The sequence below is a fragment of the Artibeus jamaicensis genome, unplaced genomic scaffold, assembly GCF_021234435.1.
Source record: "Artibeus jamaicensis isolate MK-2021 breed Jamaican fruit bat unplaced genomic scaffold, CSHL_Jam_final scaffold_916, whole genome shotgun sequence".
NCBI classification, from domain to species: Eukaryota; Metazoa; Chordata; class Mammalia; order Chiroptera; family Phyllostomidae; genus Artibeus; species Artibeus jamaicensis.
In genome coordinates this window covers 35,671,096-35,721,601 of record NW_026522059.1, presented here as the reverse complement: position 1 = coordinate 35,721,601, position 50,506 = coordinate 35,671,096, and the positions used below count along the sequence as shown (strand labels likewise).

Here is a 50,506-nt window from a genome sequence, read left to right as displayed (position 1 = left end):
TGATTGTCATTTTTTAATAGTTTTTTTTTTATTGCGTTACTATTTATCTCACACCATCTTCCACCTCCACCCACCCACTCCGATCCCCACTGTCCCTTTCTTGAAAGCCACAGGCACCATCAAGATAAAGGGATAACGGGAAAAGGAGGGGAAGGGTTGCCAAGAAACATGTATAAAGGACTCATGGACAAAGCCAAAGGGGGGTAGGATTGAGGGTGGGAGGTGGGGGGCAAATAGAGACAACTGTACTTGAACAATGATTAAAAAATAATAAAAAAGATGACATGAACATACAACTAGAACCTAGCTACACAAGGGTACCATGACTTCTGTGTTAGCATCTGCCTTACAAATTAACTTGAGTATTAACATATATTTTAAACATTCCTGGGGACTTGTTCCTATTCTTGGTAGGCTTGAACTAGTTTTTCTTTTTTTAAGAACAACTCATATTTTGTGTCACCTACCCAACCCCATTATCCACCAGGCCTCCTACTGAAGATGACCAGATCAGTTTGGGTTTACTTGCTTCATAATTATTATTAACAACACTTAGTAATTTAGAGAGTTGATGATTAAAAAAAAAAAAAGGCCTGTGGCCCTGCCTTGAAATGTGTAGCTCGGTGGGTTGAGTGCTGGCCTGCCATCCAAAAGGTCCCTGGTTCCATTCCCCGTCTTGGCACATGCCTGGGTTAAGACCAGGTCTCCAGCGGAGGGCATGCCAGAGGCAACTGGTCAATGTACTGGGACATCAAGGTTTTCTTCCATTCTCCCTCCCTTCCCCTCTCTCTAACAGTAAATAAATAAAATCTTAAAAAAAAAAAAAAAGGCTTGTGCATTAGACACACCCTCCTCCATCTTTCTGCTCAAGCCATTTGTATTCTTTCTCCTGATGAATTGTACCTCCATTTACCCACTTCCCAAATCTAGAAATCAAAGTCATCCTGGACTGATCCCTTTCAGCATCTTTCCACATCCAAATTTTTATGAAACCCAGGCAATTGTTCCCACTACTCTGTCCCCCACCCCACCCCACCCCCTGCCCGGTCCCAATACCACAAGAGGGGCTTACCTATTGCTTACAATATTACAACTCTAGTGAATCACTCAGTGGAGTAAGAATGTGGGTTTTTGAATCAGAATTCTGCCACCTACTACCTGTATGATTGTGGGCAAGTTACTTAAACTCTATGAAACTCTATGTCCTCATTCATTTATGTATTATTTATTTTAAAATATTGGGTATCTATGCACTGGGGATACAGAACTGAAAGAGAAATACAAATTAACCTATTCTTATGGGCTGTCATTCTAGAGGTGAGGAGAGAGAAACTTTAAACAAATTTACAAAGTAAACCATTAAACTGAGATGAGGGTCCCAGAGGAAAATAAAGCAAGGGAAATAGGGACAGTATTTGGAAGTTGCATTTGCCTAAAGACTTGAAGGAAATAATATCATCTATAAAAATGTCATTGTAGTACCTACTTTAAAAATTAAGTAAGACAATTCAAGGAAACTGCTGAGTAGAGTGTTAGGGCTCTGTGAATATTAGCTATTATTGTTTTCTTCTTTTCTGGTCAAATGATTACTAATTTCACTCACCTCCAAATTGCCTTCCATTTTTTTACATCAGAATGATGCTTCTGATGGGCTCAAAACTTTTTGGTGATTTCCCTGTTTCTTCAAGAAAAGCTAGTATGACTAGCTCAAACCCTGCCCAGATAAGCTCCAATCTCCTAGTCTCCTAGTACCAGCATTACGAACTTCACACACTGCACACCCTATAGCATGCTCTCTTCCTAGGCTTTGTGTTGCCTGCTGCTTCTATCTGGAATGTTTTCTCCTCTTCTCCCAGGGCACTCCTGCTGTTCCTTTAAGTCTCATTCATTTATGACCTCTTTGAAACCTTCGCTGACTACTATGACTGTGTCTTATGATTCAATTGTATGTTTTAACAGGTTTATTAATATATAACTTAATCACATTGTTCACCTATTTCAGTTGTATAATTTGATGGTTTTTAATATATTACAAAATTCTGCAGCCATCACCATAATCTAACTTGAGAACATTTTTATTATCCCCAAAAGAAGGACTTAGTCTTTGTTCTTGAAACTTATATGCTTGGAATGGAAGACAGACAGTAAGCAAGTAATTACCAATGTGATGGGTGTTTTCAAGACTTGCTTGGTAGAGGGTGCAATGGGAGTGTTCTAGGTCACTTGGAAGTTAATTCTCCAATTAAAGTTGAGTTTTTAATCTGAAATGGATTCTTTCATACCTTAAAATTTAATTATTTTTTACTTTTTTTTGTGAGAAAATACCCCCACTGGTCTTTCAGTCACATGCACCTACCATACTCTGGTGAGCCTAGGACCTGGATGACCATTTGTATTTGGCAAGACAGAGAATATGGACTTCCGCCAAGATGGAGGCATAGGTGGAGACACCGTGCTTCCTCACACAACCAAGTTTAGAGACAACTAAATAATAGCAACAGAAAACACAGCCAGAACACAGAAAATTGAACTTTTCGAAAGTCTGGTAACAACAAATTCTTCAGCCTGACCGGTAAGAGGGGTGAAACCAGCAGCTGGCGGAGCGGGGTTGCACAGAAAAACTCGGTCAGACGGACTCAGGCGCGCAGAATCCAGGCGCAGGGTTGGACCTGGTGGGCAACTTAGCAAGCAATCGCAGGGAAACAGCGAGGGAGCAGGGCTGTGGGTTGACTGTGGTCGCGCATTCGTGTGTGGATGGACAAGAGAGGGAGTGGGCGATTGGACAAGAGCCAGTAGCCCCAGCGGCAAGCGGAAGGTGCCGAAGGTGCCGCCATTTCCCTGCTCTGACCCCGCCTCCACATACAGCGTCATAACCCAGCGACCTAAGTGGCCCTGCCCCTGTGAACAACCTAAGGCTCTGCTCTTCACCCAGCTTTGAGAAACAGCAGAGGGGGCTGCCATTTCCCCGCTCTGACTCCACCTCCACACGCAGCATCACAACCCAGTGACCTGGGAGTCCAAGACTCGGCTCCTCATACTTAACGGGTGCAAACAGACCAAAAATGGCTCAAGAATATCTCAAAGCCCCAGAGCCTATAAATCTAAGTGATGAAAAAATAGCAAAACTCTCAGATGCACAGTTTAAAACACTGGTGATCAGGATCCTCACAGAACTGGTTGATTATAGCCACAAATTAGACAAACATATGAAGGCGAAACTAATTGAAATGAATGGAATTGCACAGGAAACCAATAGCGATGAAAAGGAAACTGGGACTCAAATCAATGGAGTGGACCAGAAGAAAGCAAATAATGGCCAAACAGAAAAGAGTGAAGAAGCAAGAATTCAAAAAAGTGAGGAGAGGCTTAGGAACCTCCAGGACATCTTTAAATGCCCCAACATCTGAATTACAGGGGTACCAGAAGGGGGAAAGGAACAGCCACCAGTGGAAAACTTATTTGAACAAATAATAAAGGAGAATTTCCCCAATCTGGCAAAGGAAATAGACTTCCAGGAAATCCAGGAAGCTCAGAGAGTCCCAAAGAACTTGGACCCAAGAAGAAACACACCAAGGCACAGCATCATTACATTAGCCAAGATTAAAATGAAGGAGAGAATCTTAGAAGCAGCAAGAGATAAGGGGACAGTCACCTACAAAGGAGTCCCCATCAGACTGTCAGCGGATTTCTCAAAAGAGACCTTACAGGCAAGAAGGGGCTGGAAAGAGGTATTCCAAGTCATGAAATCCAAAGACCTACAACCAAGATTGCTCTATCCAGCAAAACTTTCATTTAGAATGGAAGGACAGATAAAGTGCTTCTCAGATAAGATCAAATTCAAGGAGTTCATCCTCACCAAGCCCTTATTATATGAAATGTTAAAGGGACTTATCTAAGAAAAAGAAGTAAAAAAAACCATGAACAGTGAAAGGACAACAAACTCACAGTTATTAACAACCACACCTAAAACAAAAGCAAACTAAAAGGACAGCTAGATCAGGAGTGGAAACATAGAAATGAAGATCTCAAGGAGGGTCAGCAACAGGGGAGTGGGAGGAGGAGAAGGGGGGAGAAGATACAGAAAATAAATAGCATAGACAGTATATAGAAAATAGATGGGGGGGCAAGAATAGTATGGGAAATATAGAATCTAAAGAACTTGAGACACATGGTCATAAACTAAAGGGGGGTAATGGTGGGGAGGGGGGGTAGGGTGGAAGGGAATGAAGGGGGGTAATAGAACAACTGTAACAGCATAATCAATAAAAAAATAAATTAAAAAAAAAGAGGATATGTGGTTGTATAACTGGGCTTTGCAGGAAACAAATAGCAAGACAGACTTAGAATGGTAAGAGGTTTATTGGCAATAACGTGTGAATTATGGAGGGGAAAGGAGTCCATAGGGAAAGCCTCCAGACTACAGTGCAGGTCTGACACCTGTGAAAAGAAGGAAGGAGGACTGGGCAGGAAGACCCTCAGGCTGAGGTGCAGTCTGAGAAAGTTCTGGGCAGCCCAGTGGAGAGCTCCAGCACACTAGGCAGGAAAGGTGGGTCCTTGTACTAGTAATGTGCTCAGTCAGGAACTACACACTTGCCATCTTCCAGAGAAGGCCGCAGCTTGTCAGGAGGCCCTGTACCCACAGCTCTCACTTGGGCTTTGGTAACCACTGCTTACTCTTGCCCCTTGATGCATGCCATTGTTAATAGTCTCAAGTACTGCACTATCTCTTGTGGTTTGCTTATATCCTGCCCATACCTTTGAAGAGTCCTTTTATGGAAATTTCCCCAAATTATCCAATTTGAATGTATCACTTGCTCCTGCTAGAACCCTGACTTATTACTAAGGTCATTAGTGACCTTGAAGAGTTTTTTCTTTGGAATGGTAGAAATCAATGGTTGATTGGAGTGGGTTCAAGAAAGAGAGGTGGTAAGATGGAAGCTTGAGTATAAGCAACTCATACAGGGTTATTTTCCTATAAGATGAGGCAGAGAGATAGGCAAGTAGCTGGAGAGGGGTCTAGGGAAAGTCTTTGTCTTTTTGGATACAATTTATTATGACATGTTTGCATGCAGAGGGAATGAGCCATTAGAGAGAGCAATTTCTTCTCCAGGATATACTTGCAGAAGCCAAGTCCTTAGGTAGTAAAGATGGCATCTAGTGCACAGTGGAGCAACCATGGTAACATGGTAACAACTTATTACTAGTAGGTGAGACTGGCAGAAGATGCTCAGAGGTGGATCTGGCAGTTGAAGGAGAGCTGGCTGGTAATGGTTATGAATATCTGGGACCCACCCAGGCCAGTCTTGTGTTCTGCTAGGGGTAGGACCATGAGCTGACCTGAGTTAATGATTCTGCGATAGAAGAAAGATCAGTTTCAGAAAGTGGTGAATGCAAAATGAAGAAATGGAAACAGGAAGTGTAAATGCTTTCAGGGAGCTCTGAAGGGGAGGAGAGAGCAGGTTATGTCAAGAGGAATAAGAGATTAAGGTAGGCTTTATGTTTGCTGTTGAATGATCTGACAATTGAGTGTGTTTAGATAGGAGGGAAGTGAGGGAAAAGTTGGAGACACTGGGAGATGGGGAGGGGTGGGGAAAGTGATGGACTCTGAGGTTTGGGATCCCCTAGAACATAGGCAGGGGATTAGCTTTAATAGAAGGGGACACCTCTTTTCACACTGGAAGGAAGGAGGGAAGAAAAAGAATGATTAGGGACAAGGCAATTGAGAAACTGAGAGTGGAGATTTTTCTACACAGCGATGAGATCAGGAAGGACCCTGAGCTGGATTCTTGCTTGAGTGAGTGAGGGGGAGTGACAACAGTGAGGGTGGAGGGAAAGATGCCATGGGAACAGAGGTTTCCATGGTGGCATGACACTGTAATGGTTTGCAGTGGAAGGACACCATCGGCCCCATGCAAGTGGGCTGAGGGGAGTCAGAGGTTTGAGGGGAGGCTAGGATATAGGTAGAGCAAATAGTCATGGAAGTGTTTGGTGGAGGATGTAGGGTGGTTTATTTACAAAGGAATTGATTATATGAGTTATAACTCTCCTAGATGCAAGTGACTAAAAATTAACAGATTCGGAAGAAAAGCTCCAGGGACTGGGCGCACTGTGGACCACAGGAACTAGAACCAGGCACTTGACCTCATCAGGACTCAATTTTTTTCTTCCCTGCTTTTACTTTTATTAACATTTACTTGATGCTGAATTTACTCCCAGGCCATAAGTTTCTGTTTCTTCTGAGGTATCTTTTTCTTCTGGTTTAGGAAGAATCTGGTCTTTTCCAGTAGGACTATCTCTCTCATTGTGGCAGGGAGAGCTTGAGTGTGGGTTAATCCGCCCTTGAGCTCTGCAGATTCTACACCCAGCTTTGCTCGCCTGTGCTCAATGACCAGAGAACTCACACCTAAACTCTTAAGCTCACCTTTACTCTGAATTTTTAAGCACATGCAGCAAACATTCAGCACTCTTTTCGGGTCACTGACTCTGTGTCCAGCCCTGCTGTTTGGCCAGGGAATATCTACCAATTCCATAATTGTAATGACAGAATGGCATACACTGTGCCTTCTATAAAGTGACATCCTTCAGATATTTGGTGGCTTCAAATACTTGATGGTCTGGGCAGTTTCATGAGTGTTCCTAATGTGAACACAAAGATTAAAAACCTTTTGACTGGCATGTCTGTGGGGGTTTTCTGGGTCAAGTGAACAGTGAATCATTTTCAGAAGTCATCTCAGGCCACTTATAGGAAGAGGAGGACTCTATTTCTTCATCTCTTTCTCTTTTTTTCCTTCCTTGTTTCAGTTTGGCTTCATTTTTCCATATTGTAAATGAAACTTAATTACATAGCAGAGAATATGGTCACTTTAAGTCCTATCAGAACAATCACAAGGAAAGACTTAGACCAGGCTGGCTTGGTCGCTTGATCATTTCTGAGTCAACTTTTGTGACCCACCTTAGTCACATGCTTTTCCTTATGGATAGGGTGGGGCTATTACTAGAAGGTGTGGAGGAAGGGATGTTGGGCAAATAAAAACATGAACCGAGTAGTGGAAAGGTTCTGGTGGAAGAGGAATAGAAAGAGCTGGTTGAGAGGGGACTTCCACCAAGATGGAGGTGTAGGTGAAAACACTGTACCTTCTTGCACAACCAAGTTTAAAAACAACAAAGTTTTAGCAACAAAAATGCAGCCAAACCACAGAAAATTAAACTATACGGAAGTCTGACAACAGCGAACAACTCAGCCAAACTGGTAAGAGGGGCAGAGCCAGTAACAGAGGCGGGTCGGGCAGGAAAGATCCCCCGGACCGACCCGGGTGTGCAACCCAGGTGCACAGGCAGCTGTGGGTGGATCCTAGGTGTGGAGTACCGGGCAGACCCACTGAGGGCGCAAGGCGGAGGACTCACTGAGGGCTGACCAGGGTCACACATTCTCGCGCAGATAAACTGGAGAAGGAGCAAGCAGTGAGATAAACCACACAGGCCCCAGTGGCAGGAAGCAGCAGAGGGGACCGCTATTATCCCTCTCTGACTCCACCCCCACATACAGTGTCACAACCCAGTGACCTGGGTGGCCCCGCCCTGGTGAACACCTAGGGCTCCACTCCTCAAATGTAATGGGCCCAAACAGAGCAAAAAATTATGGCTCAAGAAGAACTCAAAGCCCCAGACAGAGCCAATAATTCTAAGCGACCAAGAAACAGCTAAACTCTCAGATGCACAATTCAAAACACTGGTGATCAGGATGCTCACAGAACTGGTTGATTTTAGTCACAAATTAGAGGAACATATGAAGGCTAAACTAATTGAAATGAAGAGAAATGCACAGGAAACCAAGAGTAATGGAAAGGAAACTGGGACTCAAATCAAGGGAGTAGACCAGAAGGAAGAAAAAAATGACCAAACAGAAAAGGATGAAGAAACAAGAATTCAAAAAAATGAGGAGAGGCTTAGGAACCTTCAGGACATCTTTAAACATTCCAACATCCGAATTATAGGAATATCAGAAGGGGAAGAGGAACAGCCACAAGTGGAACACTTATTTGAACAAATAATAAAGGAGAATTTCCCCAATCTGGCAAAGGAAACAGACTTTCAGGAAATCCAGGAAGCTCAGAGAGTCCCAAAGAACTTGGACCCAAGAAGAAACACACCAAGGCACATCATAATTACATTAGCCAAGATTAAAATGAAGGAGAGAATCCTGGAAGCAGCAAGAGATAAGGGGACAGTCACCTTTAAATGAGTTCCCATAAGACTGTCAGTGGATTTCTCAAAAGAGACCTTACAGGCAAGAAGGGGCTGGAAAGAGGTATTCCAAGTCATGAAATCCAAAGACCTCCATCCAAGATTGCTCTATCCAGCAAAGCTTTCATTTAGAATGGAAGGGCAGATACAGTGCTTCTCAGTTAAGATCAAATTCAAGGAGTTCATCCTCATCAAGCCCTTATTATATGAAATGTTAAAGGGACTTACCTAAGAAAAAGAAGATAAAAAAGATGAACAGTGAAAGGACAGCAAACTCACAGTTATTAAGAACCACACCTAAATCAAAAGCAAACTAAGAGGACAGCTAGATCAGGAGTGGAACCATAGAAATGAAGATCACATGGAGGGTTAGCAACAGGGGAGTGGGAGAAGGAGAAGGGTGGAGAAGGTACATAAAATAAGTAGCATAGATGGTAGGTAGAAAATAGATAGGGGGGAGGGTAAGAATAGTAGGGGAAATATAGAATCTGAAGAACTTGAGACACATGGTCATAAACTAAAGGGGGGGAATGGTGGGGGAAGGAGTGTGCAGGGTGGAGGGGAATGAAGGGGGAAATAGAACAACTGTAATGGCATAATCAATAAAATATAAAAAATATATATAAAAAGAAAGAGCTGGTTGAATCAGGGCAAAAAAATCAATAGTAGTATGAACACGAATGAGAATAACTGATGGGTGGAGTGACTTGTATCTGAGGCAATGGTCAAGGACTGTGATGTATGGTAGGGTGAATATCTGAAATAATCTCAACATACACAGATGGGGGGGTCTTAGTTTGAATCTGTTGTGTTTTCAAGAGGGTCCTAAAATGGTGATTGGTCAGCGGTTCCTGGGGTTGCTGGCACATGCCAGAGAGAGCAGCATATTTGTGGATATTTCAAAAGGCAGCTGGGGACTTACATCTGCCAGGAAGGCCACCCAGCACATCACTTTCACCTGAAGGAAATGAGTCATTTTCTCTTTGCATCTTCTGTGAAAAATGCTTTCGTAAACTGCTTCTATGTTTAGAAGGTCTTATGCCTTAGGGAATTTGTGACTGGTTGAACTGAGCTGATTATCTCGTAGCCATCAGAAAAATGGTATATGACTCAGTGCCTAGGAGAACCAAGATGTTGAGGTGGTGGCCAGGGAGCTTTGGAGCTGTTTTCTTGATTGTATCAGCCCAAGACAAAGCATACAGCACAAATGCAAACAAGTGAAATGTAGACAATTCTTTGCAGTCCTCTGAACACTGTTGATACATATTATTAATTTTACCCTTGTAATAAAATGAGGATAAAACATAATGTTATCCTTATTTCAAGTAAGGAAACAGAGTCTCTCTAAAATAACTTGTTTAGGAATTTACAACAATTACATTTTAACTCCCAAGGTGAAGTATGTGAATTTTATCTTATATACTTATGGTAAGATTTTACTAAAGAATAAATATCTTATTTTGTGGAGTTTAATGGTGTAAGTCAAAGTGAAATAGTCCCAGGGAAATATGTAAATATACTCTGTTAACGACAATGAGAAAATAATAGCAACTAGTATTAAACTGGTACCAGAAATCATACTAGACACCCTGAATATTTAATATTCACTATGTTACTGGTCAGGGACCTGGCCCTGAGTGGGTCTGCCCAGGGCCAGCTGGTAGTGTGTAGGTTCTTGACTTTGCATAGGAGAGATTTCACAAGGAGTCCAGGTGACTGTGAGGATACATTTATTAAAGCTGGGGACAGTGAAACAAGAAAGGGCTTAGCATAGAAGGAGCAAACAGGAGAGCCTGGGTTGGGCTGCCTGAGCTCACTGGGAAGTCAGAGAGGAGGGAGCCTTGGGGACAGGTTCAGGGATTAGCCTGTGTGTTGTGACAGGTCAGGCCTAACAAGTTCATTGGATTTGGGAAGACGAAAGTATACTCATGGAGCCGTGGGGATGCCTGACATGCCTTTACTCAAGGCTGGGGGATCCATGCATGCTGCAAACTGTGTGTCCCTTGTGTCCCCATGTGTCTCTGCATGTCACACTTCAAGTTACCTGGCCCCTTTCTCTCAGAGGGAAATCCCTAACCCTTTAATATACTAAATACAGAGTTACAGAGTTGGCAAGGAGCCAACAGATTATACAATAGAGCTTCATTCTACCCATGCGAGCCTACTTGAGGCTATGGGAACCATTTACTGGATCCAATTGCAAGGCTACAAGAACATTACTTATCAGACCCATTCTCAAGGTTACGGGAAACTGCTTTCCTTAGTTGCCCAGGCATCTGGTTGAGGAAGCCAGACTGCCTCTGTTTACCCAAGCCTGGGACAAGTAGCCAGCTGCCCATCGCCTTACAGTCTGGGAGACTGGTGCCCATGAGGAAAGAAGTGGGGCAGAGTGGGGGACGGTGGTGAAAAAGGGTATGACTCAGGCTGCTTCCCAGAGGGGGAGCTAGGGTTCTTTGTGCGGAGGCTTTTATCTCTCTCTTGCAGTGAGAATCTTAGGCAAGATCTCAGAGGAGGGTTCAGTAGAACATTCATCGGTTCTCTAGGTTTACCCTTTCAGGGTCATGGTCTCCACTGATTGGTTAGCAGCAGAGCAGAGGGTCTTTAGTAATTGTAGGAGATCCTGGCATCGCCCACCTGGTTTGGCTGCTTCTCTAGGCCTGCAGCTGAAACATAACGGAGGCCTAGATGTATGTTATCTCCTAGATGTGGTTTCCAGGGAGAAAAGGCTAGGAGAAGGGTTACCCTTAGGGTTGGTTCCTTATTTTCTCAGTTTTGCCCCCTGCCAGGCACTCAGGGGGCCTTCTGCCCTGGTGACCATCCACACATGGCTATAAATTGCTCAGCCATTGTATTCAGCTGTCTGCTTCAGTTTCCCTGTTCCACTTGCTAAGGAATTTTCCTTGCTTACTATCCTATCTCAATAACAACTAATTGAATTATTGTCATTTCTTTTCTACAGATGAATACTATTACTAAACTGTTACCACCACCACCATGATGGATTGAAACAGGAATAGGCCATGTGCAAGAAAATCAATTATTAGTTTAATTTGGGAAATGAAGACTAGGCCAGGGAACAAGAAAGGGATAAATCCTTGAAACTAAGACAAATGATAGCCTTTTTCCCTGTGAAGCAAGCCACTCACACTTCCTTGGCAATTTATCACTCCTTTGGAGCACCAGCATTTTATTGGTCTTCAGATTGAATCTGCATCCTCAAACTATAGCACAAATATTGCTGTGCTAAGTGGAGTAAGGTTTAGAGAAATAGGAGTGACCAAGGGCTAATACAGCTTGGGATATGGAGAATGGTGATGCTGTTCATCCAAATGGTGAGATTGCAAGGGTGGTAACTAGGAATATAAAATGGTGAAATACGCAGAAAAGCTTGTTTTTAGATATGATGACTTTCTTCACACTGATGTCTGGACTTTGGGAGATAGCCAATTGAAAAGTTCCTGCAGAGTGCAAAAGATATAGGCCTGGGTTGTGGTGAATGAGTCAAGCTCAAGCACATATCTGGAAATTATTCAGCATGGTGGTAATGGTTAACACCACTAACATGGATTAGATCTCTGAGGTGGCACATAAGAAGAACGTATTCAGTATTTGGGGTGCCCATAGTGAAAGGACTAAAGGGGTACCAAAAGCTTAAATATGTACATGGTGTTTATTATCTACTTCACATCACATGGGTATGTGCTGATGTAGTAAATAAGGTTTGGGAGAGGCACATCTCTCATGATACTGTGAACACCCAATCATCATGTATACGAACTGCAAAAAAAAAAAAATCAGTGTGTATATGCCATTTAATAGCAATGATTTTCAGAGTTCTTTTCAAACAGTAATTTCTCATGAAGCCTCCATAAAATCAGAATGATGAAACTTTCAGGTTCACAATATTCTTTTACTCTGTAATACTAATAACTGATTTATTTTAGGCTTAAATGCTATTGCAAGAAATATGATAGTCCAAAGGATAGTACTTTTGTTCTTTTGATTTAATTTTTATTGTATTTTCCCCATTACCATTTACTCCACTTATACCCATGTCCATGAGTCCTTTTCAAAGGAAGTATTACTGTAAGTTATTTCCGCTAAAGTTGAAATTCATTAAAGACATACTAAATGAGACAAGTAATACAATGGAGGAAAGAAAAGGAGAATAATTATATCAAATAACCGAATTCCAAGAAAAGATGTTTTAAGACTAGCTTCCAGGATGCCAAAGCAAAAAGTGAACATGGTGATTAACTAGATATTGTCCCCACGTAGGGCTTTTGAAACACGATTAATTATCACTCTCACAGGGACCCTCCCTAACCTGGAGATTCTGATGAATGGGCCTTGCTTGGGGTCTGGGAAGCTGTGTATGTTTTAAAAGTTCCCCAGATGATTCTGAGAATTAGTCAAATTTGACAAGCACTAGTCCAACAGAGGAAACATACCAGTTTATAGGACCAAAAAAAAAAGTATTTTTCTAGGTCTGAAATCTGAGATTTTGTTCCATGGACACTGGAGAACACTGAATAATAAAACACAACTGTTCTCAGTAGCATTCAAGAAACCCAGAGATTTTATATGTGTGTATCTCACGCTGACCTTTGATACAATAAAAACTAACAACACAATGCTAAATTATAATTGATGTGGGAAAGGAACCAATGGAAAAATTACATTCCTTAGTCCTCTTCAGAAATTTGGATTCAGTAAATCTGGGTAGGTACCAGAAATTTGCGTTTGTAATAAGCACTCCAGTTGAGAATGATAAAAGTGGTCCAAGACCACATTTTTGCTCTGAAGGAGTGAATGGTTAACAATATTTCTTAAAGTTTCAGGTTTAGATATAAAATCTTGAGATGTGTCATTTGTGATATGCATTTTTTAATTTTTTTAAAAATTAAAGCATGGGACTGAAACAGGATTAATCTAGTTCCACGAGTAGGCTGGGAACAATTCTGTGGTATAAAACCAGAGAGCTCCTTCTAGTTAAAAACTTTCTTCAGCTCTTGGGAAAATATCAACAGTGTAGGTTGCATTTATATGCCGAGAGAATACTCTCACCTTAAAAGTAAGAAATTGATACTCAGTGGATGAAAATCTTACAGAATAATGGTAAAAAAACATGGGACGACTAATTAACTGTCAGTCTTTCAGTAGAGATGCTTTTTACTCATAACACATTAAGTATCGAATATACTACAGTATTAATATAATCATGCACAAAATAGGGTCATCTACTTGAACCCTGAATTGCTGCAACCTAACTTATATTGGAAACCTCTGATTTATAGCAACATGTTTTTTTTTTTTAGATTGGTCTTCAATTTAAGTATATCAAGAAAAAATTTCTTTTCTTCAGAGGTGTATTCTTCAGTTCTTTGTGGTCATTAACCACCCTAAAGTTCTTAAAAACCTCAGTAGAAATAAGTGAGGGGATCTGTCATGCATGTTAGCTTTCCTGCAGAATTTGTAGTGCGTAACTTGACCAACCAGAGAGAAAAAGTGGTGTTGGCCGAGCACTCTGAAAGAAGCTGAGTCCTCTCTCTGCTCTTTACACTGGTTAGTTACTGAATCCTAAATTCAGTTTAGGTCTCAACAAGAGAGATAACCTCTGATAGATCTTTAATAACCTACCATATTGTGCCTAAAAAACCAAGTTGGGATCTACTATAGAGCTACTTGCTGGATGCAGGACACTTGGGTTTAGTTCTCTTTAGATGGTTTTCCCACTACAGTGAAACTTTAAGTCTCCAGTTCACCTAATTCTCCAGGCCCTTCGGTCTAGATAATAGGTCAGAATATTTATGCTCAGGGAACATTTTATGCTTGAAAATTGTAACCGCCGAGGAATATAAACTTAAAGATTCTTATCCTTAAGCCTAAGAGAACATTAAATAAACTGTACCTCTCGTTCCCAGTTCTTGATAATTTTTCAGGAGAAAATTGTAGTACAAAAGTGCTTGCTCCATTGGACTAAGGAGTTGAAACATACTCAGTGTGTAACACCAGTATTTTTTGCATTCTTTGTTTTTAAGTATGTTTTATTGATTATGCTATGACATTTGTCCCAAGTTTTCCCCCTTTGCCCTACTGCACCTGGTACCCCCATTCTCTCCAGCAATCTCCTCCCTGAGTTCATGTCCGTGGGTCATACATACAAGTTCTTTGGCTACTCCATTTCCTGTACTGTTCTTTTTTTTTTTAAAATTATTATTATTTTTTTTAGAGAGAGGGGGAAGGAAGGAGAAAGAGGAAGAGAAACATGATGTGTGAGAGAAACAGTGATAGGCTGTTTCTCTCCCACCTGCAACTGAGGACCTGGCTGGCAACCCAGGAATGTGCCCAGAGTACGAATTGAACTGGTAACCTTCCAGTGCACAGGCTGGTGCTCTGAGCCTGTCCACTGAGCCACACCAGCCAGGGCTCCTATACTGTTCTTAACATTGCCCTGTCTATTTTGCACCTACCAATTTGTACTTCTTAATCTCTGCACCTTTCCCCCAGCCTCCTCTTTCCCCCTCCCAGGTGATAACCCTCCAAATGATCTCCATATCTATGACTGTTTCTGTTCTGCTTGCTTAGTTTGTTTTTTAGGTGTAGTTGTTGATAGTTGTGAATTTGTTGCCATTTTAGTGTTCATAGTTTTGATCTTTTTTCTTATACAGTTCCCTTTAACATTTCATATAATAATGGCTTAGTAACGATGGACTCCTTCAGTTTTAGCTTGTCTGGAAAGCACTTTATCAGCCCTTCCATTCTAAATGACAGCTTTGCTGGATATAATAATCTAGATTGTAGGTCCTTGCTTTTCATCACTTTGAATATTTGTTAGTCCATTCTTGCCTGCAAAGTTTCTTTTGAGAAATCCACTGACAGTCTTATGGGAACTCTTTTGTAGGTGACTGTATGCTTTTCTCTTACTGCTTGTAAAATTCTCTCTTTATCTTTAACCTTTGGCATTTTAATTATGATGTGTCTTGGTGTGGTCCTCTTTGGGTCCAACTTGTTTAGGACTCTCTGTGCTTCCTGGACTTGTATTGTCTATTTCCTTTGTCAAATTAGGGAAGTTTTCTTTCATTATTTTTTCAAGTTTTAAAATTTCTTGTTCTTCTTCTTCCTCTTCTGGCACCTCTATGATTTGGACGATGTTTAAAGTAGTCCCAGAGGCTCCTAAGCCTCTCCTCATTTTTTGAACTCTTTTTCTTCCTGCTGTTCTGATTGAATGCTTTTTCCTTCCTTGTGTTCAAAATCATTGATTTGAGTCTTAGCTTAATCCACTCCATTATTGGTTCCTGTAGATTTTTCTTTGACTTAATGAAAACCTCCATTTCTGCCTTTTATGCTGTTGTAGTATCCAATGGTTTCTTTGATCATCCTGATAACCAGTGTTTTGAACTCTGCATCTGATAGCTTGCGTATCTGCATTTCATTTGGTTCTTTTCCTGGAGTTTTGTTCTGTTCTTTCATTTGGGCCATATTTCTGTCTCCTCAATTTGGCAGCCTCCCTGTGTTTGTTTCTGTGTACTAGGTAGCTGCTTTGATTAGGCAGTTGCATGGCCTATTATAGAAAAGGCACCTGTACATTGTATTGGGCTGGACCTTAGGTAATCACCCAGGTGAGGCAATCCCTTTCACCCTTTGTGGCTCTGTGTGGGGAGGGCTCAGAGAGGGGACAATGCCACTGCCTGGCTTCTGGAGACTGCCCGGGGGGCCGCTGTCTCCCAGCACTCACACTGCACTTTCTCCTCTTCTCCCTGTATGCCACTTACGCCCTTCCAGCTGTGGCTTTGGTGCTAAATCCCAGGGGTGGTGGGTATGCGTGAGTCCTAGGGCCATTGAGGGCCCTTTACAGAGTCTTTTGAGAATTGTGCAGTTTCTTCCACCACCTCAACCCCCACTGGTTTTTACAGCAAGAAGTTATGGGAACTTATCTTCTTGGTGCTGGAACCCTGGGCTGGGTTGTCTGTTCTGGAGCTGGGATTGCTCATTCCTGGGGTATCCCTCCCAATTTTTATCCACCACTTGTGAATGTGGGGTCACTCATTCCAGCACCTCTCCACGTCTCTGCCCCTCCTACACATCTGGATGAATGTGGCTTTTTAAAATCCTTGGTCATTGGACTTCCATACAGCTCAATTTTCTAATGGTTCTGGGTAATATTTGTTTTGTAGTCTAGGTGTAGTTTTTGCTGTCGTTGTGTATGCAGGTGAAGTATTTACCTATGCCTCTATCTTGACTGGAAGTCTTCATAATATCAGTATTTTTGACATTAAAATGTTTCATTTATATCAAACTAATAAAGCATACCTAATTTAAAAAATTAACTACTACCAACAGGAAAAAACATTTCACCTTTGTCTCTCTTTTTAAGATATATTTTTTCCTGGGATTAACTACTAAGATGCTTATACTTTTATTCATTGGTCAAGTTTAGACTTTATTGACTTTGCCTATCATAGGTGATGATTTAGCATTCTCAACCCCCCACCTCCTTTCTTGTTATAGCACAAATTGTACTCAGTGTTGACATTATTGCCAATGTAAAAATGCAGAGAGAGATGGCAGTTAATAATTATTTCCTTCATTGAAGAAATTTGTTTTTTGAATTAATAACTGCCTCATTTTTTTATTAGAATAATTTTCTATTCACTGATAGTTGTTTCAGTTGCTCAGCTGGAGCAGTTTTTTGGACCACCATCAGTGCTTCTGCAGCTTTTTGTTTCACTTCTTCCAGGTTGGCAGTTTCCCTTTAAGGACTTTTTCATTGGGGAAACAAACAAAAAAAGTCGCTTGGGGCAAGATCAGGTGAATAGGGAGGGTAGAGGATGGGAGTCATTTATTGTCAAAAACTGCTAAACACTCAGCATGGGTGTCAGCAGCTATGCTCATAAACTACCCATCATGAAATGGGCAAACGCTTTGAAAGTCCTCCAAAAAAAGCCACCGAAGCCCAGTGCATCCTCTCGCAATGATGCCAGCTGGTACACTGATACAGATGGGTTCCTAGAACACTCACCTACTTGGGGAAGTCTGTGCTACAAGGACCCTCCCCTCTAGAAGATAATATCATTTTTGGGGGTCCCCTCTCATATTTTATATACATTGGAAAGAAAGCAAATTAGTATTAGTATTAAAAATTAGTATTAGTTGAGAATCTTCCTGTGATATTCTGCTGCATCTGAGAACAGATCTCACCCACTCTGACCACAGGGATAGGCATAAGACCAAAAGCTGGGCCAAATATAGTACCTCAGGTTTTCTTGACCATGGGGACTGACCTAAGGAATGCAAACAAGTTAATACAAATCACTGAGTCCTTCCCCCAGATTTTCTAAACTGAAGCTGGAAGACCCAGCTTTCCCTGCTGGTTATAGACTGGGTAGGATATGTGCCCAGAGCTGCCCATAGCCATGTCCCCTGCTGTGAGAAGAAGCCATGGTGTTTGGGAGTCTCCACTTCAAAACACTGAGTTGAGAGTTCTGGGGTTGTATTGATGGAAACTCAAATCCCTGTTTCTGTTCAAGCCTGGCTCTACCTTCATCCTTCTCAGATTGGGTGCAACCAACATTCCCTTTAGCTTAAGCTAGTTAAAACTAAGCTTCTGTCACCTGCAACAAAATATATCCTATTATTTAGCTCCAGCTCCATATATCTAAGTGCCTAGTAGGTATCTCCCTTTGGATGTTCCTTGGTACTCCAGATTCCTATCTATATATAGTACAATGTTTCTTTCCCCTTTTCCTAACTCTACTCACTCCATTTCCTGTATTCTCTCATCCTGGTGACAAGGTCAACATCTACTCAACTGTGTAAGCCAGAAACATTGTTCTGCTAGACTTCTCCCTTTCTACCTCATTCCCACCTCTCAAGATCTTGTCAGTTTCTAAGTGCTATTTTTTTCCTAAAATATTTCTCTTATATGCTACCCCATCTTCTACCTTTGAGATCCTCCTTTGCTTTTTCTCTTTTCCTTCCCTCACTGCACTGAAAAGGCAAATGTCAAACTGCTTATCCTGCCCACTGCTTCTGAATGGGGAATCCTCCTGATAGTTTCCTGTGACACTTCTGGTCCCAAGTGATTAATTACACCAACCAGGTCCTCTCCAATGAGGACATTAGAATCTAAGACACATAGAAGACTACTAAGTTGTTGCAAAACAGAAGCTGAAGATATATACAGAGAAGGCAGAGATGATGCCACGAATATAGAAACTGTTGAGTATATAGTAATTCGGCCAGCAGAAGCTTATGAGTAACTCAAACTTACTGGGTATACTGAATGGAGGACAAAGTAATGGCTATAGTGATAGAAACAAAAATAAGAAGAATCCATGGACATGGATGACGGTTTGGTGATTTCGGGGGTCAGGGGCATAAGGGGACTAAATGGTAATGGAAAAATGAAATAATAAAAAAATAGAAGTAAAAAGAGGAATACAATCACCATGATGGTTGGGGACAAACTCTTGCCGTTGAGGCAGCAACAAAATGATTCCTAAATTATGTGTGTACTCCAGCCTGTGTGAAGCACGGGTGGGTGTCAGCATATTGGTTCCTGTGAGATTTCTGTGTTCCCATGAGCTTCTTCTCTAGGACCTCAACCCACAGGCACTATATAGGTTAGCCATATTGCTTCTTAACCACGTGATGCTCTGCCATGGCTTTGTTTATGTGCATATACTGTTCCAACTGGAACAATTCTTCTCATCTCCCAAACATCCCTAACTTCTTCACCTGGCTACCACTTACTCATCTTTTAAGACTGAGTTCAGGCTTCTCTAAGCGGCTTTCTACAACCCGACCAAGTTAGATACTCTTCCTTTACTCCAAACAAATTTAGTGGCACTGCATATTGGATATGCATCTCCAAAACTAGAATATGAACTTCTTTTGAGAGCAGAGATGCTGTTTTGTTCCCCTGTGTATCTCCAGCACCTGACCCCGCACCCAGCACAAAGTGGATAACTTAACGAATACCATTGTTTTCGTTAAGCTCAGTTGCCTAGACACCTTCAATTATCAATGTTTGGTAGCTTTCTATTATTACTTCTCTTCCAATATGAAAGAAGAGACATAGAAAATGCCCTGACTTATAATACTCTAATTCAAAAAAATCTGGTATATAATTCATATATATGCTGATGACTATTTTTATACTAAAACCTAAACTTGGAAAGTAAGTTGTTTGTACCACAGATGACAGAAATAATTATTATATAAAGACTTTAACTGGGAGTATAATATTTTGTAATTATCAAAAGTTGATGTGCATGAATCATTTGTAGAATACCACTGTAAGAAAATAAAGAGCTACAGAACTAATACATAATCATGTTATAATTAATACAAACCCAAAAACAAAGCCATTATCTGTAGATACAGAATAGGGTTGCAGAAAAGAAGGATAACGTAGAAATCTGTGCTGTTACTGAAGCAGCCAGAGAAAACAGTATTTTGGCCACTGGTAATAGAGAGCCAATCTCAAAGAATAATATCCAGTTTAAATTATGTAAATTTTATTATTTTTAAACTAATCATTTTACTTAATTGACTGGAGGTGGATAAATGGATGGATTCTGAATTTTTGGTAAAATGTTGTAAGAGCTAGGTTAGATAAAATATTCTACATTATAGATGTAAAATGTAAATTACATATTTGAGAAAAAAGATGGCATTATTTTAAAGTATATCAAGGGTTATTTTCAATGTTATATACTTATATTCTCTGTAAGTAATAGGTAAGAGAACATACTATTCTCTAATAACAAAGCAAAACCAAACAACAAAACTTCCATTAATCTGAAACTAAAGATGAGCTCTCCATTTCTTCTCAGGATCTGTGTTGCTAACTGTGGAAAGAAAATTAAGAGCCAAAATTTAACAGTGGATAAGCAAATTCACTGGATTTTTATCTTCTGGCTAGAAAAAGCATTTATTGCTAAAATAGTTTTGTTGCTCAATATAAAGCTAGAATTGTGTTTGTAATTTTAAAAACATTGCTGAAGCTTCTACAATCAAGCCTTGAACCGTTGGTTTTAAGGATTAAGCTTCCATAAAGATTCTTAATTTGACAAATTAACCTAACACTAGTAAACAATTGTAGAATTACTGCTTTAATAATTTTGAGTTTACTATATGTAGTGTTGCTAAAACCTTTAGCTGTTTCCAAATCTTCTGCATTTAAAATTCCTTGTGGTCTTGCGGTCTGGGAGAAGAGAAGCTATTTTCCACTACATGCCTTGGACTGCCATTCTGGTGGGTAAGGATGGGAACCACTAAGCAAGATTCCAGTTCCTGTGGGAGTGTTTGGTTCCCACGTGTGGTCCATTGGCCTCTCACTACTGACCCTTCCTAGTGCCATCTCTCCAGTGATAATCAACGAAAGACTCTGATGGGTGTTATTTTTCCTAAAGAAAACTAGTGCATATGTTAAAAAAAATAAATGCTGGCAATAAAAGAATTAAAATTTGTAAGTATACTTACATATCATTCCTTCTTTTTCTAATTTTTTCAAATGACACAAGAGGTTACGTTCAGCCATTTTATATAAAGACTCAGGAATATTCTAAAAAAAGAAAGTAAAAGAAGGTATTTCTTTTTTTTAGAAAAAAGGACAGAGTTAATCCTTTGAAACTTTAAAAAAGTGCTACAAAGACAATGATTTTAACTTAAATTCATTTTTATATAGTAATAGCCAAAACAATTTCAGCTTGTGTATGTTTTGATTTAGGCACTATGCTCTTATTTATTTTCCTATGGATAAAATACAGGGTAAGCCCTGTAAAGACAGTAACGGTATGTTTTGTTGACTACTGAACATCCAGTACTTAGCATAATGCCACACAGTAGGAACTCAATATTTTATGAATGGATAAATAAATATATGTAAAAATTATTCTAGATAGCTTTATGATGCTACAGACATTGGCCCTATGGTTTATTTATTAGGCTACATGATAATAACTTTTCACATTTTTCTTGGATATTCTACCTCTTTTATCATTTAGTTTTCACCCTGGATACTCTTCCTTGGAGTTCTCTTAAACACTGACGTTTACAATGTGTTGTGTCACTGACTCTTTTCTCTTTTTACTCAACCAGCTTGCCACAGCAATATCATGCACTAACGATTCCCAAATATGAATCTCTGACCCTAAACTCGCCCTTAAGCTCCAGTACCGTATACTGTCTCCACCACTGTGGTATTCTAGATTGCATTACTTGATCCCTTGCCTAAGATCTTTGAGCGATGGGTCATTCCCAGGTTATTGGCTAACGCTCAAATTTGTTAGCTTGGCAATCAAGGCTTCCCTTGACCTGATCGTGCCTGCCTATCCTGGTTCATTTCCTGTACTTGGAATAGATTAAAAAAAAAACAATGTACCAATGAACAGTCTATAGTGATTCCAGTATTATGAGGAAATGAACTCTCTCACAAAATTTACTTTACCCTTTTGCTAATGGAACTTTTATCTTTTAATCATCTTAACCCTTCATCTACCCCTCCCTTTTTAAAAAAATCATCTTTCCCTTTTAAGACAGAACATACTGAGTATGATCTGACTGTCTTTTGATACTTGGACCTATAGGATACTAAGGTCCCTTACTAATTGTAATTGGCCCCAGTTACCTTTTCAAGCTCTTTAGTTACACTTTCACGTTTCTTCTGGCTGTAGAGGTTGTGGTAGTGGGAGTTTTTAAACCTATTTAATCTAATGCCAAAGCCTACATTCTTAACCTCTAAGCTATATACTACCTATACAGCAGTTATCCAGTAAACATTCACTGAAAAACTGAATTATACTAATTGACCGCTATATAATAGGGCTGTCATATAATGATGTGCTTAGAGGCTGCTGAGGTGAGGGGTTCTCCCTATACACTAAATTTCTCTACTCATGTTCTTTTCCATGTTTTTTTCTCCATTAGTTAGGCATTGCTACTATTCCTCACTGCTATTATCCACGTATCTAGCAGATTGATTCTTCTTGCTTGCCACAGGCTAGGACACCAGACAGTCAAGATAGCTTGAATAATACGTGAGTTATTACAAATCTTGATCACCATGTAGTTGGGAACAGTCTCTCCTACAGAATGAAGTATATGGTTTCATGATGGCTCAGAATGGTTATTTTTGTTTTCTAGGCCAGATATTGTTTAACTTCTGTGTTCTAGAAAGTTGAGGTTGCTGGTTTCAAATCTATACAAGTGACATTATTTATAAAATTAATAGTTTTCTGGGAGATGGTAAGTTTATTGTATCTATAGCTTAGTAAACAGATTATTCTAATAAAACTGTGCCTATGTACAAATAAGCTAAACAAAAATTACCTTGTACATAATTTTTATAAGCTCCATTACTGTAAATGATTTTTCAAAATTATCACGTAATACTGTAAGAATTTGCTTTTCTCGAATATTTCTGTGAGAAATGTATTCTTGAATTTTAGCTTCAGCATCATGGATTACTGGGCCATGTCCTGAATTAGAACAATTATAAAAATTATTTCAACCAGAGAAAAATATTAAGTATAATTGAAGTTAATTCACTCTAAAAACAATCCATATGATATATTGAAACAGAATACTAAATACATAACAAATAAGAATAATTTGGGAAACTATACAGATATGACACAAAACATTAGACAATTATATCAAAATCTATACAAAATATTATTATGTACATTAAAAAGTATAAAATAAAAATATAGCAATAACAGCAGGAATCAGAACAGTAATGATAGGTAATAGTTACAGAGCACTTATTATTTGCCAGGCACTGCTCCAAATGCTATACATTATCTTTGTAAGAATCCCAAGAGGTTGGCACTACTATTACCCCTTTTTAACAGCAGAAACTGAGGAGTAAGGAGGGTAAATGACCTGCCCACAGTATCATAGCTCAAGAGTGAAGCTGGGATTCTGACTCAGGAGCTTTTTACGACTCTAGGCTCTTACCACTGTACTACACTTACTTACAAATGATTGAAAAGGGGAATGTAAAAGTAACTTCATGTAAGTGATCAAGACCTATTAAAAATTCACAGGAACCACAACAGAACTTAAAAAATGTTATGTAGAGAGCTGCAACTCAGAAATGTTGACAATCCAGATAAAGTTATATTGAAATTTACATCTCTTTAACATAGTGCAAATTAATATTACACAAATTTTCCAGAGGCATGTTTAAAATAGTTGAGGACCAAGTATCCAGAAGCACGCTAAGCTATTATCATGTAACAAGCGTGGGCTTTGGTTAGAGTACTGACCATCATTTCCTAACTGTGTGGTCATGACAGTGTCTTGAGCTGTTTCTGCTGCTGTGCAATGAGGATCTACTCCCTACTTCATTGGCTTTTTGTGAGGACACAGCTAGCTAGCTGTAAAGGTCCCTGCAGGTGCCTGATGAGTAGCAGGCTTTAATATATGGTAGCTATGGATACAGAATATAATTTACATAGAAGCTCCTGCTGTGCTAATAAGCTAGTTCATGGAATTCACTAAAGCTAACACTCTAGCTTGAAAGCTAAGACCCTTTAGTAGGCAGCCTCTCATTAGCTTTGCTTGAATGCGAGTGCACCAAACATTTATTTTCTTTGCTTTAAAAAGAGCTGTCAGTTTCCATTCCTTTTATGTCACAATATTAATCCAAATGCCTAGGGTATGTTTCCTACCCCCCACAGAAGTAGAACTCATGAAAGAAAATAAGGGTATTAAAGATACTGTATTTATGGATCTTTCCATAACTGTTTGGTTAGGAACGAGTTAGAAGGACTTCAAAAATTAGTAACCTAGTCTCTTTTCCCTTCTGGGCCCTATTGTTGTGTCCAGTATGTTTCTTAGCTTTCAGGATGGTGGGGCGATTCTTATTGCAGAGCAGCACAGTGATAGCTGAGATACTAACAACAGGTTTCTTTTTCTAGAGAATCAAAATAAATACAGGATTTTACAGTTCATATGGAAGCTACTGATATCTCAATATTGTGAGTTAAAACAACTAAAGCTCAGAAGTCTAAACCAATGTTACCCTTGGTTACATGGCTAGTGTATGGTTCGCAACAGAAACCAAGTTAACAAGACTGAAAACTGCTTATGGAATGAAAAAATTTTGTTTCAATGTAAGTTATTTCACTTGTTCTTTAATAGTCCTATTAATAGCTGTTTAGATGTTGAAAAAGAATCCTTTTATGAATATATGACATTAAATATTAATAATGTAACTGCTGGCCTTTTAAAAAATTGCATGGCTAGACAGGATTTAGGGGTGTAATTTAAAGAAGTAGTTTACATGTTTCTCTTTAAGGCCAAAAACACACAACACGCGCACATACAAACCAAATGAACCTTCCTCATTTGATAGAAATGGTTTATCAGATTTAAAATAGTACTCACCTGGATATATAATATCAGCTTTGATTGTCAATAACTTTTTTAGAGAGTTCATATAATCAGAGAGGTCTTCAAATATAACTGTTCCTTGCCCTAGGATACAATCTCCAGAAAAGAGAGCATTTTCTTCCTCTAAAAGCAGAGCCATATGATCATCAGAGTGGCCAGGTGTGTATATAACTCTGGGCAAAAGAAGAAGTAAAAACAATTAAGAACTTTTAAGCTTAGGAGAAATCTTGAAAAGCAGATTATTCCCCATCCTTACCCTCTGGACAAGACACAAATAAATAATGTCACTGAGTTAAAAAGCTCCTTTTCCTCTTGTCCACTGAAAATTACCACCAGAAATTTCTCTCCTTTAACAAAATCAAATTTTTCATTCTTTAGTGCAAATTTAACACAATTCTCATTTTTCTTATTTTATAAGTAGTAAATCATGATTACAACAAATCTGGAAAACAGGAAAGTACTTAAGGTAGATACAAATCACCAATCTTTCCACTACTTAGAAATAGTGCTTTTATTTTTTAGGAACACACATTTTTTTCAATTTTCTTTGCACATTAGGAAGTACTTTTGATAATATGCTTTATGGCAAAACTATATGAAAAAAGCACTTTTATATTTTTCTGGTGAGGAAGCTGAAAGGTGTAACTCATATAAAGAGGAATCTGACATTTTGTAGCAAAAGAGCACCCTTTGACCATCAATCCCACTGCTAGAAATTTAGTCCCAAATATACCTTCACATATACAAAAATGCATATAAGTTATTGAATACATTATTTGCAATAACAAAACATTAGCAGCACCCCAATGCTAACTCATTGGGTACTCTGGGTAAATGATGGTATATCCACCCAGGGCAACACTATACAACCACCAAAAAATATGAGAAAGATCTCTATGAATTGATATATAGAGTAATTTGTAGGATATACTGTCAAGTGGTAAAAAACAAAACAACAGAGAGTATACCTAGTGTGCTCTTCCATATATAAAAGATGGGAAAAGTAAAACATACATGTATTTTCTTATTTTTGCAAAAAAAAAAAAGAAAAAAAGAAAGTCAGGAAGGATAAATGAAAAACTAATAAATACAGTTGTCTATATGGGATAGGCAAGTGCGGTGTAGGGTACAGAAGTACAAGTAAGACTTCTCTCGTTAGAACTTTTTTAGCAGTTTTGACTTTTAAGCTATGCAAATATTTTATATATTCTAAACATAAAATTAGATAGAAATAAAAAAACCCTTAACATTGAATACAGAAAGAAGTAAATCTTACCATATACTAGATAGATAAAATAACCACAGTAAAAAAATAAATTAAAATGTTTTAAATATAATACTAAGACTGTACATTCTTAATAGAATATATCTTAAGATCAAAAGAATTGCAAAGATAACTTGAACTTTACTTAATAGGTTTCATGTTGACAGTGTTATGAGTGTGTTTCCGAAACTATTTTGTGTTTACTGTAGGCTAGTTTGAACAAATAAATTGATGTGAAGAACCAAGTTTTTCATTGTGGGATAAGGAAAAAATACATATATAGAATCAGGGATTTAAATATTGGGTTGTTTCTTATTTGAACTGAAGAATCATGAAATCACGTTTTCTTCTAGCTCTGTCTATAAAAAGCCCCAGAAGTGATGATACTCCAGTAGTAGTGAACACACCTCACACTCAGTTCTTTGTTTCTGATACCATTTCCCACTCAAAGAAATCCAGGTTTCTTACAGATGTGCTGGGGGGCTGGGGCGTAAATCGTGGTACTGAGACATCCTGTGTTAGACAGCAAGAAGGTGCTGATAGATTAGGGGGAGTATGTCAAAAGGACAAAGAAGTACTGAATAAAATAATGTAAGTCTATAGTAATTCTCAAAAAAGAGGAAGGGGGGGAATCTCTTCTTTAAGAAGAATGTAAAGAACATAAAGAAGAATGAAAGTAAAGAAAAAAAAGAAAGAAAGTAGAAGAAATAGAATAATAAAAGTCACAATTATGCCATCTTCAAGATATCAATTGATTAAGGCAAGTGTCATTCACAGATGCTAAAATCATCGGATGAGATTGTCGGGAAGTGGGACAGTCACAGAAATAAGCAGAAGTTATTTAAGGTGAGTTTAACTTACAGGACCATATTACTAATGAGCAACAATGAACCTCTGTTAAAAGGGCATATAAATGTCAGCAACGAAAGGCTCAGTATTTTCACTGGATAACTCTATCAAACATTTAAGTCAGATAATTGTACTACTACTTAATCTATCCCAGAGCATAAAAAAAAGAGAACTTACAAACCCCAAATCTCCCTACACGAAAAGGTTGCACAAAAAGAAGACTACTGCCTGACCCCACTAACATTGTTATGAAAATCCTAACTAAAATATTACTAAATAGCATCCAAAAGCATATTTAAAAAAATGATATCATGACCAAATAAAGTTTATTCAAAAAATGCCAGGGTGTTTCAATATCAAGAGACCCCTGCAAATCACAATAAAACTATGGAGAAAATGAGTGAGATCATCTCTTAGATACTGCAAAGACATTTGACAAAAATGCATTTCAGTATTTAAGAAAACTGAAATGACTGTAACTTAGAAGAATTTCTCATTTGCTGAAAATTCAAATACTCAATGCTAAATACTCAAACTGTAAAGCCTTTTTAAAGACTCTACTAAAAATGTAAGAGATATAAGTTTTAAGAGTAATGGGAGCAATTATTTTTGAGGCATTCAGAACTGACTGTAGGAACTATTGTACTTTTATGGTTTCTAAGTATATGCTTTACATATTGCAAATGATTACTATATTTAGTAATGGTGAGATATTACAGGGATGTTAGAAACTCTCTTTTGTCTGACTAAACCTGCTGCAACCAGTTAATGAAAGTATTCCATGTTATGTGAAAATAATTTCAGGAAGTGTATTTCCAGCAGCTACAAAAATATGTGGTGTGGGTGTCTGTCTTATCTTATGAACAGTCACACATAGAATGTGTTTACAAATGGAACCTCAATCTTTTTTTTTAATCTGCAAAATCTTATTTGGATAACCATTCTTTCAGTCTGCAAACTGTCTTGTCCATCAACGTGCTCGCAATGCCCCCTTAATTATTCCCCTCCCACTCCCTATGCCAGAATCAGTAATGGTTTTCCTTGCTATTTTCTAACCTAGGCCGAAAGCAGTAAGATTTCTTAAATTAGGGGATCAGAATTTCAATCTTCCAGTCACCTGGGTGGCTAACGCTTTAATTTGCTTACAAACTGTGTTCTCAGTCACTTCACATTGGAGGTGGGAGGAGAAAAGGAAATGACGTGCTGATGTCATCTTTCCAAGGAAGTGACTGAGAACACAGTTTGTAAGCAAATTAAAGCGTTAGCCACCCAGGTGAGCTGCAGCCTCCCATTCACCAGGTGAAGCATTTATTTAGTTCTGCCACTTCTGTGAACAGTGGACTTTGTAAGAACGGCTCTCTTAGAAGTTTAGAACAGTCGACAAAAGCTGTCAGATTAACTTTGAGAAATTAAATTTAGTTCACTAGAAAATTCCTGAGGGTTACAACCAGATCCTTACTGAAAAACCTTGCTGGCTTTCTGTTTTTTACTAATGGGTTCTTGTATTTTTTTCTTTTCAAAATTGGCAAGTAGACAAGATCAACTGGACATCAAGTATTTGGGTCTTCAGTAAATTTTGCTTAACAACAAGTCTTCTTGTTAATATTTAAAACAAATTCATTTTACTGATGATAATGGAAGCTAGAAACCGCATCAACAGTAAATGTTTTATTCAGATTGTAGCATAGTTACATCTGGAGGAAAGATTATTTATTAAGTCACTTTTAAAACGTGTCGTCTTTTTTAGATTCTTTGTTAGTTTCTCTCTCAAATCTTAAAATAGATTCCCATACTTCATAAGAATGCAGTAAAACAAAAAATGAAATGGAGTTCATATAATCCTGAGATCCTTGGCATCAATTCACTACATGAAACAAGATAGGATTCAACTGAGGGAGTGGGATGGTGACAGGAAGCAAGTGTGTGGGTGGCTCTGGGGCACTGATATTTCTAGATCTGCAGGCTGCTCATCTGGTTTGTTTAGTTCATAACAATTCACCTCCTCTCAACCTGGTAACACTTCTCTGTTTATATACTTTAAAAGCTTAATGTGTTCTGTTCATGGCAGATGGGTGGTTAACTTCTAAGGGTTGAATAGCCTTAATCTGCACATTAGGTCTAGACCTAATATCCATGCTTCTGTGATAACTGATAAACCAGTACTGTGGTTCCCAAGTCTCTGAGAAAGAAGACTTCATTAACTCCCTCCTGCCTCCACCTCTTTCTGTAACTTGGCCTAGGGCTGGTGTGTGATGGGGAACATCCAGTATTGCCAAGAATACTTTTCCAAGAAGTGATAACATAATGTTTGATTTTCTGTGGTATCATTAGCAAATTATACAAGATGCTATCGTATTTTGAACAAAAGCACTTAAAAATTAGTTGGTTTATGAATTAAATTTTAGAATCACTGGCATAATGGAAAAAAGAGGATGCTGTTTGAAAAGGGAGCATGGATACCCACTGCTTCACTTCCTCTCTCATTCACCTGTTAATCTACTTGCCTCTTTGTAGACATTTATTGCATGTATGATAAATATTCACTTCTATGGGACAGGGACTGAGGATATGAAGATGAATCCTGCATCTGCCTGTGTCGGAGAATGGCTAGCTTATCAAACCTATTTCCTATTTCCTGGGCAAGAAGTTAAACTGTATTTCCCAGCCTCCCTACACTCAGGAGGGCACATGACTGAGCTGACAGCCGATGCAACACCAGGCCTGGTCCATGAAAACCGCCATGTGAGATCCGTTCCATGCTCTTTCTCCACCCAGCTGGATTGATTGTGGTGAGCACGGCCCCTTGAAATCGACTGAGGACAGTGGAATCCATAAGGGTCCTGAAACATTACTTGCAGGAGGGCCACTCACTAACCAGGAACCTTTTTCGGACTTCATGTGCATGAGAAGTAAAGTTACTTCATATTTGAGCTGTTAGACATTTCTGGGGTGGTTTGCTATAGCCCTGACATTATCTAATGTTATAAGCCTAGGGAACTGATTATCTTTTAAGGAGTTACCTACTTACACACCCAAAAAATTATAATTTATTAAGTGCTATAATGAAATAATGAAATTAATAGTTGGAGAAAGCAGCAGTTGATGTGCCCAGAAAAGGTTCTTGAAGTAACGTGTGAACTGAGGTTTGAAGAATAAATGGGTAATAATGTATGGGGGGGGGCAAGTAAGGGGGAAGGGGTGAGGCCTAGTAAAGGGGAGGGTATGAGCAAAGGCATGAACAGACAGAATGTGCTCAGGAGAATTTGGATAGGCTAATTGTGTTTGTGAGGGGAGTGGTAGCAGCTAAGACCAGAAAAGTGGTTTGAGGCCAAGCTGTGGTAAGGAGAATGATCATTATCTTGTTGTACTAAATTATTCAAGGTTTCAAGTGACAGAGCATACAAAAGATAGACTGGAGAGGGGAGAGCCTGGAGATGGGAATAGTACCAGGATGTAGTGGTAGTGGACATAAAGAAAAAGGGACAGCAGTGACAAGTATCTCTGTGGTAAAGAGAGCCTCATTGGATGTGGTAGGCAGAGGGAGGGAAAGTGATAAAGGTGAGGAGTTGTCAGTTTCCATCTTAGAATAAAAAAAAAATCTTGAGAACTGACGGAAGGAGGGGTTCTGAAATCAGAAAGCAAGACAAATCATGGGGGGGGGCGAAGAGGAGAATCACAGTTAGTTCAGTTTTTAAATTACTGAGTTAGACACCTTTTTGAATCCCTAAATAGGTCATGGGGGATGATGAGTCTGGACTAAAATATATTTACTTCAGGCATAGGTCATCTCTTGCAATTGAGAACATGAGAAAGCCCTACATTTCCTAGCAGGAAAAGCTGATCTATTTTTTAATTTTTATTTATTTATTTTTAGAGAGGGAGAGGGAGGGAGACGTCAATGTGTGGTTGTCTCTTGCACATGCCCCCCGGGGACTGGCCCACAACACAGGCATGTGCCCTAGACCTGGAACTGAACTGGCCATTCTTTGGTTCACAGGCCGGTACTCAAGCCCACTGAGCCATACCAGCTAGGGCACTACTCTATTTTTTAACTTAAATTTTATTCATTAAATAATGGCAATCATATAATTTAAACAAATAATTTAAAAAAGTTAGATACAAGGAGAACTTTCTTTCCCCTATTTCTCAAGCAACCCATTTTCTTTTCCCAGAGTAACCAATGTTATCAGATTTCTTATATCCTTCTTCCTGAGACAGTCTACATTTATACAAGCAAATATGCAGAAATCTTCCCTTTCCTCCCTTTTATAACATATACAGCCTCCTCCCACTCTCTGCAGCCTTCCCCAGCCGCAGGTCATTTACGTACCTTAGAGTGGCACCCTCAGTCTTAACCACATCTCCATCTTTTAGATAAATGTACTGTTGCTCTCCATCTCCTATAATTTCTTCTCTCTGAGGATTCCGTGGGAGTTTTTTAACGCAATATGTGGTATCTAGTGACAAAACGTAAAATATTTACGTTACACTTTACATGTTAGTTCGGCCTTATTAAAAATATTTTATTTATTTATCTTTAGAGGGGAAGGGAAGGAGAGAGGGAGAGATATATCAATGTATGGTTGCCTCTCATGCATCTCCTGCTAGGAACTGGCCTACAACTCAGGCATGTGCCCTGACTGGGAATGGAACCATGATCCTTTGGTTTGCAAACCTGTGCTCGATCCCCTGAGCTACACCAACCTTTTAAGCCTTTTAAGAGACCAATTTTCACAGAACACTTGTGAGTAGCTGCAAGAAATACTAACATTAAGAGACAACAAAAAATGGGGTGAATAATAGCAGCACATGTCTGGGATGGTAACTATTTCTTCTATCTCAACAAAAAAGCTTTTTACTCTCTCATGCCCTTCTAAGTTTACATGAAATGCTGTGTTTTTCTAGTCATTCCTATTTTATACAACCATTTGAAAGTTCTTCATCATCTCAGCTAGCTTTGATATCAAGGTGGGTGTTAAAGAGGGAGTAATACAGGACGTGGGAACTTCTCTCTGTCTAGGTGCTTAATAGAAATCATGACATCATGGTAGTAGTTAATAGGAAGTGGATGATAATATAAAGCTCTTTCTGGGTATGCTGAAAGGGAGTCCCAAACCCAGGGCTCAGATATTAAAACATTATAATAAATTTAACTCACACTACCTGTCATCAACACAAAGAAAATCAATTAATCAACCAATCAATAGTTGATTGCTAATTATTTAACCAGTATAGTGAACACAAGCGCCATGACATCAAAGTGCTTGAAATTGTCATAGTTGGGCAAGTAAAGATTACAAACAGAACACAATTGAAGATCTACACTCAGTATCATTTAATGAATACAGAATGGACAATTAAGCTAACAAAAGCAAAATAAGTTTAGGGAAAGGAGAAACAATTAGGAAATGAATCATAAACACAATTTAAGGTGCGCTCAGATCCTTGTTGTAGCTTAAATTCTATGTGGGTGCTGGGCATGGAAGGGAGTCACTGCGGAGGGGCACAAAGGGACTTCTTTTTGGGTAAGCGTTCTTTATCTCGATTGGATTGGTCATATAGGTGTTTATAAACTGCACACCTAAAATGGGTACATTTTATGTATGTAAATTCAAGCTCAATAAAGTTGACTTATGAAGGAGAAAAAGCAGTCCATGAACATTTTCAGTTTCCAAATTGACCCTCATGCTAAAAGAGTTGACCAAAGCTAATTAAGGACATTTAGCATAGTTTTCTTTTTTTACATAAAAATATTTTTCTTCATTTATTTTTAGAGAGAGAGGAAGAGATGATGAAAGAGAGGGAGAGAAAAATGTCAACATGTGGTTCACTTTCATGTGCCCCCTACTGGGACCTGGCCTGCAACCCAGGCATGGGCCCCAAGTGGGAACTGAACCAGTGACCCTTTGGTTCAAGGCTGGTACTCAATCCACTGAGCCACACCAGCCTGTGAACCAGGCTGAACTAACATGTAAAGTGTGCCTTGTGCCTTTAAAAAACTGTGCCATGTGCCTTGGCACAGTTTTTTTATTCACAAAATTTAATGGGTAGATAGACAAGAAAAAGGCGAGGAAAAGTCAAAGTGGGAGAGAATTATTTCTTATGGCATATAGTCCCTCTTGGATCGGAAGAAAGGGGTTAATGGGGTAAGAAAGTTAGGTTGGACAGCTTTTTATAATAAGCAGCCTGGTGATACTATTGTAGTTAAGAATACCTTTTGGTTCCAATTGTAGTCTCAAGGCCTAAAAAGAAGATACTTAAAAATATTAGTTGTGCATAAATATTCTTGACTTCCTTGTCCTTCACATGCCTTGAACATGTCCAGCACACTCCCATTCTCGTACCTGCTCCTGCAACGCCCTTTGCCTGGTGTACCTTCCTTTGACACCTATATAGCTTACTCCCTCTCCACCCTAGGTATGATGGCTACAGCTCTCTTTCACTTTATTCTCTCTTCTCTTTTTCTTCACTTAGCTTTTTCTTCATAGCACCTATCCCCATCTAACTTATTATATTTACCATTTACCTTCCCTACTAGAATGAAAGCCCTATGAGAGCACAGTCTTTGTTTTATTTGCCGTTACTTCCCTTGTACCAAGATCAGTGCTTGGATATAGCAGCAACTTGAATATTTGTTAAAGGAATGAACGAATGAATGAATGTGTGAGGGTGGGATGAAGGAGTAGGGAGAGATGGTAAAGCACTAGTACTCAACAGGTTTCAGGAACAGAGGGTTATCTACACAATGATCTTTCACCAGTATTTAGTATATCAGAGTAACTGCCTTAAAGCTAAGGAAGACCCGAGATAATGTTTAGAATGTGGACAGTAACAGCAACTGCCTCTAGTACCCATGTAAAGTGTATAGCACAGTATCTGGCACACATGCTCAACAGTGGTTAGTTATCATGAAATCTGAAGTAGTAACTATCACACAGACTAAGTTAAAACTGACCTTCATCACTGGGCAGAGGGGAAAAATAAGAGGGAGAAGAAATAGAAAATAGGACTTTTACATTTTTTCCTTTGTTAAAAATGGGCAGAGTTTTAACAAAGTTAAAATAAGTAACTTTGTTACTTATAAGTTTTTTTCTTATATTAATTTCTAAAAGTAGCATTTAAATATGAGGTATACAGCCCTGGCTGGCGTGGTTCAGTGGGTTGGGCATTGTCCTGCAAACCAAAAGGTCACCAGTTTGATTCCTGGTCAGAGCGTACACCTGGGTTTTGGGCTAGGTCTCGGATTGGGGGGCGTACGAGAGGCAACTGAGATCGATGTTTCTCTCCCTCTCTCTCCTTCCCTTCCTCTCTCTCTAAAATTAAATAAATAAAATCTTTAAAAAAAGATATTTAGTAAATGGTTTACTAGCTTGTAACAAACAAATTATTCTCAAAACACAGTTTCCCTCAATGAGCTTAATGAATGTATTCTGTTTACCATTCTTAATGTTTTTACAAATATCTGTTATCCCTCCAGTATGATCAGGATGCCAATGAGTCACTATGATTTCCTGGATTGCTGTGTTAAATTCGTTCAGAGCCTGCTTTAAACAGGTGATATATTCTGGAATAGCTGGTTCTCCAGTGTCAATGAGGATTCTCCTGAAAGTTAAAGGGAATATAATCACACAATTGGTGTAGTTAATATCAGCATATTTCTCACACAGATAATTTATATTTAAGAAACCGCATAAATTGCTTTGCTTTTAAAACCAGATGTTACTTCAGCTTAACTACAGTCATCACTCTTTAAGAAAGTTCTTATAGCTAAAAGTAAGTCTGAATAAGGAACAATAGCCATAATATTGCACACTTACCTAGCACTTAAAATAAATATGGCACTGTTGCATAACCTCACTTTAAAATTGTAGTCCTCATAACAACTATTTTTTAAAGTAGGTATTTCATCATTATACATGTATGTAGAAATCAAGAAAATTGCCCAAGGTTACTCTGCAAATAAACGGTAGAACCAGTATTCAAACCTAGGTATTCTGGTGTCAAAACATGTGCTTTTATACATTCTGCCTTTAAGTTCTTTTATAATATCCTCAAATGTCTCAGAGACATGACGGAATCTGATTCAATGGAAGTCCTAAAGATACCTATTCTTCTGCACTGCATACAAAACTTATCCCTGAAGCTTTACATTAGCTCTCTTACACATGAAAATGAAGGCAGCTGAAAGCATGGAAGAAATGTCAAAGCTAATTTATTTCTATACTTAAGTAACACTGTTAGTTATTATTTTTCCACTTATGGTTCTGAACCTCCATATACTTTTCTATGAAGTTTTCCTGAACTAAAGACATAAGGGTGTCCTGGCTGGGTGGTTCAGTTGATTGGAGTGCTGTCTCTTACATCAGAAAGGTTGCAGGTTGAATTCCTGGTCAGGGCACATACTAGGTGGTGGGTTCAGTCCCCAGATGGGGGGCATACAGGAGGCAACTCACTGACGTTTCTCTTTTACATTGATGTTCTCTCTGTCTCAACTCAATAAACATACATCCTTGGGTGAGGGTTAAAAGAAAAGAAATAAGGGTGACATTTCCTCCTCAAGAGCCAATCGATAAACTTCTTAATTCATGTTGTTCCACAATAACACTCCCCTAATTTAGGCTGCAGGAGAGAAGATTAGTGTTGAGGAAAAGACTGAGTCATTTACTCACTTATTAATCCATCAATAACTCTTCTGAATTGTCTACCATGTGCCACAGTTTTCTTGTAAGACAAAAACCTTATTTACATTCAGGTGGAGGGTGGGAAGGGGGAACTGTGAAAATAAATAGTAACAGTAACAGTAAAGATTAACAGAAAGCATTCTGCAGAACATTAAAATGGGAATAAAGGACAGGAAGGGACTAGATGGCTATTTTATATTGGACAGTTCATTTCCCGGACCCCGTTCCCTGAGACCTGATGACAAACGGCCCTCTGACGGGGGAGGAGGCCAGCAGCTTTACAACCCACTGGCTTCCATCTACATTATTAGTTCCGCAGAGCAGTCGCTCTACCTGACAAGTACAGTGTTGTAACTGTCCATTCTAGAGACGGGGAAGTGAGGGTTACACTGGCCCAAGGGTGCATTATGAGATCCTGTTGGCAGTGGAAAAGTAAGGAAGAGATGACTTATTTAATTACTTATTTATTTTTAATAGCAAGTCTTTTAAAAAAAGATTTTATTAGGGAGAGGAGAAGGGAGGAAGAAAGAGATGGAGAGAGACATTAATGTGTGGTTGCCTCTCACACACCTCCTACCGAAGACCTGGCTTGCAACCCAGGCATCTGCCCTGACTGGGGCTTGAACTGGCGACCCTCTGGTTGGCAGGTCTGTGCTCAATCCACTAAGCCACACCAGCTGGGGCAGGAAGAAATGATTTAAAGAACATTTATGAAGTAAGTACATACCTATCAATAATTACTTTAAAAGTAAATATTCCAATCAAAAGACATAGGGTGGCTAAATGGATAAAAATATCAAGACACATCTATACATTGCCTATAAGAGGCTCAGTTTAGATCTGAAGATGCACACAGACTGAAAGTTAGGAATTTAATCCATGCAAATGGAAATAAAAAGAATGCTGGGGTAATAACAACTCTGATGTTAGACAAAACACTTTAAAACTAAGACTGAAAGAAGAGACAGAGAAAGGCCTTACATAATGATAAAGGGATCAAGCCAAGGAGAGGATCTAACATGTGTGAATACCTATGTAACCAACAGAGAAGCAACTAAATACATAAAGTAAACATTAACAGACATAATTCTGACTGGTGTGGCTCAGTTGGTTGGGTGTTGTTTTACAAAGTGAAAGGTCGTGGGTTCGATCCCCAGTCAGGGCGCATGGCTGGGTTGCAGGTTCTGTCCCCGGTACGGGCCCTTGTGAGAGGCAACCAATTGATGTTTATCTTTCACACTGATGTTTCTCTCCCTCTCTTTCTCCCTCCCTTTCCCCTCTCTCTAAAATAAAATAAAAAGTTAAAATTCTGCTGCTTAGAAAAAATATTTCATTTTTTAGAAATGAAATATTCATTTGAATAAAATAAAATGTCACATTATACCAGTTAGAATTAATAGACAATGTTCCATCCAAAACAACAGAATATACATTCTTTTCAAGTGCACATGAGACATTCTCCAGGATAGATTACATGTTAGGTCATAAAGAAAGTCTAAACAAATTTAAGACTGAAATTATATCAAGCATCTGTTGTGACCAAAACAGTATAAAACTAGAAATCAATTATAAGAAGAAAAACTGAAAAAAGACAAACACTTGGAGGCTAAACAATGTGCAACTAAAAAGCCAATGTGTCAAAGAAGAAATCAAATAAAAAATAAAAAATACATTGACACACATACAAATGGAAACATAATGTACCAAAATATGCGGGATGCAGCAAAAGAAATTCGAAAAAGGCAGTTTGCAGTGATATGGGCCTACCCCAAGAAACAAGAAAAATGCTACACAAACAACTTTACTTTGAAAGGAACTAGAAAAAGAACAAATCCCAAAGTAAGTAAAAAGGAGAAAGTTATAAAGGTCAGAGTAGAAATAAATGAAATAGAGACGAAAATAAAATAATAAAAATGATCAAGGAAACTAAGAATAGGTTCTTTGGAAAGACAGACAAAATTAATAAACCTTTAGCCAGACTCACTAAGAAAAATAGGGGGACCAGATGGATAAAATCAGAAATGAAAAAGAAGTAAAAACAGACATCCCAGCAACACACAGAATCACAGAGATTACTATGAACATTATACAGCAACAAACTCAACAACCTAGAAGAGATCAACAAATTTCTAGAAACAAAAAATGTTCTAAGACTGACTCGGGAAGATATAGAAAATCTCAACAGACCAGCAATTAGTAATGAAATTGAGTCCATAATCTAAAAACTCCCAACAAGCTGAAGTCCAGGACTACAAGGTTTTACCGATGAATTCTGCCAAACATTTAAAGAATAGTTGATATCTATTCTTCTTACACTATTCCAAAAAATGAAGGGGAAGGAATACTTCTAAAGGCATTCTAAGAGGCCAGCATACCCTCATACCCAAACTAGAAAAAGACACTATAAAAAAAGATAATTATCGGCCAATATCCCTGATGAACTTAGATGCAAAAATCCTCACCAATATATTAGCAAATCAAATTCTACAATACATTAAAAGGATCATACACCATGGTCAAGAGGGATTTATTCCAGGGAGGCAAGGATGGTTCAACATCCACAAATAACCATTATGATACACATTCACAGAATGAAGGATAAAAAAATCATATGATCATCACAACGGATGCAGAAATGGCACTTGATAAAATTCAACATCCATTTATGATAAAAACTCTCAATGAACTGGGTATAAAGGAAATATACCTCACCATAATATGAGTCATATATGACAAATCCATATAACTCAATGATGAAAAACTCAAGGCTTTTCCTCTAAGATTAGGAACAATGCGAGCATGCCCACTCTCACCTTGTTCTTCAACATAGTTTTGGAAGTACAAGACACTGCAATCAGACAAAAAAAGAAATAAAAGGTATCCAAATGGGAAAGGAAGAAGTAAAACAGTCCCTATTTGCTGATGACATGATACTATTTATAGAAAACCCTAAAGACTCCATCAAAAAACCATTAGAACTAACAAAGTCATTAAGTTGCAGGACACAAAATTATTACACAGGAATCTGTTGTATTCCTATACAATAACCACGAACTATCAGAAAGAGAAATTAAGTTCTGGCTAAGATGGAGGTGTAGGTACACATGCTTCACCTTCTTGCACAACCATGAGAAGGATCACAACTAACTTCAAAACAGAAAACAACCAGAACTGCCAAAAAATTAAATTGTGTGGAAGTCTGACAACTAAGGAGGTAAAGAAGAAACATTCATCCAGTTGGGCAGGAGGGAAAGAGACGGGATGCTAGATTGGAGATGATGCGGTGTGGCAGTGGCTAGATGGTAGCAGTGGCTGGCAGGATGGGTGGCCCCACATTCATGTGTGGTGGATAAAAATCAGGAGGGACACTTGAGGAAGGAGCAGTCTCAGCTCCAGGCCATACTGCACAGCCCAGTGCTCCAATGCCAGGATGATAAAGTCTCATAACTTCTGGCTATAAAAGCCAGTAGAGGATGGAGCAGTGGAAGAAACTGCTAGTCCCTCAGGAGAGTCCATTTAACGGGCCCCCACCATGCCTATAAGATACTCGAACTGACCCAGCCTGGGAACCTCCACAAGGCAATAGCTAGAGGGGTACCAGTCGTATTTGGGGAGTGGGTGAAGTGACTGGAAATGGGGTGAGTGCTGACCAAGCAGCATTGTTCCCTCTCTGGCCCCTCCCCCACATACACTGCCATATAGTAGTGAAGATGGTTGCCTCCTCTTTGTGAATACCTAAAGTTCTACCTCTTACAATGTAGCAGGTGCACCAAGGCAGGGAATCAAAGCAGCTCTACTGAATGTACAGAAACAAACACAGGGAGGCTGCCAAATTGAGGAGACAAAGAAACATGGCACAAATGAAAGAACAGATCAAAATTCCAGAAAAACAACTAAAGCAGCTCTACTGAATGTACAGAAACAAACACAGGGAGGCTGCCAAATTGAGGAGACAAAGAAACATGGCACAAATGAAAGAACAGATCAAAATTCCAGAAAAACAACTAAGTGAAACAGACAGCCAACCTATCAGATGCAGAGTTCAAAACACTGGTATAAAGGTGATCAGAGAACTCACTGAGTATGGCAAACACATAAGGGAAGATGAAGGCTACACTAAGTGAAATAAAGAAAAATCTACAGGGAACCAACAGTGAAGGGAAGGAAGCCAGGATACAAAATGATTTGGAACATAAGGGCAAAATAAACAGTCAACCAGTATAGAACAAAGAAATAAGAATTCAAAAAAAATGAGGAGAGAATAAGAAGACTTTGGGACATCTCCAAAAGTGCCAATATCTGAATCATAGGGATGCCAGAAGGAGAAGAGGAAGAACAAGAAATTGAAAACTTATTTTAAAAAAATGAAATAAAACTTCCTTAATTTGACAAACAAAATGGATATATAAATCCAGGAACCACAGAGAGTCCCAAACAAGTTGGATCCAAAGAGGACCACACCAAGACCCATTGTAATTATAATGCCAAAGGTTAAAGATAAAGAGGGATTCTTAAAAGCAGAAAGAGAAAAGCAGAAAGAGAAAAGCAGAGAGTTACCTACAAAGGTGTTCCCATAAGATTGTCAGCTGATTTCTCAAAGGAGACCCTGCAGGCAAGAAGGGGCTGGAAAGAAGTATATTCAAAGTGATGAAAAGCAAGGACCTAAAACCTAGATTACTCTACGCAGCAAAGTTATCATTTAGAATGGAAGGGCAGATAAAATACTTCCCAGAAAAGGTAAAACTAAAGGAGTTCATTATCACTAAGCCCTTATTAAATGAAATGTTAAAGGAAGTTATTTAAGAAAATGAATAAGATAAAAACTATGAGCAGTAAAATGCCAACAAACTCATAACTATCAACAACTCAATCTAAAAAACAAAACAAACCAAACGAACAACCAGAACAGGAACAGAATCATAGATATGGAGATTATTTACAGGTTTATCAGTGGAGAGGGGGGAGGAGGTAATGGAGGAAATGGTTCAGGGATTAAGAAGCATAATTGGTAGGTATAAAATAGACAGGGGGAGGTTAAGAATAGTATAGGAAATGGAGAAGCCAAAGAACTTATATGTAGGACCCATGGACATGAACCACAGGGCAGGACCTGCTGGAAGGAAGGGAGGTACCAGGTGGAGGAGGGCAAAGGGGAAAAACTGGACAACTGCAGTAGCATGATTAATAAAATAAACTTTAAAAAATGAGTAGCTCAGAAGACACCACCAAGGTACTTGTCTTACTGTTGTTTATTTTCCAAAGTAGTATTTATTACTTTTTTTTCAGTTTTCAAAACAAGCTCTGGCCAGTTTTATTACAATTTTGTACGAAAATAAAAAGAAAGGGAAATTAAGAAAAGAACCCCTCAGACAACTGCATCAAAAATAATTAAATATCTAGGAATAAATTTAACCAAAGGGGTACGCCTTATTCTCTGAAACCTATAAGACATTGACGAGAGAAACTGAAAATGAAACATAAATGGTAAGATATACCATCCTTAGAAATTATAATTAATACTATTAATATGTATACTACCTGTTGAGATCTGGGAAATTGAGAACATAACCTGACCACAGCAAAACAGGAACAAGGAACAGCATGCAAACAAAGGCTGAGCAGACAGCCTGCAGTATGTGAGTGCCCTACTTAGAGCAAGATACGCAGATTGTAATCTGTTTAGTTTTGAATTTTGAAACCCCACCCTGTTCCCCTGCGCAATCTCTGTCAGCAAATAGCTAACTGCTTCTGTTCAGCACGTGCTTGCTCGTCCCTATATAAGGACTTAGCTGTAAGCGCTTGGCGCGTCTCTCATCTGCAGCCCTTTTGGGCACCGTGTCTCCGGACACCCCGAGAGTTCGCCCCTGTGCAGGTTAAGCTTGGCCAATAAAATAAGATCAAAACCCTGAAAGGTCTTCGAAAATTATTCTCGTGTCCAGTGGATATAATATTACCCAAGCAATCTACAGAGGTAATGCAATCCCTGGCTAAATAACAATGGCATTTTTCACAGAACTAGAACAAATAATCCTAAAATTTGTATGTAGCCACAAAAGACACTGTATATAGTCAAAGGAATTTTGAGAAAGAAAACAAAGCCGGAGGTATCATGCTCCCTGATTTGACTACAAAGCTACAGAAATCAATAGAGTAGGTACTGCCACAAAAACTGACATACGGGTCAATAGAACAGAATACAGATCCCAGAAATAAATCCTCAATATATGGTTATAACATACAAACAAAGGAGGTAAGAATATACAATAGGAAAAGATAATCTCTTCAATAAGTAGTATTGGGAAAATTGGACAGCTACATGCAGAAGTATGGAACTGGAACACTTTTTTATACCACATACAAAAATAAACTAAAAATGGATTAGAGACCCAAAACCATGAAGTTCATGGAAAACAGGCAGTAAACTATTTTGACATCAGTCTTAGCAATATTTTTTTTGGATGTGTGTTATCAAGCAAGGTCAACAAAAGCAAAAATAAACAAACAGGACTACATCAAACTAAAAGCTCTGTACAGTGAAGGAAACCATCAATAAAATAAAAACTGTCAACAAAATGAAAAGGGAATCTGCTGAATGGGGGAATATCTCACAATGTAATACCTTACGTTGACCAACACAGCAATTTAAACTAACATTTGGTGCTGCCACATATTTATTATCCTGTTGATCCTCAGATCGACTCTAGGGAGGCACTATTATTTATTATTATTTTACTTTACAGCAGAAGAAACTAGTCTTCAGAAAAGCTAAATGATTTGCTCCAGGCCTCAGCAACAGGTGGTACTGGGAAGCACTAACAGATACAAGGTTCAGTGACTTCTCCATTCAAGACATACTGCCTCTCTGGTAGAAGGGCACACTGCTTAGCAAGCACATCGAATCATTCCTCATGTGGCATAGATGAAACCTCAGCTGTAAATCAGAAAAACAATGTTCTCAGTTTCCTCCTTAACATACAGCAATTCTATCAATAATGTCTGGGAATAGTTAACTGCAGAGGATTAGAGTGTCATTTCTACATGGGCTGGCTGGCTTTGTTCTTCATGGCTACAGACAATACCCCATTTCAGGAGGTCATTTTGCAAATAAAGGTTATACTAATCAAGGGAACAAGAGTGCAGAAGACTCTGTATAGGTCTGTGACAATTTATTCACTAGATCACAGCACCTGGCATATAGTAGGCACACAGTAACAGTCTGCTATACGAATGGAGAAAAAAATTCTTCACATGATGGAAATTAGTGGAATCAATGCCCTCTTTTAGGTATTTTATATCAATTTTAGGGTAGTTATTAAGTGGATTCTGTCAATGTGCTATCATTCTTACAAACTCATTAGTAATTTTCTGAGCACCTACGATGAACCCAGAATAATCTGGATGTTATGAGAGAAACAGAAGTGATAAAAATAATAGCTAATATTATTGTATGCTTCCTACATGTTAGAATTTGTTAAGTGCTTTTGATAAGATTTTCACTTAAATTTCACTGGAACCTTGTAACATCCTTATGAGGTAAGTCATATACAAGTCTCATTGTATAGATAAGGAATCTGAAGCTTAGAGAATCAACTTTCAAAGTCATAAACTGGGACTGGGATCTAGGTAATCCCAGTCCAGAGTCTAAACTTTATTCCATTAGATTGCCTTGTACTATTAATAGGAAATAGTACATTTGAACTCAAGGTATTCACAATTTTGTAGTAAAGGTTAAAATTGCAGCTTTTTAGAAGTCCTTAGGCAGAGAAGAAACCTTGGCATTCTCTTTGGAAAGTCTGGCTATTATTTGTCCATTCAAATGTTTATTGAGTACCTATGTACTAGGCATCATAGTGGATCCTGTTGTGGTTTAGGGAAATTCATTTGGCATCCATGGGCTAATCAGAATGATGGAAGATCAGCTAAAATTGCAGTTATCCAGCAGTTCTGGAATCATAAGAAAGAAAGTAAAGAGAGAATGTGGACAATACTCATTTATTCGGCAAATACTTATTGTAATTCCTGTACTATGTACAAGGCTCTGTGTTAGGCGGTAGGGATAGAGTAATGAATAAGCCTTCATTGAGGCTTATTCTATTGTGAATAAAGGTGGGAAAGACCATTAAGCTTTTTCTTATCCCTCAAAAAACCCATTTTATTATCAAGATAAGGGCCATGAAAAGTATGAGTGCTAAGGTAGTGGATTACATTAACCTAACATAGTCGAAGGGGTTAAGGGAGGCTCCCTTGAGGAAATGACATATTAACTGAACTCTAAAGGATAAAGGAATTTACCTGGGTAAAGAGGAGAGGCATAGTTGGAGAAAGAGAAAGGCGTGGATGAAGGTCCTAAGGCAGAATGGATACAACTCATCTGGCTGGGATGGGAGAGAGGTTTGTAATCAGGTTGATAGACAGGTAGCAGCCAGAATGCACAAGGCCTTCTTATTTTCATTAAAAAAAAATACTACTCTGGCTACACGGGGGAGAATGGATTGAAGAGGGGCAAAAGTAGATGAAAAGAAGTCAGTCAGCAGCTATTTTAGAAGCCTAAGCAAGAGTTGTACTGGTGTGGACTCTGTGATAGCAGCAGAAATCTTCTTAATGGCTTGGATGTTTGTGCAAGAAGCAAAATGTCAAGGAGTGTACTTAAGTATTAGCCTTCATCAAATGTAAGGATAGTTCTGTTTACCAAAATATGGGTGACTGACTGGAAGAGGATCAGGTTTAGTAGGAAAGCCCATGAGTTCAGTTTGGGAAATACTGAGTTTCAAGTGGTTGTAAATCATCCAAGTAGAGATTTAAGAAAGTAGCTGACTACCCTGGCCTGAAAATCAAGCCATTGGATTTTGGCTGAACTGGAGCTCTAAATTTGGGAGTTATCAACAAACATATAATAGGTGGAACCAAGTTAGTAGACAAGCTCACTTAGGTAGAGACTACAGCATGAACACAGACTAGGATTGTATCTTGAGGAAGTCAAACATTCAAAAGACCTGGTAAAGAGAACACTATACGGGAGACTGTGAAACAGCAACTAAAGAGGAAGCCAGGAGAAAGTGGTGTTGACAGACCAAAGAGTTGGTCAACAGAGTCAAAAGATACTAAAATCACATAAAATGGGAATGGAAAAATGCCATTGGGTTTAATGACCTAGGAGCCACCTGTGATCTCAGAACTGTTCTGCGCAGTGGAAGAGGTAGATATCAGAAGCTCTTACTTGGACCCGATCAATATTCATTTCTAGCCACCTGACTTCTACCTTATATAGAAGAGTAACATCATCTGTACATTAACTCATTCTGGCTCAACTATATGCACTCATCATCTATATCTCTCATATACATATGAGTGATTCCACTGGCCATTCCACTCCATGAATTCATGTGTGTAGTAGTGCAAACACTGTAAGATGGGAGACAGGAATCTACTCTTTAGTCAATTTCAAAGTTCCTCCTGTCCCTTTTACCACGAGCACTTTGCTGACCTGAATGTGATTCTACTGTTGACTTCACCTTTTGCCTGCCTGACTTGCAATACTTCAGCTGCTCCATCTTGTTGCCTCTAACTGACCTGCTGGAAAAAAAGGCAAATACAGTACTGCACATAAATACAGGTACTGCACATAAAAACTCAATATATTACACACATTAAACTGTGTCTAGTGTTCAAGTTTACTTTATTAATTGTAACACGTCTTGACTGCACAATTAAATTCTATGCTCAAGGAGAACACAGAATATGTTATTTCTACTTTGTATTATTTCTTATATCTTATTTCTACTTTGTATTATCTACGTTACACTAAGTACACAAAAATTGCCCTATGCAGTAAACCGCTTATCTCCATTTCTGCACAAAACAGAATGAAGCTGAACAAAAGAAAAAAAATCTTAGAAATAGAGACACGTTATTCTATCAAAAAATAACCTGAATAAGGCCACACAATAGTAATAAACAAAAAGTAGTAAGCTCTTCTTTCCCAAGGGCAGTGTGGGGGCTTTTCCGGTTTTCAGCAACTCGGCAGCAAGAAAACCCTGCCCTCTGCTGCCCAGTTAAGAAAAAGACCTCACCTGGGTCAACCGGTTTTGTGAAGTTACACTCGGGGCAAACCTCGAGTGAAAAGTCAGAAGGTGAGCCATGACAACACTTTCCTAGATTCTTAAAAAACTCCAACCGATACTCATTTCTCAACCATTTAAACACACGCACCCTGTCATTCAACATCAAAGTAAATAGGTTTCAAAAACAAGTTGTTTTGTTTTTTTAAAAAATCATTTCTCCCCCAGCCCGGTTGGAAGTTAGAGACGTTATCATCGCAATGGTCGGGATTTACGGGAGGTACATGACCTAGGGCCTCTGTGGTTGGATCTACGTGGGGCTGCTCTGCCGGGGCAGCAGGACGCAATCCTGTCCGAGGCGAGCAGTGATCAAAATCCCAGCTCCGCGCCTTCGGGTGACCAGTATTTTTCTGGCAAGGGGGTGGGGGACGTTTACCTGGGTCCGGTCCCTATCAGGTAGGTGTTGGTGCCCTGCAGAGTCATGGGACCCGGGTTACAGCCCAGAACGCGCACTACCCGACTGGACAGCCGCTCGATGCTTTGCAAAGTGGCTGCCATCTTCGCCTAAGCCAAGGTAGAAGCGTAGCTCTAGCTGTGACTGCAGCACAGAAAACGAAAGTGGGCCGGTGGCGGAACTACCGGTCACCCGACTGGAGTCGGAAAGGGGTCCGCCTCCATGCTGGGGGCGGGGCCAGAGGTCACGCGTCGCGAGGGAGGATCGGGTGATGGGGCGGAGACTGGTCAGTTTCTGCGCTGTGGGGGCAGGGCCAGAAGTCACGTGACGCCGCACGTGGCTTCGAGAGCGAGGGAGTTTGCCCGCGTGAGGCGTGCGGCTGCGTGAGGCGAAGCGGGGTTTGTGTGGTGCCACTTGTCGTAGAGCAAGGTGCCTTCACGGGATTTTGTTCTGGGGAGGGAGAGAGACGTTTTAACCTGGGAAATCTTGTGATGGAGCGAAGAGCGGGCAGGTTGGGGGTAGATACTGAGTTCTACATCCCGTGAAGCGGGACTGCTCCTGTGTGTAGGCAATGGTGTGTGTGTGCGTGTGTGTGTAGTAACCTGTTTATTTTTTATAATAAACAGCTGTAAGTAGTGTGTACCAAGCTCTTTCCATCTGCTAAGTGCTCTTTATAAATATCTCGTTTAACCCTCACATCAACAATTGCTCCCCGTGCTAGCGGCCTGCCCAGCGTTAGGGCTGCCTTAGACTAGAGCACTAGGTTTAACAGATTAACCATCCCAATGTTAACTGCGGCTCCCAGTTAAAAAGGTTGAGTGACAATTTACCTAAAAGAAATTGTTGAGATCCTGTGATCTGTTTCATCGAGTTTTGACAGTTGTATGTAACCACGCCCCTCAAACAGATGGTGCAATATATTCAGTATCCCAGCCCACCTCTTCTCAAAACAAATGAGGAATTAACACACGAGATGCTTGCACTTATAAAATTTAGGGCAAGCGTTTTTAACATTCTTTTTTTCCTGTGTTTCTGCAGAAAAGGCTGTATCAGTTTAATATTACAGATTTTTAAAAAGAGACAGCTGTATTATGTGTGACACATTTCCTTGCCTTGCGTAGCAGAGATGTGCTTTAAATGGCAAAATGTTTCAAAAAACTTCACTGAAATAATCATGTAAATTATCTCCTTTGCAAAGGGAGGGCAAACAATATGTCCCTGAAAACATGCGTGGAATAACCATCAAAGTTCCCTATGTCAGGAATTGTCAACTCACCAATATTTATGTACCTGTGGCCATGGATTAATGGCTGTTCAGGCAGTAATCCACCTTTGTCTTCCCTCACACTCAGAACTCTCTGCTGAAAAGTCAGCAGAACCTTTGAGAAGAGAGTGGAATAGTGGTTTCTGGACCACAGTGCTCTTCTTGAGACTCATAGGTAGCTCTTTATCCCTTAGCTTTTTTATTTTTTTTAAATTAGAATTTCCTTTGTGCTTACCATTTTGATTTCATTTAATTTGCTGCCGAATTTCTTCATTTGGCAGATGCAGAAATGGGCCTGACAAATAATTTAAAAGTTAAGTGATTCGAGTAGAGTCAAACAAATAGATACTAGCAGAAGAGAAGGAACAAGGGTAGATAGTGAACTTGGTATAGATAAGTTGAAATTGAGGCAATTGTGGAATGTCTTGTAATATCTATAGATAACTGGGTATGTGTGTTGAGCTCAGAAGACAGATCTAGGCTACAGATACAAAATTGAGTTTTTGTTGATAGGCTTAGCAATGTGACTTGAAGGTTAATTTCCTCTCCAGGAAGTAAGACCAAATATTTTTACATTCTGTTCAGTTACATTTATAGTCACTTATTATTTGCTTGCAACATGCAAAGTATTCTTGTAGACACATTGTGGGGGGTGTAAAAAATGAAAGATATGCCCTGTCTGGAGTGGCTTAGTGGACTGTTGACCTGCAAACCAAAGGGTCCCAGGTTCCATTCCCAGTCAGGGCACATGCCTGGGTTGTGGGCCAGGTCCCCAGTGGAAGGCATGTGAGAGGCAACCACACATTGCTATTTCTCTCCCTCTCTTTTTCTGTCCCTTCCACTCTCTCTAAAAATAAATAAGTAAAGTATTAAAAAAAAGAAAGGTAGCTCTTTCTAGATGCTCATAACCGGGAGGGAGAAACACATGACCTTTTATTCCCTAATATTTATTTTTCCATTCACTCAGTGCCAGCTAGATTTTCTTAATGCTCACCAGAAAATATGTTCATTGATTTTAGAAACAGGAAAGAAGAGAGAGAGAAGCATCAAAGTGAGAGAGAAACGTCAGTTTGTCGCCTCCCCTATGTACCCCTACCAGGGATTGAAACTGCACCCCAGGTATGTGCCCCTATTAGGAACCTAACACGCAAACTTTTGGTTTGTGGGACCGATGCTCCAAGCAATTGAGCCACACTGGCCAGGGCATACATGGTCATATTTTAATGTATATTTGGGTAAATGCTAGAACAGAAGCTAAAGTGATGGGATTTGAAGGAGGAAGGGGAGAATCAAATTGATTAGGAAGATTTGGGAAATTTTAAAGGTAATGGGTTTTGAGCTGATCCTTAAAGGATTGATAGAACTTCATCAGACCCCAGGAGTGTCCAGCCTGTTGGTGTCTCTGGGCCACACTGGAAGAAGAAGAAGAAGTTGTCTTCAGCCACACATTAAATGCATCGTGACATGTAATCACAAAAAAATTCTCATGTTTTAAGTAAATTTACAATTTTGTGCTGGGCTGCATTCATAGCCATCCTGGGCTGCAGGTTGGACACCCCTGGTAGATGGCAGTAGAAGGGCACTGTACACAGGCTTGGAAGTAGAAGAAATGTACTGGATGTTTGGGGGAACAGAAACCGACAGTCATATGGCTTTGGGGTATAGGGTTTGAGAAATGTACAGTTTGAAAAACGTAGGTCTAAATTAATGATACTTTGTAAATTCTTTGTCAGAATATTTCAAATTCAAGAATCTCTTTCTTTAAAACATGACTTGTTCACTTGCATATGCTGTGAGGCAAATTGTACTTTTTAGACGTTTAATTGGTAAATACAGTGAAAGCTTATAACCTAGTCAGCCTGCAAAAGGACCCATGTTGTTTCTTTACCCAATGCGAGGGTTATAAAAGGTTGTACTGTAGTCACAGTGAATCACTCTGCTGTCGATAGATTAGAAAATCCTACGTATGACTAATAGCTGATTCAGTTTCATTTTAGTCTTCGATCTTAAATGTTTCCAAACCCTTCAATGATACCTGTTTTCAATGAAGAAAAAAGATTCCCGAGATGAAGATTTTCTGGAAGAGACTGAGTTAAGGAAGGCATTTTTTATTTGACAAGTAAGTCGATATTTTGTGTGTTAAGTCTGGTGAAGAAATGAAAGTTCGCTAGTTTTTACTTTTAAAATATCTGCTTTATTGCAAAGACCTCATGTATAGTGGGCAGAGGTTATATATTTTGGCTGGCAGCCAGGGCTCAGTTCTGAATGCAATTGGATTGAAACTGTTCTGTTATGGTAGTGTCAGGAGTTCTCTAGGAAATCAAATTTTGTGGGTGGTGTTAATTCTCATAAGATGGTATTGGAATAGTGATAAACCTAGGGATAGAGATGAACTGTTCTTCATAAAAGTTATACAACTAAGTGGTTCCTGAAAGAGCCTCGGGTCCTCTTTATGAGAGCTGCTGTGTTTATTTCCACCTTGCTGTGCAGGTTTCTTTCCAGTTGGCATCGTGTCCCACCTCACTAAGTTAGAGATATATAGAAGTTGTCATATCTACCACTAATGCAATTAATAAGTTTCTTAGAAATTATTTTTCCCATCTTATAAACTGTTAGTGTTTTCCATATCCATGCCAGGTAAAGGAAGCTCTTTTTGTGAAAGCGTGATTAAAGAGAGTGATTAAGAAATGAATACATGGAGTGCTTAGGTATTATGGTCTGTATTTTTAAGGAAATCATCTACAATTAAAAAAAGGTTTGCTCATCAGAGATGACTCATGTAAACACCCAACATCTCTGAACCTTAGTTTTCTGATCTGTAAAGTGGAGCTGATAATACCTTTCTCAAAAGGATTTTAAAGGATTAAATGAAATAATATATGTAAAACACTTCACATGTAGTAAATACTCAGAAATGGTAGCTACTATTATTACTATCTGTTCTTCCACTATATGCACAATGTTTTTTTCCCTACATAGTAAAGCTGAAGAAATTACATTTTTTAGAATGATGTTAGAACAGACCTTGAGTACACATTAAACACAGCCAATAAAACCATGCTGAGGAATCCGTGCCAGTGTTTTGTGGAATCTTTGTTTCTGGCGGACATACTGAATATGTAGTACATTATACTTTTGAACTAGGTGTTCCTTCCACCTGGAAGGCCTGTCCATATGATATCCATGTGACAGATTTCCTTACTCTAACGTCACCTTCTCAGTGAGGCCTGCCCTGACCATTCTAATTAAAATTGCAACCCATCATGTGCCTGCCTGTACTCCTAA

The 50,506-nt window shown here is 39.1% G+C and overlaps 1 protein-coding gene and 1 non-coding gene across 4 annotated transcripts; both read right to left on the bottom strand.

Annotated features, from left to right (window-relative positions):
• Nucleotides 1-11,267: 11,267 nt before the first annotated feature.
• On the bottom strand, nt 11,268-46,173 carry LACTB2 (lactamase beta 2). Of its 3 annotated transcripts, XM_053661011.1 has the most exons (8): nt 45,940-46,026; nt 35,126-35,273; nt 34,203-34,366; nt 31,095-31,221; nt 24,646-24,824; nt 22,582-22,730; nt 20,734-20,815; nt 11,709-20,099 (listed from the first exon to the last, which is right to left on the bottom strand). In XM_053661011.1, coding segments are annotated over exons 2-8 (747 nt in total). In that variant the 5' UTR covers nt 35,128-35,273; nt 45,940-46,026; the 3' UTR covers nt 11,709-20,055. The 3 variants fall into 3 exon arrangements, with proteins under 3 accessions (XP_053516985.1, XP_053516986.1, XP_037004797.2); XM_053661010.1 differs by lacking the exons at nt 11,709-20,099; nt 35,126-35,273 and adding an exon at nt 11,268-11,702 and having other exon boundaries at nt 45,940-46,173; XM_037148902.2 differs by lacking the exon at nt 35,126-35,273 and having other exon boundaries at nt 45,940-46,172.
• Nucleotides 11,930-12,033, bottom strand: LOC119051986 (small nucleolar RNA U13). Its single transcript, XR_005083042.2, has one exon. It is a non-coding gene; the product is annotated as a small nucleolar RNA U13 (small nucleolar RNA).
• Nucleotides 46,174-50,506: the final 4,333 nt, after the last annotated feature.

Bases quoted from the DNA above. Each gene is read 5' to 3' on its own strand.
- LACTB2 (XM_037148902.2), bottom strand. From the start codon at position 46,061: ATGGCAGCCACTTTGCAAAGCATCGAGCGGCTGTCCAGTCGGGTAGTG. The intron at 34,367-45,939 runs GTAAACGTCCCC...TTTAACTTTCAG, and splicing joins CTGATAGGGACCGGACCCAG to GAGAATCCTCATTGACACTG. The intron at 22,731-24,645 runs GTGAGTACTATT...GTTCTAATTCAG, and splicing joins AGCTGATATTATATATCCAG to GACATGGCCCAGTAATCCAT.